The sequence below is a fragment of the Telopea speciosissima genome, chromosome 4 (assembly GCF_018873765.1).
Source record: "Telopea speciosissima isolate NSW1024214 ecotype Mountain lineage chromosome 4, Tspe_v1, whole genome shotgun sequence".
NCBI lineage: Eukaryota > Viridiplantae > Streptophyta > Magnoliopsida > Proteales > Proteaceae > Telopea > Telopea speciosissima.
Window position 1 is genome coordinate 58,182,658 of NC_057919.1, and position 70,881 is coordinate 58,253,538.

The following is a 70,881-nucleotide window of genomic DNA, read 5'->3' on the forward strand; positions in this document are numbered from 1 at the left end:
GCCCTTTTTGCTATTTATTCTGTTATTTGGCTCCTAGTAGGTCTCCTACCTATCTAGGACTACATTAACTCACTTTCATGAGTTTAATCCTTTCATACCCTAACATGAATTGAGTTCAGGTCACAAGAGTCAGAAGAGTAACATGAATTATTGGGAATTATTGGTAGGGTCTCTCTCTCTCTCTCTCTCTCTCTCTCTCTCTATATATATATATATATATATATATATATATATGGAGTGAAAAAAGGTCTCTGAGCTGGCGGTGTAAACTACGTCACTACCCCAGCACTCTCTCCTCTCTGCGCCCCTATTAAAAAACTATCTCTTGCCCCATTGCCTGGCTCCCCATCCACCAGCTCAGAGATCATTCGCCATAAAAAAATTTCCCCATTAGCTCGTCTCCAACCCAACCTGGCCATCATGTAGTCTAGATTGTAGCAAACTCCCAATGTCCATCTTAAAGGAGGGGGGGGGTAAAAGAAATGGATGGACAGTTCATCCCTCACGTATAAGTTCGAACATCCACCCTGATAAAGGGGCCGGAGCCCGGACGAGGGTAAAAAGAAGATAACTTCACTAAAAAGAAGAACTGGAAAGGTTGCACATTTTGACCTCCTCTAAACTCTATTCAATATGAAAACTTAAGTGCAAACAAATATTACCACATGCAATCTTCTTCTCCCACCCCCCCCCCCCCCAAAAAAAAAAAAATTCAAATCAGTTGCCAGGAAAGGAAGAATACAAGGGAAAAAACCAAAAGCAAAGGAGGCTAAAGGCATTCTTCAGCCAACCTTATCCAGAAGAATCACTTCTCCTGAAAATGATGGTATAGATCTTTTACATGCCAATATGGAAACATGGCATTCAACAGTGAGCAGTAAGATAAAATGAGCAAAAGACAGAGAACAGAAGCACGGGAAGTGACACAAACATTGAGGACTATGCCTGGGAGGTACAACTTGATGAAACCAGAAGCATGGGAAGTAAAACAAAGGGAAATGAGTGCAGTGCTGGAATATGTATAAAAACTTAAGGCAAGGTAAAGTAAATTAATAAAAATAAATAATTTAAAAGACCGATCATCAGACTGTTCAAAGGGAATAAGTATCACAACAACAAAACGATCACATCAAGGTACTTTCAAGTAAATGACCAACTGGAACAGCTCATGCACCTTTGAGAAGAAGGATCCACATAACTCAGGAGCTCTGTACCACCTTGTCGCAACATAGTCCTGTAAGGATAGGAATACATTAACATGAATGCTCATAAATTTGCATACCATAAAAGACCAACAACTTACAACTGATAATTTGAGGTCCAGGAAGGAAATCTGAAGTGCTGACTACAGTTGACTGATAGAGAACTTACTGTCCAAAATATGGCTGTTGGAGCATCATTGAAGGCCACTCTAGCAAGACCAAAGTCACAGATCTTGAGTTTGCAATCAGCATTTGCTAAGATATTTTTGGGTTTTAGATCCCGATGAAAAACATTTGCTAAACCACCAACAGAGAAGGAAGAAAAAAGTAAAGAAAATCAGAACTGGCCAAGGAATATCAATTAAATGCCAGTTAATTGGTAAACAACGCAACATATTCTATTTTCACAATAAATAAGCTGTATATGCAACCAAATTGACTTTGGCAGTTGTGAATAACCTGTGTGTATGTACTTTAGGCCCCGAAGAAGCTGATAAAGAAAGAACTGATAATGTTCTGGGGTCAAATCATCGTTTGCTTTAATAACTTGGTGCAGATCAGATTCCATGAGTTCAAAAACGACATATATATCTTTGAATTCCCTTCTCGAAGGAGGCAAGAGGATGTGCTTGATTTCCACAATATCAGGATGACGAAGGAGCCTAAGAAGCTTAATCTCACGAAGAATGCGTGTTGCATCCGAGACATGCTCGAAGATATCATTGATCTTCTTAATTGCAACTTTATCCCCAGTATGTGTATCGTACGCAGAGCAAACAACTCCATAACTTCCTTTACCTATTACTTCTTCTATTTGGTATCTGTTACCTTCTCCATATTCAGTGAAGAAATCTACTTCCGCAGGTGCCTGCATCACCAAAATCCAATACAAGTGTCACCTTGTCAGTCCGAGACTCCAAATTGTTTTCAAGAAGGAATCTGAATCGAAATCATTCACCCACATATGGCACCATAGATAGCTGACAGTAATTTCAGACGTAAAGAATAAATAACCTAGAACAAACACAGCATATATAAATAAAAAGAATAAATAGATTTCCAGATCATAGGATGGAAGTCAATGCCAACATTTTCAGCAGCTTCATGTCAGATCTCGTTCACCTCATCTCACACTCTCTATGCAACTCTTTCATAAGTTCCCTGCACAGCTGGATTTCATTGAAATTAACCCCCTTCACCCTTTCTATACAATTTTAGGGAGCAATAGTAGAACTGCATAAAAACCCAAGCAAACAACAAAAGCTGACCACTTGCAATTTGTTTTTCAAAAAAAAAAAAAAAAAGAGAAAAAATCTGAAGCAGATACTACGTTCACAAATCGGTTTGGAAAGAATAAAAACGTAAAACCATAAGTGAGCCCATGAACGAAGCTCAAATTTCGGTTTCAAAAATTATATCAAATTGAAGAAGACAAATCAGTAAATGATATATAGTTAGTTACCTTCCGTCGCTGGTCAGGCTGCATCTTATCAAGCAAAGCTGAAAATGCTCAGAATTTTCCAAAGCAGGAAACCGATAAAAACATCTCGCAAGCTTCAGGAATCCAAGTAGACGAAGAACCAGGAAGAACTTGAGTGTAAAAGCAGCAGAAAGCAATTATCTTCAGATCAGTGATAAATTAAGATAAAACGAGGACAGAGACCGCAGAATTCACAGCCAAATTCAGCTGAAGCTAAAACGCGGATCTTGAGAGCAACAGGAAAGTAATAAAGAATAAGAGGTGAAAAGTAGAATTAACTAATCTCCTCTTACAATTCAGGAAAGCCAAAAAAACCCTAATCTCACTGGTTAAAAGTATGATATAAACAATTATCTTCAGATCAGTGGTAAAGGAACAATTGGTAAGATCAAAATAAGTAGCCAACTAGATGTTTCGGTACTAAACCTACTCACCTGGTACCTAAATGAAGCAGAAATCCAGACACACTAATTTCTTGATCCACTCTACCAAGTGTAACCGCAGAAAAGCAGAAACAGAATTATGAAGAACTCGAAGTTCCTCAATTAAATGCAGCAATAAGTAACAGAAATCTGTAGAATTCTCCGAATCTCTTCTCACTAACTGTAGCGTATTAACCAAACTAGATAGGACGAAGGCAGGCGATAATCTTTAGGGTTCCGCTAAATGTAGCTGGAAAACCAACAGCAGTAAAACCCTGATACGTTTGTTAACTCTGCTAAATTTGGGGCAGAAGAACCCCAAAAAAAAAACTGGATAGGAAGATGATCGTAAGAAGCGGAAGAAGAAAATAGAACGTACAGGATTATTGGAACTCCATTAGTATCGCTGCTTGGATTTCAGGGAAGAATAATAGAAAATTCAAGAAGATGCGCGTTTGGATTTTCGAAGCAGAGAAGAGAGGAGAGAGAGAGAGAGAGAGAGAAAGTGGATGCATTAGCTATTACCCTTTTTCTTCAAAGTAAATGGGAAGGAAAGATGAAGAGAAAGAGAGACGCTGATTAGTGGTGGCTGACTCTTGTGTCACTTTGATCACTTTTAAGGCCGTTAGGACCACTGTTTTACTCCACCCAACAAACAGAAAAAAAAAAAAAAAAAAAGGAAAATTGCATCCCTCCCCTGTACTTTACCCTGATTGAAGATTTCTCCCCTCAACTTTTTTTAATTACATTCATATCCTTATAGTTTACAGTAAATTATTATTACACCCATACCGTTAATGTCCATCTGTTAAGTCATGACATGGCAAAATAGTAATTTTTTTAATTCCCAAACTAACCCTGGGTCCATATAACATGACCCTTTTACCCTTTTTTTTCTTCTTCTTCCTCCTCTTGCAACCCCTTTCCTGCAACTCCGCCCCCCACCCTACTTTCAACGCAACCCGCCCACCATCGCCCCCACCCATGCTCGAGATTCGAGTCTAGTTCTAAGTGAAGCTTGGTCAATATGCTTTCTACCTTCTTCTTCTTCTTTATCTTCTTATCTCATCATCTTCTTCTTCTCCCTTCTATTCTTTCTCCTCTCCTTCCTCTTCTTCTCCCTCCACAAAACCAGTGAATCATTCATTGCAACCCCTGAATCGTGCAACCATTGCCATCGGTGCCCTCACCCAAAACCTCTTGAATCTACAACCCCAACATTGCTGCCAACACCGTGGGAGAGCTCCTGTAATCCCAGCATCAACAATCCCCTGTTCTCCCTTCTTCCCTTTGGATGATATCATATCTGAAAGCCCTCAACCCTTCCTCCCTACCCTACTTTCAACGCAACCCGCCCACCATCGCCCCCACCCATGCTCGAGATTCGAGTCTAGTTCTAAGTGAAGCTAGGTTAGCCGAAAGATGGTTATCGGTTCAAGGACGCAAGGTGACCTTGCTTTTTCAGGGTAAGAAGGGGTAGAGAAAATGCCTCGAGCCAATGTCCGAGTACCAGGCGCTACGGCGCTGAAGTAACCCATGCCATACTCCCAGGAAAAGCTCGAACGACCTTCAACAAAAGGGTACGTCCGACAAACCGACAGTGGGTAGGTAGAGAATACCTAGGGGCGCGAGACAACTCTCTCTAAGGAACTCGGCAAAATAGCCCCGTAACCGGGAGAAGGGGTGCCTCCTCACAAAGGGGGTCGCAGTGACTGAGGCCCGGCATTGTTTACCAAAAACACAGTCTCCGCAAAGTCGTAAGACCATGTATGGGGCCGACGCCTGCCCAGGCGGAAGGTCAAGGAAGTTGGTGACCGATGAGGGGAGCCGCGACCAAGCCCGGTGAACGGCGGCCGTAACTATAACGGTCCTAAGGTAGCGAAATTCCTTGTCGGGTAAGTTCCGACCCGCACGAAAGGCGTAACGATCTGGGCACTGTCTCGGAGAGAGGCTCGGTGAAATAGACATGTCTGTGAAGATGCGGACTACCTGCACCTGGACAGAAAGACCCTATGAACCCCCACCCTACTTTCAACGCAACCCGCCCACCATCGCCCCCACCCATGCTCGAGATTCGAGTCTAGTTCTAAGTGAAGCTTGGTCAATATGCTTTCTACCTTCTTCTTCTTCTTTATCTTCTTATCTCATCATCTTCTTCTTCTCCCTTCTATTCTTTCTCCTCTCCTTCCTCTTCTTCTCCCTCCACAAAACCAGTGAATCATTCATTGCAACCCCTGAATCGTGCAACCATTGCCATCGGTGCCCTCACCCAAAACCTCTTGAATCTACAACCCCAACATTGCTGCCAACACCGTGGGAGAGCTCCTGTAATCCCAGCATCAACAATCCCCTGTTCTCCCTTCTTCCCTTTGGATGATATCATATCTGAAAGCCCTCAACCCTTCCTCCCTAAGCATCCTCACTACACAATCATTTATTCCACCATAAGGTTGTTCACAACTCAACCTCTGCTTCACAACATCCATAGGGGCAGGATACTGTCCCTCAATAAGGGTATTTGTAATTTTTAGAACTTACCTTTTGTCAACCTCACGGTAGTTTCTTTAAAAGGGTAAAAATCCAGATGAGTTTGATTAGAAGAACTCACTCATAAGACCAAGATTTCGTTGGAGATTTCAAGATGAGAATCCCTACTGTTAGTCCCTTTGAATGCAAGTAAATAACCAACCCAAACATTAGCTAAAGGAAGAAATTAATTTGAAGTCTGAAATCTACCTAGGCAGTAGTGTAGAGATCAGACTTGGTTGTTGAAATCAATCTAATCGATAGGGAAGGAATTGGGTAGTCAGATCCGAAGGAGAACATGCTGTTAAGAAAACAATGCCCAGAAGTGGTGATTTGCAGAAGAAAACGAAAAATAGAGAAGACATACAACACACAACACCAAAGATTTACGTGGTTTACCCCCAAGATGGGAAGCTACATCCACGGTCGAATAATAGAAAAGATGTCACTATTTTTGAAATGTTACAAAGCCTCTCTCACAGCCATTTCAGAGAAAAGAACATTATAAAGAGAAGCCCTAACCCAGTAAGTACAGTATTGCCCTTAGAGCCCAAAAATGACCAATTAGTCAAGGTCGGACCAAAACATAACATATGTCTCAAAACATATCGATGCGAAGGTCTCGACGAGCTCTACACAACTCATTCTAACAGCAATGATGTATCCGCTTTTTAGGCCATCCGAGATCGTTCCGAGGCCAAAATGCCCTTCTAAAGATCCTCAACCACTTTTTGGAACGAAATCAGGCTTCCCCAATAGCACCTACCACCAAAATTTCAGTCAAATTAGATTTAACATGCGAGAGATCGATTAATCTGAATACAAGAGATTAAAGTATAACAAAAAGAAAGTGTAAACGCATTGAAGAACAAGAGATTCCTTACTATAGTAGGTGCTTTTGCCTCTAGTGATCAATTCCCTTTCGTAGGTTTTTGTTTTAAAGAAAGGTTCTTGCTCGTAGATCGTCAGGGAGGCAAGGTGTTTTTTTTTTTGGGTGAAGAAAGAAAAAACATATATATTAAGATGGTAAATTTTTAAATACTTTATAAACAATGGGGGATTTAGTTAACATGGCCTTATCGGCCCAACAAAAAAGCATTGATCGCATCAGTTCATTGGAGAGGTCAATATAGGGTCTCTCTAGATTTGTCCGCCATCTACAAAAAACTAGTTAGAAGTTCCCAAGGGAGGCAAGGTGTTGAACATTCGATTTCTCCATGATTTCAGAGAGTAACCGAACCACAAAAACCCTCTCGTAGATGTTGGACATGGGGCTCCCTTTATTGGAGCTTGCACAGCGGTGGTCGGAGGTTGCAATGGGTGCACAGTGGAGGGTGTGATGGGGTGCAACAGTGGTTGAGGGATAGCATTGTAATTTTATATATGATGTATTATTACAAGGGTAAAATAGTCTTTTCCAAATGATAACTAACAAGAGGTTAATACTGTCAGCCAGAGGGGGTCTGAGTGTAATTAAGAAAAATTGAAAGAAGAAATGTTTAATTAGAGCAAAGTAGGAGAGGGGTGTAATTTTTCTAAAAAAATTAAGACCACTGTCTCAAAGATCGGAATTGAATCGGTGAAATGGGATTGGAATTAGTTATGATTAATTTCAATTTTGAACGCTTTGGAATGGCCGATTCTATTGTTTAAGGGTCGAATTGTTGGGTTTTTTCAGATATGAGGGGTTCATTCTAGGGTTTTTGGGATCTTGATTTTGATCTGACCTGGATTGAAATTAACAAGTATGATATGACCCTTATTCCATAACATCCGAGTCCAAGTTTTTGTCACATGGTAAATCAAATGGGCTCAAATTTTGTGGGTAGGTAAACCTTAAAGTTTCTAGTCTGTATTGAGTTTCAATCCATATGGAGTTCATAGAGTCGCAAAATAAAAGTAAGATTTTTTTTTTGGGGGGTACAATAAAGGAATGAAAATTTTAAGGACTACAAGAGGGTGCATGGATATACATGGGTAGCTACCCCAAAAATAATAATAAATAAATAAATACAAGGATTCATGTTAATATATAGATGGCTATTTTGATTGTATGGTTTTTGGATCTTGACATGTGGTTAATCCAATCCTAGATTTATCTATCCAATGATAATAAAAAAAAAAAATTTGGCATGTCATCCTATAAAAAAAGTGATAATCCATCTTGATAAAGTTTAGGAAACATAACTCTATCCAATCTAGGAGTGTGCATCTTACACCCAAACACATGAGGAGCAAAATGACAGCCTCATGGCCCCCACCCCCCATGAAATGGGTAAATGACGCCACACTTGATGCCCCACGTGCATGCAGGAGCTACGCTCCTAGACAAAGAATACTTCCCCTCAATTTTATTAGGATGCTTTTGTCTTAGCATTAATATAGGCAAGAGATTTTTGGATGGGCCTACATAGCCTGCAGTCGCGTGTTGGCCAATGTGAGTGCACACACAAACATCGAACTGGGGATTTTCGCCTTTCCATGGGAACAAGACAGTATTGTGTCTAGGTGCAGGATCCACACTGGCCGCGTGACCAAGTAGCATTCTTTTTCTCATATCATATAACTGTTGTTTGAAGAGTAATATCATAGAATTGGAAACATCTCTTTACAAATTATTGGTAACTATCTTAGTTTCATTCAAGCTTTTTTAATGTCTATTTTTTTTTTTGGTTGGGTAAGATTTTTTAATCCATCTTTGATAACATAGTTTAATGTAATTTTGCTGATTTAAATTTTCAATTTTGACCAAGAAAATAAGTTAGTTTTCATTTTTTTGTTAAAGATGATTGATTGACACCAACGCAACATTAAATTTAAATATTGGCAAGCAATAAAATTGACTCTTTATTTATTTCATTTTTAGTTTTTTTTTTTAATAATAATAATGCAATTGATTGGTATTCTGCCAATAGAGTGCACTTCTCAGAAGGTCACACCCCTTCCCCCCTTACTCTCTAGTAACTCTAGTTAAAATCCTATGGGGGTACTATTAGATAGATGGATCATTATCGGCTCCATTTCTCGGGCAGCTTCATTTCCCAAGTTCCTCAAATAGGGGGTAGAAATGACCACCCTACCCCTACCTGGGTGAGGTCCACCTCCCTCTATTAGAGGCACTTGGGGAAATAGAGCAAATTTACATATACCACCCTTGAAGTTTGACGAAAGTATAGTTTTACCCTCCCAGTTTTGGATAATTCTGTGTACCCCCTGAGGTATACAAACGTTAATACTTATTACTTACATTCATTCTGTCAGTTTATGACTAACAACGTTAAAAATATGACTTGACCTGACAAAATTGTCCTTGCAAAAAAAAAAAAAAAAAAAAAACTGCAACTCATCTTCCCCAAATCGATTGGGGAAGATAAGTACGTTACAGGTATCCTTGTAGGGAACACCATGGAACCGATCCTGATTCACTCTCCTTCCTTTCCCTCTTCCATTTGCTAAGTCTCACCTTCCAAAGTCTATATTAGGACTTCCTTTCCCAAGGAAGCAACGGGGGTTACGTTTGCGGAATTCCAAATTCTTTCCAAACCCATCAATTAATGATGAACAACTTAAGCATTTTAGGCATTAGTTTAGATCAGCATAAATGCGAAAGCTGAGGCGTGCTTTGATAACACACAAATTCTTCCCTAGAAGAGTTACTTGGTTTTTTTTTTTTTTTTTTTTTTCTTTGCAAGGGCAATTTTGTTAGTTCACGGCATATTTTTAACATTGTTAGTCATAAGATGGAAAGGGTGTAAGTGTTAACGTTTGTAAACCTCAGGGGATACATAGAATTATCCAAAACTGGGGGGGTAAAATTATACTTTCATAAAACCTCAGGGGTGGTATGTATAAATTATCCAATAATTTTTCTACATAGAGTGACCAAAATAATAATAATAATTTTAAATTTTTAAATGGTGAATTTGGATGAAGTTCCCATGCATGTGCAACACATGTAGTGGACACAGAATCTTTGACCTGAAAAAAAAAGTCTACTTTGCATCCAATTTATACTAAGTAATGTTTAATCAATCACACCCAACTCCTATATGTAGACATAATTAACCTTCTTTCATGGAAATTAATTAATTCTACATGGTTGAATATAATGAACCATTCTGATGAAGATTAGACAAATTATTGAAGAATTAATGGGAAAATTTTATAGTTGTGGATTTGGTGCTCAGCTTTTTAGGTTTAATGGCCACTTTAGAGGCCTGATGTGACCATTCCATATTTCAATCCAATGGAAAATTAATATGATCAAATCTTGGGCATTGATAAATACTTTTGAAGGTTCTAGATTAAATTAAAATAATAAAATGAAATAACATGACAAAAACACATGAATTTAAAAAAAATATATTTATGGTACAAAATAACAGAAAATTAAATTAAGAGAAACATCCACCACCAATCCATGGAGAGATGAAATATCAAGACTTGCAAACTTGTTCTCAAATTTTACCAAAATGAAACACAAAATTAACTTGTTCTCCAAGATATTCTTACAGTCTATTAAGGGAAATAGATTCACATCACACTGAAGTGGGGACTCCTCTCACATAATGAGTCGTGGGGTAAGGATTAAAAATCTAGAATTAAGATCCGGATCGGTCCCGACCGATTGGATTTGACCTATCCAGAATCAGTCAAGACTCAAGGTAGGTGAAGAATTGATCCTAATAATCCTAACCCTAGTTTCAGTATAGGGATTTGCCGATCAAATTCGGGATTGATATTGACCAATTCCAATCTAAATCAGCCAATCTAATTAATTGGATGCAGATTTTCAAAACACTGTCGTAGAATCCACACTAACACACAAGCTATCTAGCTCTCTCTTCAGACAAGAAATGAGCCTCATAGTAAACAAATCCGTCTCTCACCCCTCTCATTCTTGCGGTTTCCCATTGTGATGTCCTCATAGCAAACGAATCCGTCTCTCACCCCTCTTATTCGTGCAATTCCCCATTCTAATGTCTTATGAAACCTTTGCCGGTCTTTGAAATAACTTTTTTTTTTTTGGTAGAAAAATGTTTATTTTTTTATGCGTGACCAACACACAAGACATCTGAGTTACAAAGATCAAACAACCAAAGAGTGGAAACAAGTCAATTTATCCAGCACATCGCAACTTTTTCCCTTTAAAAGAGCTTGAATTCCTTCTCGTTTCCCTCTTTCTCTACCACACAAAATGAGAAAAAGCATGGTGAGTGAATTTTGACAAATTTAAAGGTGGATTCTATCGCAAAATACTTTTTTTTTTCCTTTAATCATGAAAGCTGAAACAAATATTGAGTAATATGAAAAGAGAACAAAGAATATCCGGATACATGTTTTCCAGTCTATAACTCTGTATCATAAAACATGAATAGATTCTCCCATGTGGTAAGGAAATATTCTCTACATGGTCCTAAGTATCTTCCATTGCACTATCTATCTCTTTAGGTAAGGTATCATCTCAAATAGATTTTCCCATTTTTGTTTGATGGATGAAATACTACGTAAAAATTATAAAATATGATTTATTTTTCATTTAATCGAACATAGTTATACAAAGTTTGTATTATTTGTTTTTGGTAGATGTAACCTTTTTATGTCATTCATGATATGACGGACCTAATAAGACAAATGAGCTACTATATAATATAATTGTATTGAAGGGTAAAATAATTTTTAGTTATGGTAAATGATATCATTATCAAGTTTAATTTAGTATAATGAACACTAAGTTAAAAAAAAAAAAAAAAAAAAAAAAATTCCAATACATGATGAATCATATGAATTGAAAAATTAATTTGATTAAAACAATTCAGACCGTCTCATGTTTGGTGGGACCGAGTTTCCTTTCACCAATGGGTGAAGTAACTTTCCTTCACCATGAAGCTTAAGAAACTCTCAGAGGGAACCCAGGGGGCATTTTCGATCCTGTACTGTAGAATGAAGTTATTAAGACCCTATGAATGATGGGTGAATCCTCTTCCATGGGTGATGGAAAAATTTTCTATGAGATGTATAATGGACAGCCAAACATTGAAAAAAAAAACAAAAACAAAAAGCTGAAGGACCTGTTTTAGTGGTTGGTTACAGAGCTGTCAAATGCCTGAGAATAAATATTACAACCAAGCAAACAAGGCCATAGGACCCAAAAAAGACAGAATGGAAAAGTTAAAAGTAGATCAAGAAGCAAGAGAAAGTAGGGTATTGGAGAGAGGAGATTATGGTGAGGAGTCAGAGTGAGGAGATTGATTGAAAGTGACAGAGTTGTGTGGGCATGAAGTTTGTCTGGTGCAAGAGGCCCACCCTTTTGTAAAACATGTGGAGACCATTCACCACTGACAAGTCTAAATTGGAGTTTGTTGTGTTTTTTATTAGTGATGTGGGGTCCCAAGCCTCCCAAGGTGTTGGGAGGATTGGACTCTGAAGCCTATTCATTGACAAGTATGCTTCAAAGACTTATACCTTGTCAGTTTTTCTTTCTTTTTTAGCTATGGAACTGGGATCTATTCCAATTTTCCCATAATCAGGAAATACTAAAAAAAAAATTGTTGAGCCAGTCAGACCCTTTGAGTAGGGGTGTCAATCGCGGTTTTGGTCAATCCGGGCTGGTTTCGGTCAGGCCTAATTGGGCTTCCCTACTTTAGGACTTCGTACTATTACGGGCCAGTTTAAGTAACGGGCCTCATATGCTAGACATGGTCCCGTTTATAAATAGTCGATCGGGTACTGGTCCTTAATCGGGCTACCAATAATCAGCCTAAATGAATCTTAAATGGGCTAATGACACATTTATCTCTAAACGGATCTTAAACGGGCTTTAAATGTGTTGGGCTGAGTAAAATGGACTATACGGGCTTTAAATATGCCGGGCTGGGTAGAGCGACCATCAGGCTGGACCCTTGCAACAGGAACGACCGACTGTTATTTGGCCTGGCCCAGTCTTGGGCTTTCGCGATTGGGCTCAGTCGAACCTGCTGGTGTGGGCCTGAAATTGACACCCATACCTTCAAGCACCAATTTGGATTGGGTTAATTCAATTTTCCCCTGACATTGGTTCTAAACTAACCAAATGAAATAGTATCAATTTTATTTTGACCTATGATGAAGAGAGAACCTTTTAAGCCACAACATATGAACTTTGGTTTAGACTAGGGAAAAGTAGTTTTGATCATACATAACAGGAGTGGCAGTTTAATGATGAAACTCACTATTTAAGAATCTAATCATAAGGTCATATCACTTTGGATGAAGAGATGGAGGCGAGAAACTTTCTCCAACGGCATATTGTGGGAAAAACAGATGAATTCTAGGCTCTGTTTGGTTTGCATTCTTGAAATATATAAAATGCATTCTAAAACCTGATTCTTCTCTATTTTCTTGCTTAAGAATGTATTCTATCCAAAATCGATTTCAAGAATACATACCAAACACAACCCTAGATTTAAAAAAATAAAAATTTCAGGACACTTTTAACTCTCAAAACCCAAAACAAAATGGGAGTTACAATTTGGAACAGCATAACCTACCACTAGAGACCTGGGTTTTCATTAGGTTCTCTTACAAATAAAAATGCACAAAGTAATAATTAGATATACCAACTCCAAAGAGAGACAATGCTTATCCTCTCAACACCCAACAACCTAAACAATCAATTGGTTGGCTTAGCTTCTCCACATATAGAGGAAGCAACAATGGATATTTGAGTTTTATAATTATGTTCTCATCAAGGAACCACCTAACTTCCCATAAAGATGCAATCTTGCAATTTAGATTGTCTATTGCTGTCTCTTATTGACTGCCCCAAGCAGAAGACCTCTCTCTCCATGTCCTTAGAGCTCATGAGAACAGTGATTGACACTGTGGGTCATAATCAACCATGGATTAACCAACATCTATTTCTAAATGGAGTTGAATCCTCTCCATTGATAGGGTATCTATGGATGACCAATTGGTTGTGACAAGTGGTGGATTGGATGGGACTTGAATTTGGGGCAAAGTAGAACTGAGGATCACTTTCCTATATATGAAGCTTTCAGCCCAAATGGAGATGGCCTAGAACATTTATAAACCAAGGATTATCAAGAGAATGCACAATATTATAGTTTCCATCTAGCAAAAGCTAAAGGTGGGAGCAGATCCTTCATGGTTTCACTAATGCAGTTACTGCAACTTTGAATAGAAGGGAAACACAACAAATTCAATCATCCATCCACCAAGCTTCCTTCATGATACCCCAGGTCCAACACTAGGACTCACTGAAGCAAACTTGCACATGCCATTATGGAACCAGGGAGGTTGAGTGACATTGGGGGTTAACCGAACCACAGCCTAACTTGATACACTTCAAGCTTGTGTTTGTACATTGTCATCTCATTTCCTCACCTGCTAACCAATTGATCTTTCAACCACCCCCTTATCATCCATTTTCTTTCTAATCTTCGCCACTTCATCCCACATACTGGAAGTGGCATAGATGTTGGCCAGTGTGACATAGGTTGTGGCATTATCAGGCTCTAGTTCAAATAATGCCTCTGCAGCTCTCTTAGCCAAACTCAGGTTTCCATGAATTCTGCAACCACCAAGCAAGGCAACCCATAAGAATTTATCGGGCTTCATAGGCATTCGACCAATAACCTCTATAGCTTCTCTAAATCGGGCTGATCGGCCAAGCAAATCAAATATACAAGCATAATGGTCAGCTGTGTGTGTCCACCCGTGCTTCTCCTCTCCAAACTTTTCAGTGAGCCTGAATTTCTATTCCATGTTTCACTATGTCTTCCTGCAACTCATCGAAACACTTTGCTTTCCTTTACCCACTACTTTTTTTTTTTTGTTAAAGTCCTTTATACACTACTGGATGAAGCCAAAAAGATTCTCAAACTTTAAATGATTTCAAAATTGTACTTTATTTCCTGCACTTCTGGATGAAGCCAAAAAGGTTCTCAAACTTCAGTTTCTATTACCCACAATTGTCAGCCAAACATTCTGGGAGCTCAGAATTTCTCCTCTCTAGATATCTTGTTGATTCCAAGTTGGTATCTTCCATCATTTAGACCCACCTTTAACAACAAAAGCCCCCTCTAATCATCTAAAAAGCTTGTCAACATAGGAAGAAAATCTCAATCTGCACTCAGGAGGAAGGTAGGTCAAGTTAATCAAACTTCCCTATTTTTGTCAATTAATTGGGAAGAATATGTTACAACTGGTGAAATCTATCAGCCGAGTACCAAGGCAAATCACCAGAAGTCTCCACATGAACAGCTGCCATCTTTAAAATGATGGAACCGGTTTGAATCCCTAACAATGATCTCTCTTGCAACAATCTTTGAGATAAATTTAATTGCAGTATGGCAGTCTCCACAAGTCCTCAGATTCTTAAAGACCTTGATTGGTGTTCCAGTTGGCATAGCAATAATACCAAATGCAATTGCAAGCTTCTCACTGTGGTGGGTAAGGTCTTGTTCCTTTTGCTCTTCCTCTATGTCATGCAATACAAAATTTGTGTCAGGAGCATATCCTTCCTCCTTCATCCTTGTCGATAGCTCTTCCAGAAAACCATAGATTTCATTAATTTTGGGATGAGTTCTATCTCCCACCAAGAATACATGGACCTTTCTCTTAACTTTGATCCAACTTGAACCTGGTTTTTTCACCACCCCCTTATCATCCATTTTCTTTCTGATCTTCGCCACTTCATCCCACATACTGGAGGTGGCATAGATGTTGGCTAATGTGACATAAGTTGTGGCATTATCAGGCTCTAGTTCAAATAATGCGTCTGCAGCTCTTTTTGCCAAACTCAGGTTTCCATGAATTCTGCAACCACCAAGCAAGGCAGCCCATAAAAATTTATCGGGCTTCATAGGCATTCGATCAATAACCTCTACAGCTTCTCCAAATCGGGCTGATCGGCCAAGCAAATCGATTATACAAGCATAATGGTCAGCAGTGTGTGTCAACCCGTGCTTCTCAGTAATCGAATGGAAATACGCAAGGCCTTTATCGACTAATCCAGCATGAGCACATGCAGAAAGAACACCAACAAATGTAACATGATCAGGCTTGGTACCCGATTTAAGTAGCAACTCAAAGTATCGAAGAGCCTCCTCAGGTTGACCATTCTGCGCATAGCCAGAAATCATGGAAGTCCATGAGAGCAGATCAGGTTGGGGCACTGCTTCGAAAACTCTTTTGGCACTCTCAATGTTCCCACACTTCGAATACATATGGACAAGTGCAGCAAATGGAAAAGGGTCGAACCCAATTCGGGTCATATATCCATGAACCTGTTTGCCAAGATCCTCCGAAGCAAGATCTGAGCATGCGTTCAGAATCCCAGCTAATGTGAAGTCGTTGGGACGGACCCCTGAGCTCAAAAGTTCTGAGAACAACTCGAATCCTTCCTTCTTCTTCCCACTTTCGAAGTATCTTCCAATCATCGTAGTCCATGAAACAACATCTCGGTCCAACATCTCGTCAAAGATGTGTCTGGCTTTTTTTACGCTCCCACATTTTCCATACATACTTGTCACGGCGCTCCAAACCACAGCATCTGAAGCTAACCCAGTTCGCGTTATATGCCCATGAATCTCTTTACCGAGCCGAAGACACGGAATGGCAGCAGAAGCTGAAAGAGCGCTAGCAACAGTGAACTTGTTGCCTTCCAGCTTCTCATCTTTTTGCATTCTTCTATACAATTCTAAAGCTTCATTGGGCCGGTCATAGCGAACATACCCAGAGATCAGTGTGCTCCAGGAGAAATTATCCTTCTGCGGCATTTCGTCAAACAGTTGGCGAGCTTCTTCAAGATGCCCTGCTTTTGCGTATCCCGCAATTAAGGTATTCCAAGAGCATAAGTCCCTGTCTGTCATCTCCTCAAACAGCTCACGAGCATCCGTCAAGCTTTCACATTTCGAGTACATATCAATGAGGCGATTAGAGATAAAGAGCCCAGGAACGAAACCTGAGCTCTTAATGTGAGCATGGACCCGTTTGCCCTCTTTAAGCGCTCGCTGTTGGAGGCAGAGCTGAAGGAGGGCAGAGTACACTGCAGGAGCTGGGCAGGTTTTAGAACGATCGAGAAGGTCTAGGATTTCAATGGCTTCCCTCAGGCGTTTCTGCTGACAAAGAAGGAGTATGGCATCTTTGAATTTGTTCTCTCTGCAAAAGCGGCGTACGAGGCCGTCGTTGTCATCCGGTTTGAATGGAGGTATCTCAAAGACAGGTTTCTTCATGCCGTTGTCATCTGGTTTGAATGGAGGTATCTCAAAGACAGGTTTCTTCAGGTCATTGTCATTCGGTTTGAATGGAGGTATGTCAAAAACAGGTTTCTTCAGATCGGAATGTGTCGAAGAACAAAAGGACCATTTCTGGGTTCGAATGTCTAAAGGAGAAGAGACAGATTTCAGAAAATTCGTAATTGATGATTTGCCTCTCCTCATTCTTTGTATCTCCTCTCCCGCTGCTCACAGCTCTACCAATCAATGCCCACTCACTAATTCTAAAAAATGGGTTCAAAAGATTCCATTTTCGGGCTTGTATACGTCAACAGAGAAGCAAGCGAAGAAGAAACCTGAATTCCAGCACAAATTAATGCAGACGCAGTCTCAGGGGTAAACCCTTACCTCTCTTCCTCCCCGGTGTGCTCTGTGCGAAACGAAGATGTCGAAGAGGAAGAAGAAAAACCCTTTTTTGATCTAAGACGTAAAAGAAGAATCTAACGACGTGTCATATACTCCTTCACTTAACCGGAGATATCCACTTATAAGGCTACTGGAGAGAAATTGGAGTACTAGACCCACAACCACTACAACGAAGCCCGCATTATTTGTTTTTCTCCCGTTCTTGAGCAATTTGGATCCTCTACCACCGCGTGCCCGTGCTGCGGAGTTGCTTCCTCCCGTAGGGGTGCAATGACCGCCTTATCCACTGCCCGAGCGCCCTGCTTGGGTTGGGTAGGGTGGTCATTGCACCCCTGCCTGCGTGAGAAAGCACGCTGACAAGCAGCAATAGATGATCCAAGCCTTCCATCAACTCAAGGCAATGAGAATGGCAGGTGCAGGGAGGTCGAGGGAGGAGAGACTGTTTCTATTGAAGGTTCAACTCCGGTGGAGTTCAGGCAGAGGAGGGTGATCAAGCACTATGTGGTGATGTTACTCCTCCGAATGAAAGAAGTGCCCATATCTCTGATGGTTTGACGGGGAAGAAATGCCCACATGGTTCTAATCCTCTCCAATTCCTAAAGTGTGTAGTGCGACACTGGGGAAGATTATCACTATCATTACCCAAGAGTCGGAGAAAAGCAAATAAAGCGAGCTTCGTTGCAATGGGTCCAGTACTCCAATTTCTCTCCAGTATCCTTTTAATTGGATATCTTCGGTTAAGTGAAGGAGTATATGATACGACATTAGATTCTTCTTTTACGTCTTAGATAAAAAAAAGGATCTTTACCTTCGTCAATTGAGAAACAAGCGAAGGAGAAACCTGTGTTCCAGCACAAACTAATGCAGAGGCAGTCTCAGGGAGTAAGCCCTTACCATTCTCTTCCGCCCTTGTGTGCTCTGTGTGACGAAGATGCCAAAGGGGAAGAAGAAAAGGACTCACATTCACGTATGTTCAGAAGGAACTCTCTCCATGTGGGTCACACAAGGTGGATTCCATCTGAACGGCTGTGAGTCGTTCTCGTACGTGAACGTGAACCTGCCTCAAAGAAAATACCCTTTTTTTGATCTAAGACGTAAAAGAAGAATCTAATAACGTGTCATATTCTCTTTCACTTAACCGGAGATATCCAGTTATAAGGATACTGGGGAGGGGAGAAATTGGAGTACTGGACCAACGCGAAGCCCGCCTTATTTGTTTTTCTCCGATTCTTCAGTAATGGTAGGGCGCTAGGGTTACGACTTGGTTGGGTCGCTAGCGAATTTTACTTTGTTCGTTCAAGTGATTGAGAGCTAAAGATGGTATTTGGAATTCTTTCTGTGGGTTTTTTTCTTTCCTTTTTTCTGGTTCCGATTTCGTGATTATTATTCTGTGTTTCTTCGCAGTTGTTCTTCTCGTACTTCAAGGATTTGGTGGGAAAAGAAGTTACAGTAGAACTGAAGAATGATCTCGCTATAAGAGGAACTCTTCATTCCGTCGATCAGTACCTCAATATAAAGCTCGAGAACACTAGGGTTGTCGATCAAGACAAGTATCCTCATATGGTATCTTTTCTTCTTGAGCCTCTTCTTCTGGTTTCTCCTTGATCTTGTTTTTCCTTTTTTCAGTCACTAGGTTCTGATATTGTTTTCACTCTAGGTGAATTTCGGATTGAAAATAACTGGGCTTTTCTTTTTCAAAAAATGTAGGAAAGAGAACAGAAAAAAGTACTTGAATGAAACCCTATTCTGGAAATTCGGGGTTTGGGTCTCTGGGTTTCGTAAGACTGGGATTAAGGTTTTAGGTTTCAATGTTGAATTATGTGGCAATCAAAAGCATAGTCCTTAAATCTACTTCAGAATCTTATGAGAGAAGAAAGCACGTCAAGGAACTGGTTACCCTGGTTAACCTTTTGGGATTGGTGTGTGGTTTGTGTGATAAGACTTTCATAAAAAAAAAGGAACTGGTTACCCTGCTCAAGTTTCCTTCAATAGGTCTTAAGTTTGGATTCAGATCTGGTATTGCTGAAGATTGCCAGTTGAGTTAAAGTAATTTAGAGATCTAGGATTTATGGTTTTCTATGTTGATATACATGTTTGAGGATTTTGGGTAGAATTTGATTCCGGGTGGCATTATGAAATGTTTCTGTGATTTCATGAAAGTAGAGATAATGTAGATTTGGAGTTTGGTTCTACCAAAAAGAACAGATTTGTGGTTTTGGCCTTTCTTAAGCCTGGGAGTTTATTGAAGGATGGCATGGTTACATATTAACATGTTTCAAGTGTTTTGCTATGGAGGATAAGGATTGTGGGAAGAATGTATGGGCTAGGGTCATCCAAACTATCACTTGATACTGCTGTTATTAATGTCTATTACTGCTTTTCTCATAATCATGAAAATTGCCTTGTGGTTTTAGGTTTCAGTGTCTTCTTTGTCATACCATCATTGTTACAGTGGATTTCTTAGATTTAAGTTGTATAGAGCGAAGCATGGCTATTGTACATGTTTTCATGAACTTTCTTGGTTGTCTATACCCATCCATGCATCTGTCCATGAACAGGATACATTCATTTTAACAGTAGAAAGTGTCATTAGCTGATCTTTCAAGTCTTTGATACCTTAACTTTTTGTTTGAGAGAGGACTGTAGTAGTTTATATCTCCACAGTCTTGAATGGTTTCACTTGCTGTAGAAACCATTGTTTTTTAAGGAAACAAACACAAAAATTGAAGCAATGATTACTTTTCTGTTATCATGTTTATGTGTAATTAGTGTAGTCATGAACAGACAGTGGACGATCAAATAGAATGTAGAATTGTTAGGCATCTTTACTTCCATTCTTAATAGGGCATGGTGAAGGAGTTATCTACTGCTAGTGGGATTAAATCTCAGGTCAGGGTACTAACAGCTCACTGATTTACCTACTTAACCTGCTGTTACCTTGCATTGAATCTTAGGGCCTTCAGATTCCTTTTTTCTTTTTAGTATAAAACAAGCTTGATCCTTACAGGATTTCTTTGTTTTCCATTGGAGTTACCCGATTTATTGTACAGTGGCCTAGGAGTTTCCGTCGAGTGAGAATCACTGGATTTTGGATCCAGTACCAATCCGTTGCCCATCAGGGACAAGGACTTTTTGGTTCTTCTAGGCCACAACTGTTGTTCTAAGGACGAGTATCCATGGCACCCTATGTTACTTGTACATAATTAGTGTGTTTATACCTGTTAAGTGCCTTCAACTGTGTGTGGCTTTTCTTTGATTGTTAGTTGCGTCTTTCCTTTACTATATGCTAATTTTTGGGTGGTAGAATTTGTAATTGTATTTATCTCTACGGTTGAATAAAAGAATAGAAGTTAATTGAAATCTTTGGCGCTCTCATGGCAGCTTTCGGTGAGGAACTGCTTCATCAGGGGATCAGTCGTCAGATACGTTCAGCTACCACCGGATGGAGTTGACATTGATATCCTTCATGATGCCACAAGGAGGGAAGCTCTTGGTGGCTGACGGATAGTAGGACAGATTAGATACATTGGTCCTGTAGTAGTGGTTATAACTAATGGATGTGGAGCTTTCAAATGTATCAGTTTTAGGTTTCTGTATTCCTAGTTATTTTGAGTTAATTTGTGTGCCTTTTATCTGAAAAAAAAAAAGAAGGAAAACCTGTGCTGTTCCTCCTCCCATGCCAAAAGCTTCTTCAGTTCTCAAACTGCAGTGGATAAAAGTAGGTCAGATGCTAGATGCAAGGTAGATCATATACTTTGATCTCATGGGAGAGGTGCAACTATCTACTAGAAATTAAATCTGTTAGTCAGGATTTAATCATTTGTGTTTCTATGTTTATTCCTAAACACCTGCATTCGGAGATTTAGTCTGTTGCTTCCTGGGGTATGAGTAATGGATTCGACTCCTCTACTTCCATCCTACTTCCAAGCCTCTACATCGTGCCATGTGGCAAGACAGCCATCCAACGTTTGAAAATGAAACAATTCAAAAATTTTCAAATTTTCTTTCAAAACCTGATGAGACCTTTAGACCGTACCTTAAACCCCTAAAAGACCCAACTTAACCGGTTCAAAGTTCACTCAAACCAAACACCAAACCCATTTTGTTTCAAGTCCCTAAACTATAAAATTCGAAACCCAGCCTGTTACTTCTCTTCTTCTTCCTACCAAAAACTCAGTTTCTCCATCGATGGCTGTCTTGCTCTTACTCCCAAAAATTTCAGAGCCTCCTTGCTTGTAAATTGTAATCGTTCATGACCATGGTGTATTGGTGCTCTAACGCCATCTGCTATTCTGGTCTGCTCTGCTATTCTCTTTTGCTTTTTAGAGCCTCCTTGCTTGCAATCGTTCTTGATCAGAGATTAATTTTAACACTTAAGCACCACAGATAATAAAAAATTAAAGCAGCTTTAACCTAGATTTTTAAACTTACTAGAGTGTTTGGTTTTCTAGTATTTATTCATCTGAATTTTATCCTCTCAGCACACACAGACACTTCTACATGAAATGTTCTTTCTTAATCCTTATCCCCTCCAATTCGTTGCCCCTCCAATTCCTCCAATACATGAAATGTTCTTTCTTAATCCTTATCCCCTCCAATTCCTCCAATTCCTCACATGGGGACGGAAATGATTACCTTACCCCCTACCTGTAAACACTGCCCAAGGTGGGATCTACTCCCCCTATTAGAGGAATTGGAGAAGTTGGAGGTGATAATTATTCCTTTCAGCTATGCCAAAATTTTCCCCAATCTGGATGATTTTTCGCAGCTTCATGACAATCATGCTGTTTAGTACTGGTGGTACCATTCAAAACAGCATTGTAGGGCTGAACTATTGCACAAAAGTTTCTTAAAACTGGAGTCTGGTGAACTTCTAACTCTCTAATAAAATCAAGTTTATAAGAAGTTATTGAACATTTGACTAGTTGAGAATCTATTCAGAGGAATTTTAGATGAAAACTATACACAAAGGGGAAACAAATAGTTGGCATCAAATTACCTTACTAAAATTTCTTCAGGAGCCATGAGTTGTCATGGTAACAAATCTAATCAAGAATAAAGTTCATAATTTCCTTTTTTTTAACCCATATTCTAATGGCATTTTTTTTAATAAATAACTCCAAGTGTTATATAATTAGTATTCTGTGCTCGTCATTGAAAATTAAAATCCGTACTTGGTAAATAATAACCATGATAAAAGAAAATTTCAAAGGGAGCATTTTCTCTGTAATGATCTGAATTGAAGGAAGTTGAGAATTATAAAACCCATCTCTTCAACTTATTGGAAGGATGAAAAAAAGGGTGTTTTATTCATCATAAGCAAGAACAGAGGAATGTTTTGTTGAAGGGTGCATTTACTGTTGGAGCTTCTGTAATTGGGATACTCTTTTTGTTTTTTGGGAGGGGGGGGGGGGGGGTGATGGGTGGGTGAGTTTGGAGAAGGGGATATTGAGGTAGCGGAGCGGAGCAGAATAGTAGATGGCGTTAGATCACCATGGCCATGAACGATTGCAAGCAAGGAGGCTCTGAAATTTTTCGGAGGAAGAGCAAGAAAGCCATCGATGGAGAAACTCTGAGTTTTTGCGAGGAAGAAGAAGAAGAGGAGAAACAAGATGGGTTTAGGGTTTCGTATAGTTTAGGGATTTGAAACAAGATGGATTTGGGGTTTGGTTTGAGTGAACTTTGAACCGGTTGACTTGGGCCTTTTAGGGGTTTAAGGTACGATTCAAAGGTTTCATCAGGCTTTGAAAGAAAACTTGAAATTTTTTGAATTGTTTTATTTTCAAACGTCGGATGACTGTCTTGTCACGTGGTGTGATGTAGAGGCTTGAAAGTAGGATGGAAGTAGAGGAGTGGAATCGGTGAGTAATAAGAGAGAGATGCAAAATTAATGGGCTTACAACGAATCAAGGTTGAGTAATACCTAACTTATTGTTTAAAACTACTGTTTATTAAAAAACTTGTTGGCAGCGACGGGACTGAGATTTAGACATCTTGAAAGCTTTACAAACTGCATGCGTTATTGAACAACCCTGTTTGTTGAGACTTAAGGACCTGATTAAAGTAGTCAAATTCTTGATAATTTACATAAGGAGAAGGTATTCGTACACCAGAGATTCTCCTATCAACTCCATCAAATGTCATTTGAGATTGATATTTATACCAATCTGACTGCATTTACAAATCATGCACATGAACGCACGGCCATGCACGCACGAAATTTTTTGCCTTTACATAATACATGCAATCTTGCACCATAATGAATAATCCTTTTTCTTGAGCCGTTTTAAGAAATGATTGAAAGGATAGATAGATGCCATCTTAGCTTGACTTGAAACCAGGATTCCTTCCATCGAGCTCCTCTCCATGGAGCACCGTGCACAGAGGGGCATCCAATAGCTGGGCTGTGCCGCACACATCCCGACAACTGACTGGCATGCACCAGGATGTGTAGGGCACAGCCCAGCCATTGGATGTCCCCTTGGGCACTCCCTAGGTGCTGGGCTCCCTGGAGAGCAGCTGGATCCGGTTTCCTTACTTCTCATACCAGAAGCAAAGCGGCATTGAGCGACTTGAGATTGATTGACAAAGGCTGCTAGCCAGCCAGCCCGGCCGCCTCTTTAGTGACAGTGAAGAACAGCAAATCTCTTCGAGTACTGGTCGTGTGCAACCTGTTATAAATCCTCTTCAGCAGAATGTAGAAAGCTATGCCGCAGTAAATGTAAAGGATATAATATGGTACTTGATATAAAATCCATTTCAAGTAGTAAACCAATTCGATTGTGTGTTAGCTGTGTGGAGAAGCAAGAGATAGGTTTGGTCATAATCAGGTAGATTAGAAGTAATTTAAGTGAATGAATGACCATTTAAGGCTCAAATGCCATTTTGGTGACTAATATGAAATGTGCATATTCTGCAATGAAATATAAACATCAAAATAGAATAGGTGCAATTCTTGTGTTTACTTGGGACCTGAAGTTAAGCTATTTAAGTAATCAAACTACCCAATTTTAAGTGATTTATAGATCAAACTACACATCTAATAACCCAAAGAGAGCAACATATCTATATATTTAGTGCAGGTTCCTGTCTACTTCATTTTTATGTAAGAAACAGAGCTGGGATTATACATACAAACAACTACTGTTCCACTGCTGTCTCTCTTTTCCTACTTAACATACTTGGCAAACCAGTCTAACATGTTCTGATGGGCTACCTCATCAGATTTCACAGCTTCTTCATCTTCAATATCGTACCTAACAGTCCATCCATGTGCAACCCCGGGAACTATCTTCACATATGCATCAACCTGTGTAAAACCAACATCCTTCAATTCTTGGTTGAAATGGAAATCATAGTAGTGGATCAGCCATATATGGAAAATTTAACCCAAAGGAAACCACATGGGAAAGTTGATGACATGAATGTGGTACTTGTTTGGTTATCAACAATTCTTGAACACAAAAATATAAATTTGCAAATGATATACTATAAAATCTTTGTATTTGGAGCTTTCCCAATTATGCCCCTTTATGGTTTCAGCCTTTGACAGTTTCTTCTTGTTGTTTACTATTTTATTTATCCTACTCTTTCATTCCAGCAATATAATTTTATTGTTATCTATCAATGGGAGGAGGGGAATGCTGAAGGGATAACACCCCCTGGATCATATGCTTCAACCTTTTTTCGTTGCGGGTGGTGGTGGGAGGAAGACCATAGATGGAAAATGAAATGGGGATGCATCCAAATGAACCTTGTACAAAACATGAGCCCATGTGAGAAACATGTTTCTCGGTGACTAAGCTTGAAGGTTTCTAGAGAAACATTCAATTCTTGGAAACTATGAAGCAAAGTTGATCAGAAGAGATGAAACTATTACATTGTGTCTGCATCTAACTCTTCATAACATATTGTCATCCGCACCATTGTTCGATTCTCATGTTTTATAAATAGTTACATGTTAAGGAAAGGTTTTGCTTAAGAAGAAATACTTTCGTAGATATAGGTAAGCAATTTGGGTAAGCCCAGATTGTCAATGTGATGTACTTCCATTCTCATCACTTTACCTGGGGCTTTTCATGATAAGGCATGGAATCACCTCAGCAATCAGATGCTGCCACCTGGCCGAGCCGAGGTCAATCCAAGGACAGACCTGAACCGAGGGAAGTCAGGCCGACCCGGTCCCTGAGAGATCACATGGCCGAGCTGAGCACCACGGCTCAGCCCGCAAAGCACTCCCAAATCAGTCATCGACCCCGAGCCAACCTCACGCCAGTCAACCGAGACCGAGACCGAGACTGAACTCTAAGGCCGAGCTCTGAGGCCGACCACTAAAGCCGACCACTGAAGCCGAGCCCTCCACAAAAGCCTTTGTAACGGCTCGCCGGGAATCGCGGAGCCAAGTCAGCACAATCCGAGAATCGTTGGTTAAGGATCGAGCTACAATCCTATCACGATACCGAATCACACTCCCATTAGGACTCTTACCTTAATAAGAGTCCGACCCCGAAAATAACTCTCTACTTCGCTTTACACGAGAGAGCCTTCCAAGAGAAGAACTCCTACCATACTAGGACTCTCCTAACCGCCTCACCTCACTCTATAAATACTCAGGTATGGAGCTCAAAAGCTCATCTCACTTTTTACTAGCTGTTACGCTGTTGCACTGGAGACCTGACTTGAGCGTCGGAGTCTTTTTGCAGGCTCATCCATGGGCGAACCGGGCGACGGAGGTTTTCACATTTCAAAACCCCTCTAAGGAGTAACTTCTATGGGATCTCAGGGCATGGAACTTGGCACACTCCCCCAAAAAAAAAAAAAAAAAAAAAAACAAGTGTATGGATAAGGGGAAGTGAATTTGCACCTCAAAATAGGACCATTGTGGGTTCTTCAGTTCAATTGCATCAAAGGATCTTAGTCACATTTGCAAGTTTGAGGACCAATAGGAACGTTTCGGAAGGAAGAATCACCACATCAAATCGTGATCCTTACCTCGGGTTTAGAGGATAAAATCTGCTCAAACTGTTTCACAAGTTCTGGTGGAGTTAACTTGTCAATCTCAGCTCCAAGAATAGCAATTGGAACCTTAACCTCTGAAAATATTCAACCATTATTCATTAGGTCTCAACCAACAGATGATCCAATAGAATCTGTACAAGCTAAAAAACATAATATATTTCCCTAAAAGCATTGATCTACAGTAGAGGCATAGATGGATAATTGAATGTCATGCAAAAACTCTAACCGAAAACATTCATACCTTTTATATCATCTACCGTGACAAGGTAAGGATGCAAGAGCACTGCAGCTTGGATATAATCAAACTTGGCTAGTTCCACAACCACTTTGGCTGAAAAGAAATCAATATATTAAATCACAATTGCTTGTGGTAATAGATAGATGACTATACCATATTAGACACTCTATATCAATGATGCCAAAAATCTATTACAAAAGTGTTCCGAGTATGAATGATTCCAAATGCTAGTAGAATGAAAAGAAATCTCACCACCCCAGCAAAAGCCTGCAGCCCCTATTGTACACATGCCTTTACTTTTTAAAGCTGCTATAACTGATTTAGCATCCTCAAATCCTTTATCCTGCAGGAACAGTATTATGACATTAGATCTTAGAACTACTAATTGAATGCATTAGAATATTAGCATGGATGGGCGGATAATGATCTCCACAAGTGATATAAGATGGCAATATGATAGCCATACTTAAATTAAAACAAAAAGACAGTAGGGGCCTATAGGGATTGGTCACAGAAGGTAATACCATTTCTCTAAGTGTACCATCAATGACTAAAACAGGAGCCTTAAACAAAAGACGAGAATGTTTCATAGATGATTATATAAGATACATCCGGCCCATAAACTCACAGAATCAGACCTTTTTTTTTTTGGGTGGAGGTGGGGGTGGGGGAAAGGCTAATTGAATCAGCTTGTTCAGTGAAAGAGTTTATAGACTTGCAATAGTTAACATCCATTATCTTAACAGGCACTAATCGTTGAATCTGAAGTTAGTCATAATGAAATTAGGTCAATGGTCCAAAAGATATTAATATTTGGGTAATTTACGCGTACCTCCCCTGAGGTAAGGCTTAATTACAAATCCACCCATGTGTTTTGGATATTTATGCGTACCTCCCTTGCTTTCCAAAATAATTAATAAGTAAACCCACTCCATAAACCTGGGACAGAAAACGTTAGAATTGTTCATTTGTTGACCAAATTGCCCTTCATGCTAAAATAAACCTAGTTGTTCCATTACAGACCTTCCTGGTTCTCACCCTCATGTTGAGATCTCCGTTTCTGCAAACCCTAAAAGCCATGGTCTTCAAAAGTCCAAAATTTTTTCGTCGTCTTGGTTTCTGAAGAGGGGGTGGGGGACTTGATTGTGTCTTGAATTTCATGAGAATGGAACTGCCGTCACTACCAATCGGAATGGGAACTGCTGTCACTACCACACCCACTTCCCATCATACCCTGCCATCACTACCAAACTCCCGCTCATGGAACTCAAATTTGAAGAACCAACCTGCCATGATTCAACAAATCACCCTCATCTCACTTATTACGTAGTTTGACATCATTTGATTCAGTAATTCTGATCCCTGCCACTACCCAACTTGCCAAAATCTTCTAATTTAGTTTAAGAACAATAAACAGAGTAACAGAAAAGCCCATTTTGATCACCTGAGCGACGTCGATGCTGACAATGTCTGTCTGGCCACCTTGGAACAGAAACTTGATGGCTAAATAGTGCGGTTTTTGGCTTCCACCGAACCCAATTGTTTTCATATTTTCATTTCCCATCTGCTTCCTCTTCAGCTCTATTGACTGAAGCTTCAATCCCAGTAATGATTTCATACCCTTTCAACCTCCAATCATGGCCGCCAACCCCACCTCCGCCTTCCATTCCAGCCAAATCGCCGCAACTGAAATCCATAAGCCACCCAACCCTCTTCTCCTTCCATTTCTAAAATCCCAAACACGAGACTCATAATCACCAAATCCCAGCTACAGATTTCATTCATCGGAATATTTGTAGAAATGGGTTTTTGTTCGGGGTTTTGGAAGAAAATCATCAAAAGGAGAAAAGGGGTCCGGTAGGTGATTTCAGATAGAAAAGAAAATAAGAAGAAAAAATACCCTCTAGGGAAGAAGAAGAAGAAGAATAGAAGGAAGAGAAACAGACGCAGGAGACACACCCAATCCCTTTGATTATCTCCATATCACCCTCTGGTTGAACTTGCATCCTGCTCGTGCCAGGAAAAACCATGATCACCTTCTCTGTTTCCGGACTCTTCTCCATCATGGTCATCTTGATCCTCTGGTTCTTCGTCGCCTTCGGGTAAGAACAAGTCAGGTTTAGGTGGTAAGGGATATTCTTACCCTATGAAAGGTATATTGGTCATAAAATAACTAAAACACTCTAACCATTCGCAACTAATGGGAACAACTAACGGAATGGGTTTACTCTTACCCAAAAAAAAAATAAAAAAAATGGAGTGGGTTTACTTATTAATTATTTTGGAAAATAGAGGAGGTATGCGTAAATATCCAAAACTCATGTAATTAAGCCTTACCTCAGGGGAGGTACGCATAAATTACCCTTAATAATTTGGCAATGGCATCTAGGCCAGAAGTTTATATTGTAACAGAAACCTAGATCAACAGTAACAAAAGCCATGCATAAGGTGATCAGAATGACTAATTAGTATCACTGACTGAATAATCTGAATAGATGAATTGATAGGCCATGAGTTCATTGTATGATGATCGATCCAGATACGTTATATCATATATTCTCTTACAAAAACTCAAGCAATATAAGTGGGTGTTTAAATGCTATCAACAAATAAATACCGAGCATATATCAATAAGATGAAACCAACCGTTCCATGTTCTTTGATCCAATCTTTAATCGGCCTCTCAGCATTATCAGGTGCATAAGGATCTCAATAAAAGAAGTCAGGAACCACCACATAGAATCCTGCAGCTGCAACTTTGTCTGCAAGTTTCCTTTATGGTACAATTGCCATGGAGATTAGTTCCAAGCAACAACAGCGACAGCAACGACAATAACTCAGCCTTATCCCAACTAAATGGGGTCGGCTACATGGATCCTTGCCCTCCAATCAGCTCTATTTGAGGTCATACTCGATAAAAGTCCTAAGCCATGCATGTCTTTCCTCACTACTTCTCCTAAGGTCATTTTAAGTCTACCCCTAGCTCTTTTAGTTCCTTCAATCAGAATCAATCACTCCTCCGTACTGGAGCATCCAAAGGCCTTGTTGATATGATTTTTTTTTTCACAACTAAAGCAATCTCAGAAGATCAATATCATTCATGCTTGTACAGAGAAGGTTTACTAAGGTGCCATTTGTTTCCAGGGAAAAGCCACACAAAAAGAAAATTTTCAAGTAAAATCCTATTTTTATACTGGTTACACCTGAAAAGTTTCCTTTTATGTGATATTTAGTGAGAAACAATTAGATTAGCAAGGAAAATTCTAGCAATTCGTTGGCATACCTCAAGTTTGGTGCTTCATATCCTGGAGAAGACCAAGTGTGTACAGTTCAGATGATGACACAGGAAAAGGTATAATTTGTTAAAATATACATAATTTGCATTTATGTGTACATGAATCCTCAAGTATCCTTTACTTGTGATTCTCCTAGTTAAGTTCAAACCATACTACAATAAAAGCAAGAACCATTTGGAAAAAGAAAACGACGATGAAGACGACTTAGAACTAGTAGCCAGAGGCTCAACTGAAACAAACAAGTAATTATTACAGAAGGGAAGAACTCATAAACAGGGTTTGAAAACCCGGAATCAATAATTGGCAATTCTGGTCTTGATCTATTCGGAATCGGTGCTCAAAAACCCTAGAATCAGTCCTCAGATCCAAAAGACATGGAATTTCTAGGGTTTTTGGGTGTGAATCGGTGGAAATCGGGATCGGTCACGGCCAATTCACCAATCCGATTCTCAATTCTTAAAACCCTGCTCATAAACCACATATGCCCTGCATCAGAACACAGGGTTAAATGGCGAAATGTAGAAATTGGAGGCAAAATTGGATGAGTCACAGCACCCTAATGATCCGAATACTCCTAATTTGTTCCATCGATCCTCTAATCGATTTCCAATTAAAGTTGGAGAAGTGGGTGGGTGGGGAATCACCATAACTCTAATGTGCAAACACCATGAGATTGCTCATAAACTTCTTCAAAAAACCGATTCCAAAAAAGGGAATTCTTAGCTAACAAGACGCAGAGCAAACCAGAACAAGTCAAGAAAACGCTACGAATAGGAGAGACTGCATCACGAGAGGTTGAGGTCTGAGAAAAAAGTTGGAAGTTAGTAGTTTTACCAAAAACGTCAGAAACAAGCAGAATCGCACTCTTGGAGTCTGATGAGCCGGTAACGTAGCTCTTGAGTCCCTCAACTTCTTCTACGCACCCGCTCTGCCACAGCTTGAGCTAAGGGATGGTGGGTTCTCACAGCATTGCTGGCCTGGCCATGAGTCCCTGACATCTCATCTTCCTCGCTAAATTACGAGTCTCTCTCACTACACCACGAAGAACGAAGGTTTCTCTACCCTTTCATAGCAGTGACCTGTCGTCTGAAGTGTCTCTGTTATGATTACTCGGCAGTATGACGAGGATGACCAGGGTAGAAACGTTGCTGCGTTGGCAGTTTGGCACCTGGCTTAGGTGCAAGGGTCACGTCACGAGAAGGGTTGCGAAGATCTCAAAGAAAGAAGAATAGACCAGCAGCTTTAGGTGATTACATATGACCGTTAGAATAGATGATTTCATGATGAGAGTAACGACAAAGTTTGTTAGAATATTTGTTAGAGTGGCCACGTGTTTTTATATATGTAGCACGGGTGTAAGGGAATTTTTTTCTTTTCCTGTTCGCTGTCCGGACAGGACCGTGCTGTCCTCTCACATGGGGGTGCGAAATGATGACTTAACCTCGCCCGAGCAGTGTCGAGCAGGAGATTAAGTCATCATTTTGTGCCCCCATGTGAGGGGACAGCACGGTCCTGTCAGGGCAACGGACAGGAAAGGATAACGATTCGGGTGTAAGGAAAGGATAATGAATGAAATTATATATTCTTCTCAATCTCTTCTTCTAGGAGGAGGCTACCCTCTAAAGTAGCTCTGGTGCTTTAACTGAGAAACACTCTATATCATGACTGATGGAACTCGCCTCCGCCTATTGGACGAAGCAGTGAAGCATCTAATGGAGGGCTCAAATACTCAAGCAGGTCAGCTAGAGGCTCTGCAATCCAGCGTCAACAACCAGAAGCAGTCCTTTTTAAATCTGATGGTTCGCTTCACGACCCTTGAAGGTCGATTGCAATAGATGTTACGCTTAACTCCCCCGACACCAGAGATCCATTTCAGCACGGTAACTCACCTGGCATCTTCTTCAACGACGATAACTCCAAGTTCCTTAAATGCCATTCAGACCAGAACTGTACATCTAGAATTTCCTCGATTTGACGGTGCCGACCCCGTTGGGTGGATATTTAAAGCCGAACGATTTTTCACTTATCACGACACTCTGGATGATCAACGCTTGCTAGTCTCGCCGTTTCATAAGGGTGGCTCCACCTTGCAATGGTTCTAGTGGATGCACAAAATGGATTAGTTCACTACCTGGCCAATGTTTACAAGGACTTTGGAGGTCAGGTTTGGCCTATCGGATTTTGACAATCCTTAGGCCGCTCTTGTGAAACTCATGCAAACAACATCAATGGCTGAATACCAGATTAAATTTGAAGTGTTAGCAAATCGCGTCTATGGTGTTCCACCTACCTTTCTCATCAGTTGTTTCTTATCAAGGCTCCGACCAGAGATTCGAAATGAGGTAATGACCTTTCATCCTAACACTATGGCACAAACTATTGGGATTGCTCGATTACAGGAAGTAAAGTTAGCAGAAGTTCGTCGTCACTTCGTGCGACCCATCTCTAGCCGACCACCACTGCTTCCCACTCATTCTAATCCACCTGTGCCCCTGTTGCCGCCAATACCTTCCGCTCTACGTATACCAATCAAGAGGTTAACACCCACGGAGATGCAACAACACCACGAGAAGGGCCTATGCTACAATTGTGATGAGAGGTTTACCTCAGGCCATCGCTGCAAAGCACGACAACTTTTTCAGTTGGAATATGAAGAAGAGGAAGAGGCCCTTGTTCCTGTTGATGAGGTTGATCCACCTACACCTGAAGAAGTCATCCAGATTGAAGCCACACCAACTATAGAGTTATCCTATTATTCTTTAACGGGAGAAATTTCACCAACAACTCTCCGCTTCACCGGGCACTTTGCCGGAACACCACTCTAGATTCTCGTGGATAGTGGTAGCACACATAATTTTATATAGAGTCGTACGGGCTCACAATCGAATCTTCACTACCCATTACAGTTATGGTGGGCAGCGGCAACAGAATATTCTGTGAAGGCCTGGTTCGACAACTTCTGATAACTCTTTCTTCTCATCAAATTTTTATCGATGCATATGTGTTACCTCTTTTTGGTGCAGATATAGTTCTGGGTGTTCAATGGCTTGCCCCGTTGGGGCCAGTCATTTTTTACTATGGCAAGTTAACTCTGGAGTTCGAATTGGAAGGGCGACGAATTATATTAACAGGGGACCGATCGTTAATTCCGGCTTAGTTACAATACCAGGATATTCAACGACTGAGCAACATAGGATCTCTTGCAGCTTTGTTCCATTTGGTGTTGGAACCAAGTCCACATCTAGAGGCAACACTCTTTGTGGCAGCAACTAACGACAGTCCCTCTATAGCGTTTGATGACCTCCTTCGGTCTTACGCCTAGGTATTCGGCGAACCAGAAGGCCTACCTCCTCTGTGAGCCCAGGATCACGCCATCCACTTGTGACCTGGAACACAATCCGTCAACGTACGCCCTTATCGATACCTGCATTTCCAAAAATTTGAGATCGAACATTTGGTGAAGGAAATGATGGTTGCCGGCATAATCAGACCCCACACTAGCCCGTTTTCGTCTTCGGTTCTTCTCATTAAGAAGAAAGATGGCACACGGCGCTTTTGCATCGACTGTAGGGCATTAAATGCGGTTACCGTTTGTGATCGTTTCCCTATTCCTACGGTGGACGAGCTCCTCGATGAGCTCCATGGACCACATTGTTTTTCTAAGCTGGATCTTTGTTTGGGCTACCACCTGATCCGGGTTTGACCCAAGGATATACATAAAACCACTTTCTAAACGTATGATGGTCATTTCGAATTTTTGCCATGCTATTTGGTCTTACTAATGCTCCCTCTAGTTTTCAGGCAATCAAGAACTCCATCTTTCGACCGTATTTGCATCGTTTCATATTGGTTTTCTTTAATGATCTCTTGGTGTACTACAACCCATCATGGACGACCCATCTCCAACATCTAGCACAAGTGTTACACTCTCTGCAGGCCCATGATTTATATGCAAAACAATTCATGTGTGCTTTTGGCCAACAAACGGTAGAGTATTTAGGCCATATTGTGTCAGCCCGTGGAGTTGAGATGGACCCTAACAAAATTTTGGCTTTGCTATCATGGCACATCCCTACATCTTTACGCAAGTTAAGGATATTTCTGAGCCCACTAACTGATCTTCTTAAGAAGGGGGCCTTTGTATGGTCTTCTACTGGTCAAGGTGCCTTTGAAAAGTTGCAGCAAAGCATGACGACAGCTCCAGCTTCTCTCAGCCTTTTGTTTTGGAGATAGATGCATCTGGTGTTGGTATTGGAGAGCAAGCAGCTTTTGAAACAATTTTACATCATTTTGTTGCATCAGCAAATGAAATTAGGAGGAGAATTATGTGGGCTCCACTTAACAACACGTTTTGGATCCTGGACAATTGGATGACCTTGAGATTCGTGATATTATCTCTTCTAATCCAAATTTAGAAACCACGTGTGCAACTGATAGCCATATATTTTATATATGGTCATAAGCTAAGCTACGTTTCAAAAATCTATTTGACAAGGGCCGGTCTAAAGTTCGATTAACATGAACCCGATTATGGATCAATAACAATCGACCAATCGAATAGAAACATATCTCTGCGCTAGCCTACTATGCTTGATTATCTAAAATGATGGTAACATTAGTGGTTTGGTGCGCTCGAAGTTACACATCTGCTTTTTCTTGAATTTATTTACTTTTATTTTCTATCGAGGTAAGAGATAGGGGTGTCAATTTAGGACCAGAACCGGAACCGGACCACCCAATAGCTTATTGGGACGAATATGGTTCTAGTGATATACTATTGGTCTGGGCCGGTTTTGATCCGGGTCTCCTAATGGTTCTAGAATCAATAGCCCATTAAGGACCCGGTAGCACCATAACCGTTGGAACCAGATGATATGTAAACAAATTGAATGGAAAATTAGATCTCTAAAATCCTAAAAGGCTTTAAACCGTAACCTATAAATAGTTAAATTGCTTGGGACTTTTAACTGGAGCTCTTTTGTTGGGACCAGGATCCTCTACAATACCGGCGGGGCGGCAGTGCACATCCGACGGCACAGCAGAGGCCAGGTGGCACACATGGCCTCTGCTGTACCGTCAGATGTACACTGCCGCCCCACCGGTATTGTAGAGGATTTTTATCCCTTTTGTTGCTCTTTAAATCATATTTACATGAGTTGAGTTTGAAATGGAAATTATGAACTCTTAAAGCTATCCCTTTATTTATATATGCTGTCCCTTTATTTATATATGCATCAATGTCTTTATTTTGGGCTTTACAAGACTATATCTATGTATGATGAAGCTTCCGTTTTCCTAGAGAAATTCTCATTGTCCTTGTTTTGGGCTCAATAATGATTGGAACCAATTAAAAACAGGAACCGGACCACCCATTAGTTAACGATCCTAGGTCTCAAATTTGGATCCGGTAAGCTTATTGGTCCGGTTATGATCTTGACACCTTAGAGCCAGAACCGCTAAGGATTTGGACCAATAGCCCATAACTGGACCAATTGACACCCCTAGTAAGAGAGATGATATGTTGACTATTAAAACCATTTTAGACTTTGTTTTTTGATTTGTTAGGGCACTATATCAGCATATCAATTTCGAAAAAAATGAATTATATTTTAGTGGGAATGTTCTCGTAGAAGAACAGAGGTCTTTATGTATGGTTTTGATTGTTTAAATCATATCTAATTACTTGGAAACTAAGCTCTTTGATCCTAGAGTTAAATATAGGGGATTAAAATATTTAGTTGATAGAGTGGAGAGCCGTTTGACAACATGGAAAACAAATTTGTTAACTCATGTGGGTAGAAGTGTGTTGATCCAATCAGTCTTATTTGCTATACCCACATACTGAATTGTTGGAAATATATCATCCAATCATACATGAGAGATAGAAAGAAAACTTGAGAGAAACCGAGTACAAGAGAGAGTGTGTAACAACACTTGTAATTCTGATATAAAAGTGTCCAAAAACATCCTCTATATAAAGAGATTAAGGCCTTTGAAGTATCCTTCCCAAGGGATGTGTTCCTTCAAGAGACACAACAGAAAAAATCGAAATCGGTCCAAGGGATGTGTCCCTTTAAGAGACAGCGGAAAAAGTTGACATCGATCAAAATCAATCAACCTCGGACAGAACCGGAAACACAAAGGTATTTTGAAACTTCATTCTATAAAATACAACAATGCAGTACTTTTCCTATCTGAAAAGTGCTTGTGACAAATTGATTAGGAGGAGGAGGAGGAGATGTGGGTAATAAAAAAGAGTATTTAACTGCTTGGAAGAATGTTTGCCTAAGCACTTTGGTGGTCTCGGTCTTAAGAAGCCTGAAATTCATAAGAAAGCTAGCTTGGAGGCTGTTGAATGTTGACAATTGACTCTGGTCTTCAATCTTGAAGGCTAAGTACTTCAATTCTAAGTCCTTGTTAGTTGTTTCGGTATAGTAATCAAGTTATTTTTTGGAATCGAAAACCACATCATTTAGAAGTTTTACACAATGTCTCTTGTTGGACTTTAACTTGCCCCTTATTTTCACTAAAATTCTATCCAACTTTTTAAATGAAGTCTGATAGATTGTCTTTGGCTTTGCATTCTAGGTCAATTTCGCATTCTCGGGTTATAAAAATAGTAACCTACAAATACGAAATCGACCTAGAATGCATTCCAAAAATACATACCAAACACAACCTTAATGTTTACACAACTGAAGCTGGGTGGGCGTTCTTGATTATTCATAGAAGGCAGTTCACAATTGTTGGTTTTGGATCTGGTTTCATAGGTTACAAGACAAAAAGCAAAAATCAAAGGGATCTTAGTAGCAGTGCAGGAACATCATGCAACACTGCAAGTGTTAACTAACTCTTCTACATTGGTATCTCTCTTACCTAAGACTACTAGTTGGTATGGCCCTTGGGGTCTTGTAAGTTGTTCTTTGACATTTCTATGTTAAGTAATAATTTTAAGGGAGCGGATTAGACACGTCGTTGGCTTTCTTGGAGCTAGTGGTTGTGTTCAATGGAGAAGATGGGATGGGGATCGCAGGAAGTCAATTCCATAGGGGTGGGAGAGAGACAGACTTAAGCTAGGTACATCGTCCACATGTTCTCCTTTACCCTTATTAATTTTGAACACTTTTGATGTGAGATGTAATGAAAACAATGGGATAAAGTTCATTAGATTTTTTGCACATCAGGCCAAGGTTAGGAAGCTGAATATGGTGGTATATGAAAATAGGGAAAATGAATGCCACCCAGTCGTACGTCTGGTTGTGTACCTTCACTCAGACATAGTCGAGGGTGAAATGATCGCCCTGCCCCCATGGAATGGTAGGGATGTGTCGATCATTTCGTGCCCAGCTCGATCGGGTGGCGTTGTTTCTCCCATGAGAATATTGATGATGTTTTTTTTTTTTTTTTTTTTTTTTTGTTTTTTAGTTTTTTAAATAGTTTCAAGGTTTTTTTCTTCTATTAAAAAAAAAGATAACAATTGAGAATAATTAAGCCCAACTAAAACAACCTGTGCCGACCCATTGACCAAGGTTTAAAAAATCGATGAATTTGATAGGGAATCAGCCGATTCGTATCAAAATCATTTTTACTGCTCTGGATCAAAATATTCATCCGAAATTCCTCCAATTTCTAATCAATTCTGGGGTTAATCGGATTGATTCTGGCCGATTCCAATCCGATATGAATTGGAATCGGCTATAACCAATTCAGCCGATTCCTGATTTTAAAACCTTGTCATTAACACCCCTGTTAAAACATGGAAAATTATCACCTCAATTTTTCTGCCCGTCAATTTTCTCAATTCCCTCTAATAGAGGGAGGTGGACCCCACCTGAACAGTGTATTCGGATAAGGGGTAGGATGATCATTTTTACCCTCCTATTAGATGGAATTGAAGAAATTGAGGGACTGACAAATTGAGGGGATAAAGATCCCTAAAACATCTTTTTTTTTTTTTTTTTTTTCCTTCATTAATTAAATTTAAATAAATTGTGCTGATGCCACGAATGACGTCAAAGAGTTCCAAATCAATTCGGCCTGCATCTCTCCCCAGTCCTCACTATAAAAGAGAGCTGACATTTCTCTTCATCCCAAGCCCAAGGCAAAGGTAGAGATGGCAGGGCCTCAATGCTGTGCAAACCCACCTGCCCTAAACCCAAACTCTGGGGAAGGAACAGTTAAAGAATTTGGAGGACTCTTGAGCTACATCACTGGTTCATTAGATTCCAAGGCTGCAATCCTTCTTGTCTCTGATGTATTTGGTAACTACCACCCAACTTCAACACTTCCATCTTTACTTTTCATGTTCATGTTCTTCTCCCTCCCTCAAATTTGTTTTAAGATAGTTTCTTTTCATGGGTTGGTTCATGAACACTCCTCAGACCTAAATTGGTATATATAGTGATTGGTTGCATAGTTCTATCTTTTATTTCAATTTCATGATTTAATTCTTTTTCAAGATGGGCAATTGCTAGAACAATTATCAATGGAACTAAACTGGGATTCAGACAAGGAAATGAATATATAAAGACTGGGTTTATATATAGATTTGTTGAATTTTATCTTTCTCTTTCTCGTAATTATCTGAACTCTACATTCCTGATCTTTGCAGGATTTGAAGCACCAAACTTGAGGTATAACAGATTTTTGACACTGCTTTTCACCACTAATTTGATAAGGACTTCTGTAATAACCAGCATGAAATGCTTAATATCTTTACCTTGTGCTTCTCTTTCTATTTCCATATTATTTATAGTTAACTGGAGTGTATATTTGAAGTTTCCTGGTTTATTGTTCATTTGAGTATCTGCTAATATCTTTCAAAATGTCGAAACAGTACAAACTTCAAATCCGTATAATATCCAAACAGGAAGAATTAAGACAAGTTTCATCTGATCTGGTTGGTTTTTTTGTTATGATTTCCTTTTATGTTCTTCCTCTGTTTAACTTGCTGCTAGATAGAAAACCAACAATGGGGATTAGGATACGGGTTCTAATTTACAAACCTCCATTTTGGTAGGCAGTATTACTCAGCTCATGGCTTGTTTGCTTTACAGTTTCAAAATGGAAAATGTTGGGACATTTATTTTTGTTGATAAATCTTCTTCTTCCTAGCATGAACAATGGTGAATTTATTGGTTGATTTAGCTCCAAAAAAAATATCATCTATACATGGAATCTAATACCGATAGTATTATATTGTATAGGAAGCTAGCAGACAAAATTGCCGCTGCAGGATACTATGTGGTGGTTCCTGAGTTCATGCATGGAGATCCCTATGATCCTGATAATACTGAGAGACCTGTATTGGTCTGGATAAAAGACCATGGAGTGGTTAGTTTCTTCATTTTATTGATAACATTTTGAATTCATTATTAATTGCATTTCTTTATCAGTTATATTCCTCGCGAGTTGCTTTTAGACAAAATACAACAAGATACTTGGCAGGAAAATACTATGATGACCACTTGGTTTACCAGTTTAACAATTCAGATTTTTCAGTTAGTACCACCTATAAAAATCATACCCAGACAACCAGTCAGATATCATGATCTTATATAATTAGTTAAGTTGCATTATTTTCATTTGTTTTAGCTCCAGTTTGAGCCATTGACAGTTTCTTGGCATATTTAGGTTATGTACATCAATTATTTACTTGGAAGCTCTGTATTTTCTCTCCCCATTTCATTTTTGTATTGGACAATATGGATATCATTATGCCTGCTGGATCAGATTTATCAAGATTTTTAACCATACTATAATTCTAAAAGTTTTAAGATGCAATGGCATAATATTCTTCCTGTAGGACAAAGGATTTGAGGAGGCTAAACCAATTGTTTCAGCTATAAAAAGTAAAGGCTTTTCCACTATTGGGGCTGCCGGGTTTTGCTGGGGCGGTGAGACATCTTCATCTTTTCTTGGCATTTTAAATAATTCATTCTCTCAAACATTTCCTTAATATTATCTACCAGCACAGCTATATAAGATACTTCTCGAATTTAATGTCAGGCAAGGTGGTTGTGGAACTAGCAAAGTCCGGTTACATCCAAGCTGCAGTGCTTTGCCATCCTGGACTTGTCACTATTGATGACTTCAAGGGTGTGAATTTTGACAAAAAAAATTTTCCACATTGTAGCATTATTTCATCAAATTGATACATTGTGCCAGTGGTTTGCGAGAGATTTGATATTCTTTTAGCTCTTAAAGGTGCTAATCATTTACTGGTTTTTTTTGGCTCTGACCTAATGAACAATCAACAATGGTTGTGTTTTTTTCAGAGGTTAAGGCTCCCATTGCTGTACTTGGAGCTGAAATTGATGAGTATTCTCCCCCAGAACTTTTGGAACAATTTGAGGGGGTTTTATCGGTAATGGGCACAAAAAATTTATTGTTTTTGATGTTGTGGGTGTTAATTTCTTCTTGCTGTTGAGCTTTGTCGCCTGATAGACTTGGGTTTTCATTTTGTTTATTACAAATTACTACAGTTTAGTAATGTTATTTAATTACTGTGTTTCTTTTTCATACTATTATAGGACAGGCTATTAGATCACTATTGTCATCTTTCCAATCCATTAGTGTGAAGCAGATACCCCAGCTAGGAAGGCGCTGTCCATCATGTGTAGGACAGAATGGCCACATTCCATTCCTTGGTTTCAAGACTTTGTACGTCTGAAGCTTTAGGCTGTACACATGGTTATCCTATTCAGTAAATTCCTTCTTGACCAAAAAAAAAAAAGGGTCAGGCGTCATAGTAATGTATTCTAAGGATATTAGCCGATCTGTTAATTGTGCTGATCCCTCTCAGAGAGAAGCCGCCCCCGGGGGTTTCTATTGTACTCATACAGATGATCTTGAGACAAAATATTGCAAGTCCGGTGGAAAAACCCACTTGGATCCTTTAATGCTTTATGATTTTCTCAAATGCTCCAAAAGCAGATTTGGAAATGGAGTCCATCACATCCAAAGTCAACTTTTCCCATTTTGCATCCCTAGATCCAAGTAACAAACAGGTTAAGCTAACTGAATTGATATCTGCATTATTTTTGTGTAAACCAGGATAAGTCATGGGTGAACATAGATGATTGTGTTATTAAGAGCTTAGATACATAAAGACATCTCACTATATTGCATCTGATCAACTTTGCACAGGTTGAAGGGTATGTGAAGATATTCCCCGGGGTCATACATGGATGGACAGTGAGGTATGATGTTGAGGACAAAAAAGCTGTGGAAGCTGCCGAGGAAGCACATCAGGACATGTTGGACTGGTTTGCCAAGTATGTCAAGTAAAAGAGAAGATAAGAAGATATAGACAGCAGGAGAAACTATCCTGGGTGTAATGGCAGTCCTACTTTTCCATATTATCTGTTTTGCTCAAGAGCATTGTAAAATCATTTAAGTACTAATCTTGGTATATATGAATAAAATTTTGATTCTGAATCTTAGGCTGTGTTTGGTATGCATTCTTGGAATAGGCTATAGGTCTATAATGCATTGTGAGACCCTGTAAACGCAATTCTTTCTCTACTTTTTTCAATTCAGAATGCATTTTTGAAACAGCCTTAATGACCCACAAGTGATTTGCATCTTGTTTCATAATTTCTAACACAAAATGATATGCTTGCTGTGTACTCTTCAAAGATTGGTATCAGCTGTGACTGATACCGACACTACAACGAGGTGGTATTGATGAAACAGTTATGAACCATCGATTTTTTAAGTTAAAAAAATGGATTTTTGATCCCATATTGGACCAATATGGGCTGATGCTAGCAATACATATCGTGACCGATGCCGGCACCGTTACTGTATTAGGAATTCAGCTTTAGAAAATCCTGCAGTGTATAATATGGTTACTTGGATTGCTTAGGATTGATTAATGTATTACTACCATGCATTCAATTGAGCTGGCTTGGGAACAGGGAACTGGATTGCATCGAACCGGTTTGGAATTCCCACAAGGTCCAGCCTCTGCTTTGGCTGGCCGGGACAGGTTGATCTAAACATGATCTTGAATCCCCACGGATGGGACAACCCAAAGCTGTATTAGCGGTTTGGGTTAAGATCTCCACCGTGGTATCGTGCATGGAATCGACCTGAATTGGTTTTCAAGAACCCTAGAATCGGTTCCTATATCCAAAAATAGGGAATTTTGTAGGGTTTTTCTGTGTGAATCAGCCGTTTCGGATTTGTGGAAATTGGGATCAGTCATGGCCGATTCCAATCAGAATCGACCGATTCACCGATCTGATTCCCGATTCTTAATACCCTGATATAATCCCACTTTAATTGACATGAGTACCTTTGTAATCCAAATGGCAACCAGGGTTCGAGGAATTGGATCAGGCTAATTTTGCCGATCTGGAACATTGCTTTTAGGACTTTTCTGGCCCAATTTAGATCAAAAATTGAATCAGAATCAAATGCATTCGACTACAGGGTTTAAAAGAAAAGAACAGAATCAAACATAAAAAAATAAAATAAAACAGAATCACGGGATCAGATCCCAGATCCTGGATCGGAATTGGAATCGGTATGTGGATTAGAATCATTATGGATCGATCAAGATCCGGCTAGAATCAACCAAAATATGTCCTAACCCTAGAAATCTAGTACAAATCAACCGATCAAGATTGGTCGTAATTGGGCATCGACCGGCTCAATCCTGATCTTCAAAGTCAAACATTGACCTGTAAAGTCTCTTATCAACTATTTTTGGTTTTAAATACTCCCCAGTCCCAACTCTTGGCCATTGGATGGATTTTGAGGTTGCAAATCTGTGGCAACATCCAATGGCGCAGAAATCATGTGCATCCGTATCCCATATATGTTATCAAACCATGAGTGACTTCCTCTTCAACTTTATTTATTTATTTGTGTTTTGGAGAAAAATTCTGGGTGAGAGTGTACCGTCTACGCCCAGACATAGTCACAATGAGTGGGTAAACTGACCATCCCTAAAAGGTGGAAATCCCACCACCCTCATGATGCCAACATGCGTGGTCTCATGGCCCTCACACGCACATGGGGCATGCTCCCTCAAAGATATTCGACCCTTTTTTTTTTTTTGGGGGGGGGGGGGGAGGGAGGAGGGGAAAGCGTAGGGGCTACATGTGTGCGGCAATCAATGAGAATGCGCGCTGGCATCTTGAGGGCGGGAATTCTATCTTTCATGGGAGTGGGGCAGTCATTTCACCCCACTGTGTCTAAGGGTGTCAATTGGGACGGTTCCCAGTATTTGGGACGGTACGGTACCAGTACCGGTACCGATACCAAAAGTGTCAATCCCAGTACCGTTCCATTTAGTTAACGGAACCAAACCTAGTAATCGGGACGGTACTGGTTCTTAAACGGTTCTAGGCACTATAGAAAAAGGGAGAAAACGTTTAATTGTTTTTAACAAGGCAGGTTTATTAGTGTTGTGGAATTTTTTCACTATCATGAAATTCTACTGCTTTTTATAAAACAACTTAAATTATGAAATCATAGTTTTACTTCTTCAAACTCCCTAAGATCACATGTAATAAGTTTCTCATTTTTTAAAATCTAGAGAAGTCCTACAAAATGGAAGAATCTTGTTGTGTTTCCTCTTTGATTTTCCGAAACAAAACTCTATTTATCACACGTCACATGGTAGTATGGTACGAAGTACGAAATGCAAAAAGGAAGAACCTGATACATGTAGTTGGTCGAGGGAGGAGGGAGGAGCACTGTAGCAGGTTCTGTGAGGAGAGACGTCAAGCTACGGCTGTTGACCTATTGTTCCTTTTCGTATTCAAAAGGTAATTAGTGAAACCCTAATGAATCGTAATTCTTATATCCTTTTTTTTTAAAAAAGGAAAAAGATCTTATATACTTTCTTTTTAAACAGTACTAGTAGTTTTGGTACCATCCGATACCTAATTGGTATTTCGATACTAGTACCATTGGGAATCCTGTCCCAGAATCGTCCCATCCCATTTATCATTCGGTACCAAAATTAGATATCAGTATCATCCCATTTATTAATGGAACGGTCCGGTACCGGGTTTTAACGGAACGATTCCCGATTTCGATCCCAAATTGACACCCTTAACTATGTCTAGGCATGCCCTGCGCCCCCCCTCTCACCCACCCACAAAGCATTTTCTCTTTTTATTTTATTTTTATTTTATTATAATAGTCCTCCTCAACTTTATTGGACATCAACTTTTTTTGTCCACAAACTTTCTACCAAATTTTTGTTTGTTTGTTCACAAATCAATTCCATTTTCTTTAGTCACTCAAATATTCTAAGTAGAGTAGGATAAAATATTTATTTGTAGTATTATAAGTAATGATTTTAAAAATCTTATATGCAATAATATGTGCATGACCCTGTTTTGGTCTATCTTTGTCCATGATGCATGAAAATGGTGGCTTTAAGACATGAAGTTCATCTTTGACAAGAAAGACTATATTTATCGTCACCTGCCTGCCTAACCATATCGCTGTTGTACATGTTCTCAAATGCATCTTAAGTTTAAAATACTTTTTTGGCGTGTCGTGTCTTACATGCAGTGATTCCAGTCAAAACAACCATTATGAAATGGTCCCAGATCGATCCCCGTTGTGTAATATGTGGAAATTTTGTTGAATCCATCTAACATTTCTTCATTTCATGTGATTGGTCTTAAACATGTTTGGGTAGCAGGTCCTTTAGGATTAAGAATGGAATCTCTCTCCCATTGCTCTCTGGAACAACTTTGCATCTCTTTTCTCTCTCAATAACAATTCGACAAAGATCACCCTTAACTAGTTCTTCTCGTTTTTTTTTTATCTTAACCTATTATTTCATTTGGCACCTTAGAAATAAGGTGGGCCATGGTTTTGTTAAGCCCGATCCTAATTGGGTTCTTAAGAATATTATGGTATGGCTTCTGGATTTATGTAACCAGGATCCCTTGTGTTCACCTTGTCACCCTTTGCAATAAAATTTCTTCTTACCAAAAAAAAAAAGAAAAGAATCACAATCTTTCCTGACAAAAAAAAAAAAAAAAAAAAAAAAAAGAAAGAAAAATCATTCGTACTTAATCCTTATAACAAGTTGGATAATTCTCAAAGAGCTGAAAAGAAAATCCTTCAGTAGCATCTAGGAATCTTAACCCCCAGCCCACCCCCCCCCCCCCCCACCCCCAAAAAAAAAAAAATCACCGGGAGGGATCTACATGCCGCCGGCATGGTAATACATTAACCAAACTTAAGCAATCTAAGAAACCATATAACAAACAGGATTTACCAAAGTTGAATTCCAGCAGGCAGGTTAGCAGTTCAAACTTAAGCAATCTAAGTCTCTATATGATGTTATAAACCAAGATAATCAGAAGCAAGATTTTATTCATACCAAGATTAGTACTTATATGATTTTACACTCGTAACAATAACGCTCTCGGGCAAAACAGATAATGTCGAACATAAGACTGATACTAACACCCTGAATAGTTTCTCCTATTGTCTATATCTTATCTTCTCTTTTACTTGACAAACTTGGCAAACCAGTTCAACATGTCCTGGTGTGCTTCCTCAGCAGGTTCCACAGCTTTTTTGTCCGCAGGATCGTACCTTACTGTCCATCCATGTGCCACCCCAGGGAATATCTTCACATACCCTTCAACCTGTGCATAACCAATTTAATCACTAATCAGGATAAAAATTGTAGGCCTCACCTTATTTAGTTTAGCACTCAGACAAGAGGAGTCAAATAAGGGGGAAAAGTCGGCATGGATGGAAGTTGGTAACATGAAATTGTCACAGACTATTGTATAGAAAAGAAAAATTGACAACACGAATCCAATGGGTGATGCCAAAGAAAAGTATGTACTCTGTACTGACAAGGCTTCTGCCACCCACAGATGAAATTTTATTGCCCTATCTCAATATCTGTGGCTAAGCTCTGGAAAGTATCAATGCAGGGCATAATCTAATCCTATGATAGTTCAAAGCAAAGTTGATTTGATGAAATAGGATAATGTCTTTATGTATCTAAGCACCTCAGAACACAATCATCTGTGTTCACCGATGACATCTCCTGGTCTACACACAAAAATAAAGCAGATAACAATTCAGTTAGTTTAACCTGCTTTTCACTTGGATCTAGGGATGCAAAATGGGAAAAGTTAGACTTTGGATGTGATGTATGGTCTTCATTTCCAAATCTGCTGTTTGGAACATTTGGGAAAATCAGCATGCATCAAAGGATCCAAGTGAGTTTTTCACCGGAGTAACAAATTCTTGTCTCAAGGTCATGTGTATGAGTACAATAGAAGCTACCCCAAAAGCTAGAGCATAAGAGAATCAGGATCTCTCACCCCTCCCAGGGGGTGGCTTCTCTCTGAGAGGGATCAACAAAATGAACAGATCGGCTAATATGCTTAGAAGACACTACTATGACGCCTGTCCTCTAGGAGTATGAAAAAGGAATATAACTAATGGAAAGCATTACTAAACTGCAGCACCTTATCACAGACAAAATGAAAACCCAAGTAAATATCAAGCCACAAAGATCAACAAAGAAGAATAAACAACAAAAAATGTAATTTTTTTTGCTCATTACCGATAAAACCCCCTCAAATTGTTTCAGAAGTTCTGGGGGAGAACGCTGGTCAATTTCAGCTCCAAGCACAGCAATGGGAGCCTTCAACTCTGAAAATAACCCAACCAATTAGCAAACATAAGAGCTAGAAGAACATCATCTATCTCCCAAACCACTGGCACCATGTATAAATTAAATGAAATAATGATACAATCTGGAAGATTTAATTGTCAAAGTTCTCACCCTTGATGTCATCAACAGTGACAAATGAAGGATGGCAAAGCACTGCAGCTTGGATGTAACCGGCCTTTGCTAGTTCCACAACAACCTTGGCTGAGAAGAAATTCAAGAAGTATATTAGCTGTGCTAATAGATGGATAAGTATAATAATAACTCTATATCCATGCTGCCAAGATAATATTTAGGAAATGCTTGAGAGCATGAATTATTTGAAATGTCAAGAAAAGATGAAGAGGTCTCACCACCCCAGCAAAACCCGGCAGCACCAATAGTGGAAAAGCCTTTACTTTTTATAGCTGAAACAATTGGTTTAGCCTCCTCAAATCCTTTATCCTACAGGAAGAATATTATGCCATTGCGTCATAAAACTTTTAGCATGATAATATGGTTAAAATTCTTGATAAATATGATTCAGCAGGCATAATGATATCCACATTGTCCAGTACAAAATGAAATGGGGAGAGAAAATGCAGAGCTTCCAAGTAAATCATTGATGTACATAACCAAAAACTGGAGCTAAAACAAATGAAAATAATGCAACTTAACTAATTATATCATATATCTAGCAGCTTACTATATGTAGCTGACAAACTCATTGAACCTGATAGTTCAGTAAGTTCAGACTCTTCAAAACTGTCCACGGTGAAAAACCATGGCACTCAGCCCAGGTAATAAGCATTATCCAAAATGGCAACCTACTATGTTTGGTGTTGAACACAGATGAAAAGTGCTGTTTTTGGTGTGCAGCACACATGAAAAGTGAACAGATTGTCGGAAAAAAAAATGAAATGGTAATGTTTTGTAGCATTAAACAGGTCTAAATAGTCAAATCTAAATTAGTTATTCAGTAAAAGCAAGATTCATGATCAGGAACAAATTAATAATATTGGTGATTCAGAATCTAGACTAGAAAACTTTGACTAACATTGGTGAGCAAAGTAGTCTACCATAGTATTTTCCTGCCAAGTATCTCGTTATATATGTTTTCTATCTTAAAGCAACTTGCAAGGAATATAACTGAGAAAGAAATGCAGTTAATAATGAATTCCCATTGTTATCAATAAGATGAAGAAACTAACCACTCCATGATCTTTTAACCAGTCCATTATAGACTTCTCAGTATTATTAGGGTCATAGGGATCCCCATGCATGAACTCAGGAACCACCACATAGTATCCTGCAGCTGCAATTTTGTCTGCTAGCTTCCTTTACAATATAATAACATTGGGCATTAGTTTCTAAGTATAGATGATACTTTATGGAGCTAAATCAACCAAAAAAATTCAATATTGTTCATGCTTTCAAAAAGAAGATTAATCAACAGAAATAAATCAATAAACTGTAAAGGCACAAGTTTTCATGCACAACCGTGCATGCACACGACCAACATTAAATGCAATAAGATTGGCGTAAATGCCCATCCGAAATGACATAAACACCCCTGCCCCCACTATTTGGATTCAGAAAGGGGCCTGTTCCAACATTTTCCATGGTAAAACGATAAAGCAAACAAACCATTATCTAAGTAAGACTGCCTACCAAAACGAAGGTTTGTAAATTAGACCCCGCATCCTAATCCCCGTTGTTGGTCTTTCTATCTAGCAGCAAAGTTAAGTAGAGGAAGAAAACAGAAAAAGGAAATCAAAACACAAAACAAAACCTGATCAGATGAATTGTTGGTCTTTCTTCCTGTTTAGGTATTTTGATATCATTAAATATTGGAAGTTTGTACTGCTCCTAGTTTTGAAAAATAATAGCAGATAAACAAATGAACAATAAACCAGAAAAATTCAAACATACACTCCAGTAACATATCTTGGCCTTCTATGCCACTCTCAACCATATTTGGATGGAGCATAATATCAGGAAATGGACCTCCAAATCTCGGCCTTATCAGCAGATTTGGGATTCCATCTCTTTCGAAATTAAAGCAAAGCTGTCGTCAGTCCCTCCCTCTTCTTGTCCTGACACCCCAAGGAACAGGCTCATTGTTGTCTCCTGGGGTCTCTCTTCTGTTTCTTTAGTTGGCCCAGGTTCCTCTTAGCAGAGGCCTTTGCCTTGTGCTTCTTGTTTTGTTGTAGTCCTTTGGGGCTCTTGTAATCCTTTTCTTTTAGTTTTAAATTCTTTTATTCACCCAAAAACAACATATCTTGGAAAATCACTATTCACTACACTTCTACTTGACCGTCCCTACTAACTACAAATATATGGAAATAGAAAGAGAAGTAAATGGAAGAGATATTAAGATAGTTACAAAAGTTCTTATCAAATTAGTGGTAAAAGCAGGGTCAAGAAACTAACTGTCATACCTCAAGTTTGGTGCTTCAAATCCTGCAAAAACCATGCATGTAGAATTCAGAAAATGACAAAGAGAAAGATAAAAATTCATCAAGGCTATATGTATAAACCCAGTTAAATATGTAAATATGTAGTATTCCTTTCCTTGGCTGAATCCGTGTTAAGTACCAAAGATAGTGTTTTAGCAAATGCCCATCTCAAAATGGAATTAGAATTCACAGTGATCAATCACTACACCAATTTGGTTCTCAGGAGAAGGCCATAAAGCCAGTCCATAAATGGTGGCCTTCGGCCTGGTTCGGATAACCTCAGAGCAGGACTTGAACTGGGCATATTTCAGAAAAGAATGAATCTTAAAAAGAAAATTGAGGGAGAAGTTACCAAATACATCAGAGACGAGAAGGATTGCAGCCTTGGAATCGGATGAACCAGTGATGTAGCTCAAGAGTCCTCCAAATTCTTCAACAATCCCTTTCCCAGAATTTGGGTTTAGGGCAGGTGGGTTGTCGCAGCATTGAGGTCCTGCCATCTGTACTTTGCCTTGTTGGGTCTTGTGAGACTGATAGAAATGTAAGCTCATTATATATATAGGAGAGAGAGAGACGTCGAATTAATCCGGAATCATTTAACGTCATTCGTGACATCATGTGATGGTCCTGTACTATTTCGAGGATAGCACACCTCCTGTTTTTGTGCGCATCATGTGGCTGGGGCATCGCCATGTGTGCATAGTGGGCCCCACCGTGCACACATGGGTGGTGCCCCAGCCGCATGATGGCACTTGACCGCCCCCAATACTGGGGGCGATAAAGATCCACGTCTATATCATTACTCCATTCATTCCCTTGTTTTATAGTTAGGGTTAGCCTTACCAATTACATCTTTACCCTGTCTTTACATAGTCTCTCATTCTTACATTTTGCCTTCTCTGCCTGGCACTCCTATGCATGGTGGATGCTGTTGGGATTCCGTTGGCCTGTTCATTCCTCTCAGCGGTCCCGTTACTCAATGTCCCTCCGTTAGTCATGACATTACCTTCCCCATGCGGAGGAACCTTGTCCTCAAGGTTCAATGTCGGAAATCTCTATTGGAGAACGGTGATGTCTTCCCATGAAGCATCTTCGAGAGGGAGTCCTTGTCACTGGATGAGAGCTTGGGGTACCCACACGCCTTGCCGTAGGAGATTGCGAAAGTTTAGAACTGCTAGTGGCGAAATATCTGCAGTGGTGGTAGCAAGGTCGGGCAATGGAATGGTCTGTTCCAGTGGGGAGCCCATGCATTTCCTTAGGACGGAGACGTGAAAAACAGGGTGAATGTGTGCAGAGGTTGGCAGGTCCAAGCGATAGGCAACCTTACCAATGCGCTCGGTGATACGAAATGGACCAAAATAGCGACGATGAAGCTTAGTCGTGAGGCGTTGCGCAACCGACTGTTGACGGTAAGGTTGAAGGCGCACAAAGACCCAATCATTCACGGAAAACTCCTTCTCAATGCGATGCCGGTCAGCTTGTGTTTTCATTCTGGCCTGGGCGGGAGTCAGATTGATTTTTAGTTGCCGGAGTATGGTATCACGGTCGTGTAGCTCATGGTCTAAAGAAGCATTTGAAGAAGAACCTGGAAGATAATGCACAACAGAGGGTGGGGGTTTGCCATATAGGGCCTAAAACGGGGAAGTGCCCGTCGCCGTGTGGAGGGATGTGTTGTACCAGTACTCTGCCAAATGTAAAATTTTTACCCAGCATTGTGGCTCATCCATGACAAATCCACGAAGGTACATCTCGAGGCACCTGTTCAGAGCTTCAGACTGACCATCAGTTTCTGGGTGATAGGCGTTGCTCATCGCCAAGGTGGTGCCCTGGAGACGAAAGAGTTCTTTCCAGAAGTTGCTGGTAAACACGGGGTCTCGATCGCTAATGATGGTGCGAGGAATGCCATGTAATCGCATGATTTCAGTGGCAAAGACTTCAGCAACTTTGCTGCTAGTGAATGCATTCGGTAATGCGTAAAAGTGCCCATATTTTGTCAAACGATCAACGACCACCATGATTGCTGTCTTCCTAGCCGAAGATGGTAAACCGGTTATGAAATCCATAGCAATGTCTTCCCAGACTTGGGATGGAATCGGTAATGGCTGGAGTAATCCGACAGGGGCTGTTTGGGAGGATTTAATTTGCTGACATACTTGGCATTGGGACACAAAGCGTTTGACATCAGCACGCATACCTTTCCAATAGAAATTGGCTGCCAAACGAGAAAGGGTGCGTAAAAATCTGGCATGTCCACCCACGGTGGTTGAGTGATATTCCCGTAAAAATGCAGCACGCAAGGGGGAGTCACTAGCAACCATCAAACGATTGCGAAAGTACAAGAGACCATCATGATATGTGTACTCGACATAGGTAGAGGGGTTAGATTGTAAACCACCATAGATTTGCTGTAGGGCTGGGTGGGTGGCAACCTCAGTGCGCAACTGCTGGAGGAAATCAAAAGTGGGAGACGAGAACCCAAGAAATTCAGAGGGGGCGCGAGACAGAGCGTTGGCGACAAGGTTATCGCGACCAGGTTTATAAGAAATATCAAACACATAGCCTAGTAGCTTGGAAAGCCATCGTTGCTGTTTGGGCGTTTGAATGACCTGCTCTGTGAGATCCTTGAGGCTTCTTTGATCAGTGCGGATATGGAATTTACGGCCCAACAGGTATTGGCGCCATCGAGCCACTGCCTCAGTGATGGCATACATTTCATGGGCGTACGTGGATGCAAGCTGCATTTAAGGGCCTAATTTCTTGCTGAAGAAAGCTACGAGGTGCCCATTTTGAGACAAGACTGCCCCTATGCCGACCCCAGAGGCATCGATTTCTAGAGTAAATGGGATGGTGAAGTCGGGGAGCACAAGCACCAGGGCTGAAGTTATGGCTTGTTGTAAGGCTTGGAAGGCGGACTGTGCCTTTGAAGTCTAAGTGAAGGCGCCCTTCCGAGTAAGTCCGTGAGGGGTGCAGCAATGGTGGCATAGTGGCGAATGAAGCGCCGGTAGTACCCTGTGAGGCCGAGAAAACCACACAAGGCCTGGAGGGTTGTTGGTGGTGGCCATGCCAGTATTGCTGTGACCTTGGAGCTGTCCATTGCTACCCCTTGAGCAGATACGACGTGGCCCAAATAATTGATGGAAGTCTGGCCGAAAGCACATTTAGACATCTTGGCGTACAGTGAAATATTATGTAATATCTGTAACACTTGGAGGAGATGGTGGAGATGAGCAGTCCAAGTAGGGCTGTAAACCAATAAATCATCAAAAAAAAAAAAAGCACAAACTTGCGCAAGAATGGCCGAAACAGTGTGTTCATAAGTGCTTGGAAGGTAGAGGGGGCATTGGAGAGACCGAAGGGCATGACCAAGAATTCAAAATGCCCGTCGTGAGTCCAAAATGCCGTCTTGTGGATGTCGGCTGAAGCGATACGAATCTAATGGTAGCTTGAACGAAGGTCCAGCCTGGAGAAGTAAGAAGCACCGTGCAACTCGTCGAGGAGTTCATCCACCATAGGGATGGGGAAGCTATCTTTAATTGTCACAGCGTTGAGTGCCCTGTAATCCACGCAAAAATGCCATGTCCCATCTTTCTTCTTAACCAGCAGCACCTGGGAGGAGAAGGGGCTGGTGCTCGGCCGTATGATTCCATCTTGCAACATGGAAGCAACTAGTTTCTCGATCTTACCTTTTTGGAAATGAGGATACCTATATGGCCGGACATTAACTGGTTGAGAGTCTGGCTGCAGGGGGATGGTATGATCATGGTCTCTGGTGGGAGGAAGTCCCTGTGGGATGGCAAAGACTGAGGCAAAAGAGTGGAGTAGTTGTTGTAGATCAGTATTTGGAGGAGGAGGGGGGGCAACATGTGGCTGGACTTCCAAGTGAAACAAGGCAACACATGATCCTGTGTCCAGAAGGCGCCAGAAATGGTGGTACTATAATGGTGCTGGAGAGGGTGGAGGTTTGCCCTTGAGGATAATCCATGTAGAACCAGAGACAAAAGCAAGAGTGAGATTATTATAATCGAAGAGGTCTGGTCCCAGTTGGGCCAGCCATTGAATGCCTAGAACCAGGTCAGCACCAAACAAGGGTAAGACCTAGGCATCGATGGTAGCCGTGTAGTCATGAATGGTGACTGAGAGGCATTTAACTTCACCATTGCTGGATAAATGATCGTTGTTACCGGCCAAGACAGCCACTGCAGGAGAAGATTTGATGTGTAAGTTTAAATGGTGGGCGACGCGGCTTTGGATGAAGTTGTGTGTGCTACCACCGTCGACGAGGACCTGAATGGGGGATCCGGTGATGTAGCCAGTGAATCAGAGAGTGGTAGGGGAGGATTGACCCGCGAGAGCATGGTACGAAAGCTCCGAGTGAACGACAAGGTCCGGTACTGGTGGGCAAGGGGTCGACACTGGTGGGGAAGGGGTGAGATCCAGAGCAGAGAACTCAATGTCACCCTCAAGCGAAATGGCACATAGTGGCTCATTGTCATATTTGAGTAGGAATAACTATCGTGATTTCACCAATGACCCGGAGCAAAACGTTCATCGCAGTTGTAATAGAGCCCCTTTTCGGGGTGAGACAACGGAGTGGAAGACGGTTGGTGGTGCACTAGGGGTTTGCAATGGAAGATGAAGACGGCAGGGTTGGCAATGGAAGGGCACGAGGTGGTGGGGAAGGGCGATAGGAGAACTGTCGTAGCTCAAGGAGCCTCACTTCCTGAAGTCTAGCCAGCCCGACAGCCTGGGCCATAGATGTAGGACGGAATACAAGGACCTCGCTGTGGATCTCGGAATGGAGGCCTAAAACGAAAGTGCTAAGGAGGAAGGATGGGGAGACATTAGTAGTTCTGTTGGCCAGAGCTTCGAACTCAGACTGATAGTCAAAAACCGTGGAGGTTTGAGTGAGCTTAGACAGAGCTCCTTGGTGGTCTTCAAAGTCTGATGGGCTAAAGCAAACCTCAAGAGCACGAGTGAAGGTGAGCCAGTTTGTGAACTGTCCATGGTGATGCATCCACTGGAACCATTGTAAGGCACTACCATCCATATGGAAGGAGGAGATTAAGAGTCGTTGTTCATCGGCGATGTTGTGATAGTTGAAGAATCGTTCGGCTTTGAAGATCCAACCCAGAGGGTCGTCACCGTCAAACTGAGGGAAATCTAGATGGACTGTGCATGTCTGGATCTGCTGAACCGGAGCCTGGGGAGGTTGGAGGGACATTGAGTAACGGGACCAAGCAAAGAAGAGCCGGAGGTGCCAGGACAAAGATCCAGTGACGGAGGAGGAAGGCAGAGTGCCTGCTCCAGACGGACGTCCATGGCTGTGATGTGTAATACCAGCTCTAAAAGGGATTTTTGTTGGTTGTCTATGGTGGATTGAAGGGAGCTCAGGTGTTCACCATGGGCTGAAGAAGATTCATTGAGATGTTTGACGCTTTTGTTAAGCTTGCGTAGGCGAGTACCCTCGGCCATGGCGAGACAATCAAAGCACCAAATGTGATGGTCGTATACTATTTCGAGGATAGTACACCTCCTAAAAGAGAGAAGAAGAAGGATAAATTCAAACGTCTATATCATTACTCCATTCATTCCCTTATTTTATAGCCAGGGTTAGCCTTACCCAATTACATCTTTACCCTCCCTTTACACGTAGGCCCTCATTCTTACATTTTGTCTTCTCTGCCTAGCACTCCTACGCATGGTGGATGCCGTTGGGATTCCGTTGGCCAGCTCATTCCTCTCAGCGGTCCCGTTACTCAATGTCCCTTCGTTAGTCATGACACATCAGCTTAATTTATTCTGCCAGGCTGTGTGGTTCTTGCCCGACACTCAACATGGATGAGAATTTTTAAGTAGAAGAAGACCGTATATAATAGTAGGGTAAATGGCACCTAAAGTAGCTAACGTTTTGATAAATTATAAATTTAGATATCCGATATTTCATATATTGTGTTTCGGGTGCCTAAACTGGATTAAAATTCACTGGGTTTTTTTTTTTTTTTTTTTTTTTTTTTTTCCGGTAGAAGAAAAACGGATTAAAGCATGCTTGTTGTTCCGACAGGAACAACAAAGCAAGGATCGGATATAGGTCGAACAATCCTATCCGCAATAGATTGGGCCCTCCTTGCAAGGGTATCCGCCATAACATTAGCAACCCTTGGAATATAATGGAAATCACAAGCATCAAAATAAGAAGTAAGGTGTCTAATGTCCTCAACTATCGATAGGGATGTAAACGGATAGGATTCGGCTCGGATAGTGCAATATCCACATCCACATCCGATTAGCTTTTGGACGGATTAGTGCTAAATAGATACGAACACGAATACGGATCAGATATTTTATCCGTTTACATGTAAATATAGCTTTTCGGATAGCTGTAGTCTATCTGTATCCGCATTCATTTAGCTTTCGGACGAATTCGGATAGTGCTAAACAGATACGGACACGAATACGGATCGGATATTTTATCCATTTACATGTAAATTTAGTTTTTCGGATAGTTATAGTCTATCTGTGTCCGTATTTGTTTAGCTTTCGGACGGATTCGGATAGTGCTAAACGGATACGAACACGGATATGGAAACAGATTTTGACTATTCATTTACACCCCTAACTATCGGCCTAACAGACAATGCCGATTCCTTATCCTTCTTTTGTAAGCAAGCTATAGTCTCATGGTTGTCACTCTTCACCAGCAGCTGTAGCGCTCCTTCAGATATTGCCTCCAGAAGCCCCTCACGGATTGATAAAGCCTCACCAACCATGATGTCCGAAAAGGTAACGGGATTGGACACTGCAAATCTAGTCCGGCCATGAAGATCCCTTATAAGGAAACCAATCCCACCACGCTTTAAAATTAATTGGTTACTCAATCTTTTTATATATATTTCCTATTTTATCCTTGCATAATCATCACCTCCTCTTCTTCTTCTTCGTTAACCCCATTGTCCCCAACCCCTGTTTAGAGTTGTAAATGGATCGGATTCGGCTTGGATATGGATCAGATGTGATCGGATCCGGATATACTCTGGCCGAATACGGATACCTCTAAACGGATTCAGATGGATTCGTATTTTCGACCATCCGCTTACATCTCTGCCTTGTGTAACCCAGACCTTCATCCCCATAGCAAATACAATTCACTCTTAATACCTATCTCTTAGATCATGATTCTATTTACTTCACATTCTAGAACCTATTGAATCTTCAAAACCCCTCAAGATCATTATTTATTTAATTTTTTATTATTAAGTATTCAGATTTTTTCGGACAGATTTTTATCGAAGTATTTGAATTTTTTTTCGAAATATCTCTAAACGAATAAGTATGTTCCTAAACGGCTACTGATGCGGATCAAATTCGGATTTTCGATTATCCATTTACATCCCTACCCCCTGTTGCAACCCAACCTAATCCCACCCGACCCTAACCCCTTGTGCAATGCAACCAGCATCATCCCCAACCCTTACCATCTCTCCCTTCCCCTCCTTGCGCTTAAATTGTTCTGATATAACCTCACTGAAGAGAAAGCTTTTGGCCCAAGCTCCTATTATGACTAGGGGGTCTTTCCTGGATAGTTGGAGTTCAAACCGAGATGTTTTAGCTAACCAGAGAGGATTGGAACTTGAGGGTCACTAGGGTCGGGTGGACTATGTTGTCGTTATTCCAGTAGAAAAAATTGCTGAATTGCATGTACTGAGGTGAAGACTGAAAGGGAGTTTTATTCTTTGGCCAAACTTTTATTACAGCAAGTATCAAGTTGAGGAGGATTGTGTCTCCCACCAAAGAAAAGAGATGGAATTTGAGCTGCCTGAAATCGTAAAGGGGGGTGGGGGGGTGGGGGTGAGGATTTGGGGTTGCAGTGAGGCTGAGATCGCTGCAGGGGGTGCGGTGGGGTTACTGGGAAGCAGGGGTTGGGGAAGGAACAGAGGGAGGGGAAGACAAGGAGAGTGGGGCATGGTGGTGGTTGGATTGCAGCAGGGGTTATGGGTGGGTGGGAAGTGGGATTGGTTGGGTTGCAGTTGCTAGGGTGTGGGGGTCGATGGGGTTGCAGGAGAAAGAAGGAGGAGTGACGGTTATGTGGGTCACAGTAGTTTTTTATATTAAATTAGTTTAGGCATCCCAAACATAATACATGAAACGTCAAGTACCTAAGTTATAATTTGTCAAAACATTAGGTATCCCGAATACCATTTAGCCAAAGAGATGGTTCCCTATGCTGACACTATAGGAAAATAATTCTCTTCAATTCCCTAAAAGTGTGCAGTGTAGTAATTCGGAGTGGAGATGCCGACATGTGGCAGCTCAAACATCCAACGATGCCAAACTCGAGAAGAAAAAAACCAAATTGGAAATGAACATTAACGTTGTGGGGAAGTTGCTCTCTGATATTAACTTGTAATATTATAAATCAAGATATGATTTTAATAACATTATATTATATGCAATACTATGTGCATGACCCGACATACCTAATCCCTTCAAAATTAGATATTAAATTGTTAATTTTTTTAGACATTTCAAGAGTACTATTTTCTAGACAAACACATGTTTTGTAGAAATATAAATCCAAGGTCTCCTAGTCACATGTTAAGTTTCATCCTGCATAGAATTTGTCAAGTAACAAAATAAAAAGAGAAAATTTCACGGAGACCCCCTAAAAGTATCCAATATCTCAGAAACTTACCATACTTGGTCAAAATGTCACAGACACCCCAAACGTTAAGCACAGTTAGTACCCAAAGGTGAAATATCCATTTTACCCCTTAGTTATTTAAATAAAAGGACAAAACTGTCATTTCATCTTCTTCCCTCTATGGTTTCGGCTCCGGCGACCATCACCTGCTCCGACGACTATTACCAGCGGCTAGGCAAGGAGAAAAAAGTTTGATACAGGGATGGAGTTCCCTGAGCTAGGATCGGTAACTCCTTAGGCTTCTTCAGTAATCCGTTCCTCAAAGTCACCTGCCTGCTCGTCGAATTGTCGATCCTTCGGATCACGATCTTTCCTCTTTTTTGGCTTCTCGGCGTTCTCGGATTTACAATAATCACATAAAAAGGGACCTATATTTGTAGATCGGAGTTATGCACTTCAAGCAACAAAATCAGCTGCTGCTATAGATGTTAAGTCCCATAGCACCATTCCAACTCTAGTGGCCATACTTTTGGAACTCCCACTCACTGTTATCTAAGGGACACACTTGTCGGGTCTTGAGCCATCGGCTGATACAGTGGAAGTGAAACGCATGGTTGCACACACCCCAAGCTACCGTGCACTCCTCACTAGTCGCTCTAGCTTGATTAGCTTGACTCTCTATACAAAGATCCATAATATGATTCCTGCAAATTGCACAATTATCCACCACAATATCCCAAGCCCAAAGGGCTACGGCATTCCACTTCTTAATCTCGAATCGTCTAGGTTTCTTCGTTGAAGATGAAGGGCCGGCGCCGCTCGAACCCTCGCCGACGGGAACCATGTTAATATCGGTGTCCAGAGACGCCATGTTTGCAGCACCACACAGAGAGAATTTGGGAGAGAGATGGAAAAACCGAAATTTTTTCCCCGCTTCTCCATCACGATCTTTCCTCTCCCCATCCCTACCGCTTCAGATAGTTAGGGTTTCAATCTCGTTTTCTCTCTAAATTTGCGCTAGGAAGGAGAGTTTCAGCTGTAAGATTTGATTAGAAGACATCACCAAAAGAAAAAACGAAGAAATAAAAAGTTAAATCAGAAAACATTAGAGGAACATATAACCTAGTGAAGATGAAAAAATTAGAAATCCGAACAGAGAAATTGAAGTTTTGGGGGAAAGATTTAGGGTTTGTACCTGTTGTGACGGCGACCAGAGCTTTTCTACATACGATGAGTTCTTCGTCAGTTCGGTGGTTTTAAGATTGTTCTTTGTGATGTCTTTTTTTTGGGTAACAACAGCTTTTAAAATTATATGGAAAGGCAAAGAAGCGGTTTTCAGGATACTGTAACCACTTATTTTGGAAAAATCGGTCTGTTCAAGCTTTGAATAGAACAAAGCTTGAACAGCAGACGGAGAAGAAGGAGAAGGAGGGCTGGAGGGGGTGGCGGTGGTGGTGGCAGCGGCAGAAGAAACAGCAGAAGGAGAAGAAGAAGGGGAGAAAAAAGGAATAAAAAAAAGTCATTAATTCATCATTAAGGGTATTATAGGGATTTCACTGTGGTAAGGGTAATTTCGCCATTTAAAAAGAGTTAACAGACACTTAACTGCAAAGACTAACGGAGTGGACTAAATTGATACAAATTCATAAAAATAGGGGGTGTCTGTGACATTTTGACCAAGTATGGTAAGTTTCTGAGATATTGGATACTTTTAGGGGGTGTCCGTGAAATTTTCCCAAATAAAAAATTGAAAAGTTAAGGACTATAAGAGGTGCGTGGACCACCAAGGGGATGCATGGACATACACGAGGGGTTTTGTCATTATAAGGTAGGGTAAATGATGGAATTTGGTCTGAAATCTAAACATGGTTAATCCGATAGTTAAGGGTGTCAAAACCAAACCGCAACCGTTTACCGGAACCGAACCGAACCGTGTAAACCAAATCCGGCAGACCATTTAGTTAAATGGTCCGGTTATGGTTTTAGAAATGACACCGTTTATTTAATCGGTTTGGTTCGATTTAGACCGATTAATCCAATGGTTTCAAACCGTATAATCCAATTAAAACCGATTATAACCAAGCCGTCTAACTGTTTAAAAACCTACAATTTTTTTATTTATTTTATAAAACAAAAAATCAAAACTTAGCAAGTAGCAACTACTAAGTAATCACGTTTCTTCATTAATGATTTCCTTTCTCAAAAAAAAAAAAAACACTAATAACTTAGAAAGTAATAAGTAATAACTAGTAGGAAAAAAGATCTCTGTCCGGGAGTGTGGCCTACGCCAGCACTCCCATGAGTCTATCTCTCTCTTACCCATGTGAAAAGACACCTCTGCCACCTTGTTTTAAGGAGGAGAGAGATAGACTCATGGGAGTGCTGGCGTAGGCCACACTCCCCTACAGAAAACTGCTTCCCTAACTAATATTAGTAAATAGAGTAGTAAATGTGTATAAAACCATCTAACCGAAACCGTGTAAAACCATATAGAACCATTTAACCGAAACCATTTAAAAACCGTTTAACTGAAACCGTTTACTAAACAGTTTAGGTTTTGATTATGAGACCGTTTAGTTAAATGGTCTGGTTACAGTTTCGACCTTCAAGCAGTCAAAATCGAATTGAACCGAACCGTTTAACCGAAACCAGACTGTTTAACACCCTTACCGATAGTTAGAATTGTCAATCACCTTCCATGTGGCAAAATTAGTCATGCCCATCTAAAAAACTGTCTAGACATGACAGCCCTGCTATATTCTTTGTCGTACATGTTAACAAATGTAATTTAAGTCTCAAACTTGGATCACCATTTAGCATCTAAAAATGTAAAGAATAAAAAATCACAGGAGATGGATCTACATGCCGCCTGTGTGTATTGTCATATCCTTGCCGGGCCAATAGGTGCATGAAAAAGAGTGATGCATGATTTGTATATGGGGGGCTCACATGGTCCAAGAGGAGAGCAAGTGTGAGAAGGAATATATTAACAAGAATGTGTACATCAGTTTCCCCAAAAAGCATTCAATAACCCATTTTCTCCTTACTTTTTATTACAAATCTTATGAAAGCTTCTCTTTGCCCTGCAAATTCCTTATCAATCACCCTTTTTCTCCTTACTTTTTATTACAAATCTTATGAGAGCTTCTCTTTGCCCTGCAAATTCCTTATCAATCAATGGTCATAATCTCTCGTACCTTGTATAGAAAGTCAGAAAATTGCCTTTGAATGTCTAAAGAATCCCATCCAACAGCAATAAAAGTGATTGGTCTCTCTTCATTATCGGCGAAGAGAAACTCAGCCTTTAAATTCTAAGAGTGAGAAGATTAAAAGCGCAAAATTATAATGATCCTAGATAGGTGGGAGAATCTTCACCAAAACAAAAAAAAAGATAGGTGGGAGAATCCTATTCCACTGGTGGAGGAAAACTTTCTTCAAAAAAAGTATCAACATACACAAAGATAAAAATTCAATGAAGGATATTATTTTACAGAATAAATCCATAGACAAACAAAAGGGTAACTGTAACAGGTTTGCAAACAGATCAGACTACGGGCCATGGGCCAATTTGGTCCAAATAGATGCAAATGCAACCCTTGCCTGCATGGATAGTTCAAATCAAATCTGGTCTGTTAAGATCATTTGAGCCAATGCAAAGACCATTCGTGTTTTCTAGTCCTTTATTATAGTTCAATCCTCAAATCGTCTTCACCTCCTTAAATTTAGCCTGAAAAGGTAATAATTAATGGATCGAATTTTCCTTCACCAACAGTGAAGGATGAATCCCTTCACCATTGCCATTGGTCCCATCTAATTGGAATAGAGAGGGGTGTTATCTTATATAATAAGGGGTGAGAAATTATGATAACACAAGATTCCAATCATGATGTTACATCACCAATGGACAAGAAAGAATCTCTTCTCTCTTCTCCATGGGTGAAGAAAAATTTTGTCCATAATTAATCGCTCTTAAGATTTTGTTCAACTTTGTCCCTTCCACCCAATTCTATTGTTAAACTTGTCAAGTCAAAGATCTAAACAAATAAAATAATCTTTCACACTTTTTAGGCGAGAGTAGTTAGTTATGGTAACTTTAGTATTTAAGTACTTATTATTCACTATTGGTGCAAGTTTTCCTTCACCCAAGGTAAAGAGAAATTCTATTCATTTACGTTACGGTGATTTTACGTTTTGATTGGATTCCTAAAATAATAAATATCATTATTAAATCCCTATTGATGAGGTCAATACATTTTCTCAATCCAATCATTGAGACAGATCATGAGGATTAATTAAAAAATTCTCTCTTCACCATGGGTGAAGGAAAATTCGGTCCTTTGGTATTTTGTACATCCATTACAATTTAGATATACTATATATACTCGCTGAATGAACCTTTCACCCAACTTTTTTTGTATCCACAATACAGCTATACCGATCATCCATGAATCTGTCTCAGTATGGGTCAAAACTAGCATCATTAACATAATAAGACCCAATTCAAGATAAATTCATGCAACCCACAATCTCAGCTTTGACAGGTGCTCCATCAAAACTAAAGGTAGATCTTCCTTTGAAGCTCTACACATAAATATTTGGAATAGGGGAAAGAAGAGAAGAACGAGAAAGATTTGAACTTGAGGACGGGCCACATGTTTAATATGAATAGGTTGGATAGATTTCGTTTGGGCTTGATTTAATTTTGATTCAAATCTAATTTCTTGGACCTAACTTAAGATGCAATCGTTTAGCTTTCATCTTTTGTGGGGACCCCGGGGTTGTACCTAATGAGCCATGAAAGCAACCACCAGTCGACAAACAACACGTGGCTGGTCCAAAAGCAAGGGGAAGAACCCGGTCCATGGGAGAACCAAATGCCGATCCATCTGAGTCAGAGGATCTATTAGAAGGAGTTCGAAACTGAGACACGCTCGATAGGCAGGCTGAGCGTTCCACAGTCAGCAGCTAGGCCAAGCCCTCCAAGGTCGGCCGACGTGCCAAGTCCGTCACGGTCAACAGGTAGGGCAAGTCCTTCACAGTCGGGCACCGGGCCGAGCCACCTTCACTCCAAGATCCGGCTGAGTCGCACATGCTTGAACATCTAGCCGAGCCCAATATGCTCGTGGCATCCCGGAGCTGAAGGGTTAGATATTCTCCCCCAAAGCTTGAGAGTCAGCTCCAACGAGCCATAAACCCCAGGCTATAATCGTGTCCCGCATAAATCACACAGCCACGTAAGCACACCCCGATGTTCTCGGAATTAGCTGAGTCAACCGTTATCCACCGGTGAGATCGTGTTACGGCTAAATAAGGTCTCTCGCCAAAGGAAGAGCCCTCTCTCAACTATAACTCTACCAAAAGATCTCTTACCTAAAATGGATTCCTTTCCATACAAGGACTCTCCCCATAACCACCCAAAATAACTGTATAAATACCCAAGTATGACACTTAAGTCTCATCTCACTTTTTCCTAAGTAAAACTGCTGCTAAAACGGAGACCTAACTTAGGCATCGAAGAGTCCTTGGTTGGAGCCACACCGACTCTCCTTTGCTCACTCAGTTTTTTGCAGGTTCATTCTTAGGTGGACTAAACCGGAGGTTTCTTGATGCAACAGTACCATTCGGATTCATTTAGACTTGTTTGGGGACATAGAGTGTCAAATGATTTCAATGGATTTTGATTAGTACATAGGATTCCATGTGATTTGAATACCAATTCTTAAAAAATCCAATAAGGTTCTGGATTGTTTCGGAATTACTAATTTGTAATCTTGATGATTAGGCTCTCATGATGGACCCCTCGTCCTACTTGAATCACTTGGAATCCTGTTTAAGAAGTGGATTTTAGTCGATTAAGGATTTTAAGCTAGGCCGAGCCCTCCACAGTAGCCTGAGTTGAAATGTGCAATACATTGGGACCCCATTGAGTCGTAGATGACATGATCTTTAGGACCCCATTGTCCACCATAGCCCGTGAATGTTTAGAATGATCTCTTTGATATTTGTTTGGATAATTAGATTTGAATGTTTAAATGATGTAGATTCCATGTATGTCATGTTTAGTCAATTTGTAATAATTTAGTCTATACGTTGCATGTGTTGATTTAATGTAATTAGATTTCATTTCATTTGTTCACCATGCTTAGTGTAATTTCTCACATGCTTAATGTAGTTTAATTAATTTCCATGATGTTTCTAGCATAATCATTTGTCTCTATTTCCCATGTAGTTTTTTTTTTTAATTTTTAATTTTTATGAAATTAAAAACAAATATTATATATAAATATTATTTCCCATGTAGTTAATCGTTACACCCTAGGTTAACACAACTTAGATATTTGGCATATGACATACATTTTGATACTTAATTACCTATTCTAAGATTCCTTTGACTTAGATTTAGGAGACTTGGATTTAGAGTTTTGCAAGCAAGCTACAAGCTTCAGCACTGGTTAATAATCAGGAGACCAGCTTCATGGCTGGCGGGTGTCTCATGCCTTCTCAGTTTGTAACTCGATACGTACCATTGTGTCTTTGGTTATAATTCATTTGCTTTATCCTTAGCAAATCATAGTTTATTCCCCCAAGAGAGACATTTGTGGGTCCTAGACCCTTTCTAGATGGCGATTTCCTTTTTGACATAGTTACATGTAGTGCATGCTCTCTCTTGATTTGAGAGATTGAGCCTTGTCATTCACCATTTGCATTACATATATATCAGGATTGGAGTATCATCTCGATGATTAGGTGAGGGCGATTAGAGCTTCTTTCTATTTGCCTTTGAACATCACGTGCATCCACACATCATTCTCGACACCCGTTATGGTGCATACATATCGGATTACGATTTTCATCGGAGATGCTTTGTACCTACACATGATACCCTATTAGGTTCCATCTAATTCATCATAAAACAATTCCTAGAAATCAATTTATTTTGAATTTCTTTGTTATTCGTCCTTTTATGATTTTGGATGAGAATGGAGAATTTTGAAGTATTGTTCAACAAGTAAAAATATAGAAGAACCATATCTTATGATGGGTCAAACAGGGTTTGCCAAAGGTGAATTCCAATAAAGCCACATTTGATGAGCCAGGGAAATAGCGTGATTGCTTAAGACGTCTAGTACAAGCTCTGGAACTTAAAATCAACCAAGGCGTTCGTCTTTGAAGAGTACATAGCAAGCATATATCATTTTGTCTTAGAAAGTATGAAACAAGAAGCAAGTAACTTGTGGGACATTAAGGCTGTTTCTGGTAAGCATTCTCGGAATTGATTCTGGGTCTAGAAATCTAGTAACACATTCTGAATTGAAAAAATAGTGAAGAATAAGGATTATTGGGTTTCAGAATATGCATTATAGACCCATCATAATCTATACAGATAATGCATACCAAACACAGCTTAAAATTGGTCTTGCCATTCAAAGATGTGGAGGATGGAAGTACCCAGAACTGCAATGTTCATACATCTATATTTTGAGTAATTGTATGATTTAAACTAGTCTTCCAAGATGGTGCTAACCAAGACAATCAGAAGCAAAATTTTATTTGTACAAAGATTTTAGTACTTAATGTGATTTTACCATAGTAACAATAACGCATCTCGGGCAAAACAGAAAATATATATTGAACATATACGACTGATACTACACCCTGAATAGTTTCTCCTGTTGTCTATATCTTATCTTCTCTTTTACTTGACATACTTGGCAAACCAGTCCAACATGTCCTGGTGTGCTTCCTCAGCAGGTTCCACAGCTTTTTTGTCAGCAACATCATATCTTACTGTCCATCCATGTGCCACCCCAGGGAATATCTTCACATACCCATCAACCTGTGGAAAACCAATTTAATCACTAATCAGGATAGGAATCGTAAGCCTCACCTTATTTAGTGCAGCAGTCATACAAGAGGGGAATCTAATAATAGGATAGCAGCCGGCATGGACGGAAGTTGGTCACATAAAATTGACCCTGACTTGTACAGAAAAGAAACATCGACAACGAGAATCCAATGGGTGATGCTAAAGAATAGTCTATACTCTATCCAGACATGGCTTCTACTACCCATAGATGAAATATTATTGTCCTCTTTGTGGCTAAGCTCTGGAAAGTATCAATGCAGGGCATAATCTAATTCTATGATACATCAAAGCAAAGTTGATCCGATGAAATAGAAATATGTCTTTATGTATCTAAACTCTTCATAACACAATCATCTGTGTTCACCAATGACATCTCCTGGTCTACACAAAATTAATGCGGATAACAATTCTGTTAGTTTAACCTGCTTGTTACTTGGATGAGTTGGATCTAAGGACGCAAAATAGGAAAAATTAGACTTTGGATGTGATGGACTTCATTTTCAAATCTGCTGTTTGGACTGTTTGGGAAAATCAGCATGCATTAAAGGATCCAAGTGGGTTTTTACACCGGATTTACAATATCTTGTCTCAAGATCATGCGTACAAGTACAATAGAAACTACCCCCCAAATGCTACAGGAGAATGAACAGATCAGCTAATATGCTTAGAAGACATTACTATGAAGCCTGTCCTCTAAGAGTATGAAAAAGAAATAGAACTAATGGTTAACATTACTAAACTGTAGCAACTTGTCCCAAATAAAATTAAAACCCAAGTTAATATCAGGGCACAAAGCTCAACACAAAGAAGAAATAAATACACACAACATCAAAAACTATAAATTTTTTGTGCTCATTACCGATAAAACCCCCTCAAATTGTTTCAAAAGTTCAGGGGGAGAATGCTCGTCAATTTCAGCTCCAAGTACAGCAATGGGAGCCTTAACCTCTAAAAAAAAACCAATCACTGTTCAGTACCTCTAAGCCACAAGCCAATAAATGATTAGAAACTATAAGAGCTAGAAGAATATCATCTCTCCCACCAACCACAGGAACCATGTATAAATTTGATGAAATAACAATACAATCAGGAAGATTTAATTGTCAAAGTTCACACCCTTGATGTCATCGACAGTGACAAGTGGAGGATGGCAAATCACTGCAGCTTGGATGTAACCGGCCTTTGCTAGTTCCACAACCACCTTGCCTGACAAGAATTTCAAGAAGTGTCTAAGATAACTGTGCTAGTAGATAGATAAGTACAATAATAATTCCATATTCACGCAGTGAAGATAATATTTATGAAATGCTTGAGAGCATGAATTATTTGAAATCAAGAAAAGATGATGAGGTCTCACCGCCTCAGCAAAACCCAGCAGCCCCAATAGTGGAAAAGCCTTTACTTTTTATAGCTGAAACAATTGGTTTAGCCTCCTCAAATCCTTTATCCTACAGGAAGAATAATATGCCATTGAGTCTTAAAACTTTTAGCATGATAGTATGGTTAATGATCTTGATAAAAATGATCCAACATGCATAATGACATCCACATCTCCAGTTCAAAATGAAACGGGGAGAGAAATTACAGAGCTTCCAAGTAAATTATTGATGTACATAACCTAAATGTGCCAATAACCTATTGAAGGCTCAAATTATGCCCCCTAGGTATTCTCTACCTACCCACTTATGTCGGTTTCGGGTACAGGTACCCTTTTGTTGAAGGTCGTTCGAGCTTTTCCTGGGAGTATGGCATGGCCAGCTGAAACTTGACCAAAAAACAGAGTATCCTCTCAAACTTAGAAAGAAGGAGGGGAGAAGAGAGACCGAAAAAGAAGAGATGGAATAGTCACACCTGAGATTAGAAACTAAGAACTGAACGAAGCAAGAGTGAGGAGAGATCAATCGAACCAACCAAGTAGTCTCCAGCGAGAGCAACAAGCAATCATGAAAAATCTCTTTTCAGCTCTTTGAGAATTATCCAACTTGAGGTATGAGTACGAATGATTTTTCTAATTTTTTTTTTTTTTTTCTTTTTCGGGAAGGAAGAATAAAAAAACGACTCAAATCATATTAACACTAAAATACATAAATTGAATCATTCTTTCTCGAGCCGTACGAGGAGAAAACCTCCTATACGGTTCTAGGCGGGGCATTGTTCTCACGGTACTACTTCGTTGTCGGTCACCCAGGAGTATTTAGCCTTGCAAGGTAGTCCTTGCTGATTCACACTGAATTCCACGTGCCCCATGCTACTCGGGTCAGAGCGTAAGCTAGTGATGCTTTCGGCTACTGGACTCTCGCCATCTAGGGTGCAATACTGACTAATGAATCAAAAACTTTCAATTGGAACTTCTTTTGTCAATTGGTGTCAATTGGTATTTTTTCTTATCCCTTGTCCTCGGGTCTTGAAAAAATTGAATTTTAGGTAAGTGTTTTATAAACAAACATATGTAGAAAAAAACGTATCTCATGTAGCTCTTTCATGCCTACTATAACTAGTTATTTCGGTTCACATCTTATTCCTATTTTACCCTACCCAAATTAGTTTTTAGAAACCTTAATCCCAGTGATGGAATTCAATTAGGACCAAGAACTCCTCTTGTTTAGCATTCTAGATCTTTAGAGAATTAGTAATTAGGCTACATTCCAATTACTTTAGGAATAGGGAATGTAGAGGCTTTTCTTTCGTTTCTACTTTAATGATATTACAATCCGATTGGGTACGAGAACATAAAATGGATTTGGGATTGGATCTGTTTTCTATGAATGAAATAAAGATAGAATAATCAGGAAGAGTATAGAGTTTACTTTTTTTTAGCACTTCACTTTTTCGTCAATTCAATAAATAAAAAAAAGATTCACTAGACAGAGAAGAGAAATATTTTTACCCATTTGTTAATAGATTTCATGGAATACAATTGAAGTGTGTACGAGGGGTTGTATTTATTAAGCATATGTAGATAAAAGCTATCTAGTTTGGTTCGATCAAGCTGCTCAGTATTGGAAACAAGCTATAGCGCTTACTCCAGGTAATTATATTGAAGCACATAATTGGTTAAAGATCACAAGGCGGTTCGAATAAGAACACTCTTTTTTAGAATTTAGAATTTTTTCTAATTGTTTGTTGGCTCCCTCAGTAAAATAAAAAAGATCGTTCCTTTGGAAAGAACAAGAGCCAATCAAGGAATTTCATTATATCATTTCTAAGATCCCATCTGATTGGAATAGGGAGGGGTGTTTTTAATCTTATATAATAAGGGGGTGGGAAATTATGATAATACAAGACTCCAATCATGATGTTACATCACCAATGGACAAGGAAGTATCTCTTCTCTCTTCTCCATGGGTGAAGGAAAACTTTGTCCATAATTAATCGCTCTTAAGGTTTCGTTCAACTTTGTCCCACCCACCCAATTATATTGTTAAACTTGTAAAGTCAAAGACCTAAATAAATAAGATAATCTTTCACACTTTTTAAGACAAGAGTAGTTAGCTATGGTAACTTTTGCATTTGAGTGCTTACTATTCAGTATTGGCCCAAGTTTTCGTTCTCCTAAGGTAAAGAGAAAATCTATTCATTCACGGTGATTTTACCTTTGATTGGACTCCTAAAATAATAAATACCATTATTAAATCCCACCCCTATTGATGAAGGTCTAAAATACCTTTTTCTCAATCCAATCAGAGAGTCAGATCATGAGGATTAAGAAATTCTTTCTTCATCATGGGTGAAGGAGAACTCGGCCCTTTGGTATTTTGTACATCCATTGCAATTTAGATACACAATACTCATTGAGTGAGCCTTTCACCTAATTTTTTTTTTTTTTTTTTTTTGCATCCACGATACTGCTACACCGACCATCTATGCATTTGTCTCAATATGGTTCAAGACTAGCTTCATTGACATAATAAGACCCAATTCAAGATAAATTCATGCAGCCCATAATCTCAGCTTTGGCAGGTCCTCCATCAAAACCAACGATAGATCTTCCTTTGAAGCTTTAACAAAAAATATTTGAAAGAGGGGAAAGAAGAGAAGAACGAGAAAGAAATGAACTTAGATATTCCACATTTTAGATATTTCAAAGCGATTAATGGATTTTATCAAGCATCTTCTACTAGAGTTGTTCAACTCAAAAAACATTAATTTAGATTGTAATTTGATCTCCATGGACCCCTAGATAAATGTTGATAGATTAAGACAATTTATGTGGGAGAAAATTTTCCTTCATGCCAGGTGAAGGAAAAGGAAAGTCATCAATAGTTGTCAATGTCTACCCCCTATTTATGAATGGCCGAAAATACCCCCTCCATTGTGCGCATACCATATGAACATCATACGAAACTCTCAATCAAGGGATTCTCCCTTGGTCGTAGCTGAAGGAAAACTCGGTCCATTTATGTATGCGCACAACCTTTGTTTTGTTGTTTTTTTTTTTTTTTTTTGCTCTATTTCCTTAAATCAATTTACATAAGATGTATTTTCTTGTATTTCACTTTATTAGTAGAGATATTGCACAGTGGCTATGATGAAATACTTATTCTTCAACATAATAGAGTCCATTTTATTTACCTCTTCCCTGAAATACTGATAACAGAAAACAACTACTGTTTAAAATTGAGGCAGGAATCCTTGGAGGATAAATGAAACTATGTCATAACCAAAGGGCTACCTCAAATACACGAAACTCATTTAGCAAGGAAGATAATAATGAAAGAATTGAAAGAGAATTTTTTTTTATTACTATTAAAATCAAGTTGAGCATCTATTTTTGTTCTTAATATATAAATAGGAGAGAGTTCCCCACATTCTAGCATGGGAAAGAATATGCATGCCACCACCACTTAGTGGTCCGAAAAAAGTATCAATCCATATGGAGCCTATATATTTTTTTAAAATACATAAAATAAAAATAAAACAAAAACATGTGTGGGACCCTCACCTTTTGTGATAAAGCATGGGAAAGAATCCACACATGGACAATGTGAGGTTCTTTCCCCTATAAATAATTCATCTTTCCATACTTCTTAGGATTTGAACTTACAAAGTTAGGTTTTAAATATCCATGTTCTACCAAGAAAACTAAAAGTAAAGCTATGAACATAATATGTACACATGTATCGATGAACAAAGGTAGATTTGAAGACACATGCTACTGAACTGGAGAAAACCTGCTCTAATACCATATAAATATTATAAATATGCATCCCAAAAGCTCAAACTATTAGGTGGAGGGATTCACAAGGAAAGAGGGAATGGTAGATGTCAAGGATAACTTTTCAAACACATGCACGGATGAAGGGAGGAACATCTGGAGATACTTGCAATAAGACTGGAGAAAACTTGTTCTAATATCATATCAGATTCCAATCCAAAAGACTAGTTTATTCTGCAGAGAAACTCACATTATATAAAGACAGAGAAATCCCACCC

The 70,881-nt window shown here is 39.8% G+C and overlaps 7 protein-coding genes and 1 pseudogene across 11 annotated transcripts in view; 2 read left to right on the forward strand and 6 right to left on the reverse strand.

Annotated features, from left to right (window-relative positions):
* Positions 1-3,171, reverse strand: part of LOC122658069 (mitogen-activated protein kinase 15-like) — a 10,161-nt gene extending 6,990 nt beyond the window's left edge. For 2 of the 4 annotated variants that reach the window (XM_043852950.1, XM_043852949.1), the window contains exons 1-4: positions 2,665-3,171; positions 1,662-2,070; positions 1,372-1,499; positions 1,175-1,234 (exon numbers count right to left, since the gene is read on the reverse strand). In XM_043852950.1, the coding sequence (XP_043708885.1) occupies positions 1,175-1,234; positions 1,372-1,499; positions 1,662-2,070; positions 2,665-2,688 (621 nt within the window). In that variant the 5' untranslated portion in view covers positions 2,689-3,171. Of the gene's footprint in view, positions 1-1,174; positions 1,235-1,371; positions 1,500-1,661; positions 2,170-2,664 lie in introns of those variants that run through there. The other 2 variants (XM_043852948.1, XM_043852951.1) reach the window with 2 other exon arrangements.
* Positions 3,172-14,693: 11,522 nt separating this feature from the next.
* Positions 14,694-17,110, reverse strand: LOC122658394 (pentatricopeptide repeat-containing protein At4g37170-like). The gene has a single exon (XM_043853332.1). The coding sequence runs from the start codon at positions 17,072-17,074 to the stop codon at positions 14,870-14,872; it is 2,205 nt and encodes a 734-aa protein (XP_043709267.1). The 5' UTR covers positions 17,075-17,110; the 3' UTR covers positions 14,694-14,869.
* Positions 17,111-18,542: 1,432 nt separating this feature from the next.
* On the forward strand, positions 18,543-20,909 carry LOC122658404 (sm-like protein LSM2). Its single transcript, XM_043853346.1, has 3 exons — positions 18,543-18,595; positions 18,680-18,838; positions 20,657-20,909. The coding sequence occupies exons 1-3, from the start codon at positions 18,593-18,595 to the stop codon at positions 20,774-20,776; spliced, it is 282 nt and encodes a 93-aa protein (XP_043709281.1). The 5' UTR covers positions 18,543-18,592; the 3' UTR covers positions 20,777-20,909.
* Positions 20,910-24,425: 3,516 nt separating this feature from the next.
* Positions 24,426-31,763, reverse strand: LOC122659454 (annotated as a pseudogene).
* Positions 31,764-37,909: 6,146 nt separating this feature from the next.
* LOC122658399 (endo-1,3;1,4-beta-D-glucanase-like) lies at positions 37,910-41,269 on the forward strand. 2 transcript variants are annotated; one of them, XM_043853340.1, is made up of 7 exons: positions 37,911-38,088; positions 38,439-38,460; positions 39,034-39,160; positions 39,633-39,723; positions 39,836-39,925; positions 40,105-40,193; positions 40,976-41,269. In XM_043853340.1, exons 1-7 carry the CDS (start codon positions 37,941-37,943, stop codon positions 41,114-41,116), a joined length of 708 nt encoding a protein of 235 aa, XP_043709275.1. In that variant the 5' UTR covers positions 37,911-37,940; the 3' UTR covers positions 41,117-41,269. The 2 variants fall into 2 exon arrangements, with proteins under 2 accessions (XP_043709276.1, XP_043709275.1); XM_043853341.1 differs by lacking the exon at positions 39,836-39,925 and having other exon boundaries at positions 37,910-38,088.
* A 3,895-nt stretch (positions 41,270-45,164) lies between these two features.
* LOC122658400 (endo-1,3;1,4-beta-D-glucanase-like) lies at positions 45,165-49,462 on the reverse strand. Its single transcript, XM_043853342.1, has 7 exons — positions 49,296-49,462; positions 48,926-48,947; positions 47,696-47,822; positions 46,859-46,949; positions 46,620-46,709; positions 46,398-46,486; positions 45,165-45,459 (listed from the first exon to the last, which is right to left on the reverse strand). The coding sequence occupies exons 1-7, from the start codon at positions 49,441-49,443 to the stop codon at positions 45,319-45,321; spliced, it is 708 nt and encodes a 235-aa protein (XP_043709277.1). The 5' UTR covers positions 49,444-49,462; the 3' UTR covers positions 45,165-45,318.
* Positions 49,463-57,966: 8,504 nt separating this feature from the next.
* On the reverse strand, positions 57,967-58,522 carry LOC122658402 (RING-box protein 1a-like). The gene has a single exon (XM_043853345.1). The coding sequence runs from the start codon at positions 58,450-58,452 to the stop codon at positions 58,096-58,098; it is 357 nt and encodes a 118-aa protein (XP_043709280.1). The 5' UTR covers positions 58,453-58,522; the 3' UTR covers positions 57,967-58,095.
* Positions 58,523-65,275: 6,753 nt separating this feature from the next.
* LOC122658401 (endo-1,3;1,4-beta-D-glucanase-like) overlaps positions 65,276-70,881 on the reverse strand; it is a 16,666-nt gene continuing 11,060 nt past the window's right edge. The window contains exons 6-8 of the mRNA XM_043853344.1: positions 66,565-66,654; positions 66,308-66,396; positions 65,276-65,418 (exon numbers count right to left, since the gene is read on the reverse strand). Of these exons, the coding sequence (XP_043709279.1) occupies positions 65,278-65,418; positions 66,308-66,396; positions 66,565-66,654 (320 nt within the window). The 3' untranslated portion in view covers positions 65,276-65,277. The remainder of the gene's footprint in view (positions 65,419-66,307; positions 66,397-66,564; positions 66,655-70,881) is intronic.

What these genes read in the sequence shown, in the direction of transcription:
- LOC122658394 (XM_043853332.1), bottom strand. Translation starts at nt 17,074, where the DNA reads ATGAGGAGAGGCAAATCATCAATTACGAATTTTCTGAAATCTGTCTCT.
- LOC122658404 (XM_043853346.1), top strand. An exon ending in AAGACAAGTATCCTCATATG is followed by an intron (nt 18,839 to 20,656) that starts GTATCTTTTCTT and finishes CTCTCATGGCAG; the next exon opens with CTTTCGGTGAGGAACTGCTT.
- LOC122658399 (XM_043853340.1), top strand. Translation starts at nt 37,941, where the DNA reads ATGGCAGGGCCTCAATGCTGTGCAAACCCACCTGCCCTAAACCCAAAC. An exon ending in GGATAAAAGACCATGGAGTG is followed by an intron (nt 39,161 to 39,632) that starts GTTAGTTTCTTC and finishes TTCTTCCTGTAG; the next exon opens with GACAAAGGATTTGAGGAGGC. An exon ending in TGCCGGGTTTTGCTGGGGCG is followed by an intron (nt 39,724 to 39,835) that starts GTGAGACATCTT and finishes ATTTAATGTCAG; the next exon opens with GCAAGGTGGTTGTGGAACTA.
- LOC122658400 (XM_043853342.1), bottom strand. Translation starts at nt 49,443, where the DNA reads ATGGCAGGACCTCAATGCTGCGACAACCCACCTGCCCTAAACCCAAAT. An exon ending in TCTCGTCTCTGATGTATTTG is followed by an intron (nt 48,948 to 49,295) that starts GTAACTTCTCCC and finishes TGGTTTTTGCAG; the next exon opens with GATTTGAAGCACCAAACTTG. An exon ending in AATTTGAGGGGGTTTTATCG is followed by an intron (nt 45,460 to 46,397) that starts GTAATGAGCAAA and finishes GGTTATGCACAG; the next exon opens with GTTGAAGGGTATGTGAAGAT.
- LOC122658402 (XM_043853345.1), bottom strand. Translation starts at nt 58,452, where the DNA reads ATGGCGTCTCTGGACACCGATATTAACATGGTTCCCGTCGGCGAGGGT.